Source organism: Anopheles coustani, chromosome 2 (genome assembly GCF_943734705.1).
Source record: "Anopheles coustani chromosome 2, idAnoCousDA_361_x.2, whole genome shotgun sequence".
Lineage (NCBI taxonomy): Eukaryota > Metazoa > Arthropoda > Insecta > Diptera > Culicidae > Anopheles > Anopheles coustani.
Window position 1 is genome coordinate 79,658,943 of NC_071289.1, and position 51,152 is coordinate 79,710,094.

A 51,152-nucleotide genomic window follows, 5' to 3' on the forward strand; every position below is an offset into this window, starting at 1 on the left:
GACGCGCTAACGGCGTTCAGGTTTGCTTGCGTTCATTTCTAATTGCTCACTGCTTCGCTGCTCGCTGCAGCAGCAACAGCAATAATGGGTGAAGAAAGGAAATAAAGCACACACATACACTCATTGAGTCGTTATTTAGGTCAGAAAACTTCCTAATGAAAGTTATCTCTCCTCGTAGTTTCTCGGCGGTGGGGGACAATCGCTTGTGGGGTTCGGAAGAAACGGTTCAACGGATCACGCCAAAAAATGTGTGTGCACCGGTGGATAATCCATTTATCTGTACAACGAAAAATTAGTGACCGAATTGAGGGGGGTGAAAAGAAAAGAGTCACAGCACCATCCCCTCCAAACCATTAGACGTTCGATTTAATCAATAATCAATTGAGATGTTTCCGCTTTTTTCGGCTGGATGATTGGCGAGATGGAATGTTTATGTTATGCCGGCTTTTTTTCACTGGAGTTAAAAATCTGGATAATTGAGCGACAAAAGTAGATCGCAAACACGCAATACAGCCAACGAGCGCAAATGCCACTCAACTGACACAATTTGTATCGATTTAAGGATAATGGAACCTCCCGCCCTTCTCTAAAAAAGGACTTGCGAATTTTTATTTTTCTCTACTAGGAGCAATCTGTCGGGACAGAAAAAAAAGCGAAAAGCTAAAAGTTATCGTTACACACGGAAAACGACCGAACGAACCAGGAGCAAAGTGCAGCGTCACGTATTGGAGGTGTGTGCCTGTATTTGTACGACATTTTTGAAGTAATTTTTCGAGAAAACAAAAGCATTTTGGGAAAGCATATTCTGGTGGCGGGGGTGGGCCATATTAGAGCATAGTGTAGAGCCAGCTTGGTTTCCGCAAACCCCGTTAATGATGGTAATGATCCAACGCGTACGCGCTCAGACCTGCTGCTGCGGTCTTCTGCGAGGTTAAAATTGGCGTAAATTTCCAATAGAAATATATATACAAATTTATTGTAATAGAAAACCTGTCCAACCCGGTGGTGAAGAAGCAAGCAGAATCGGAGAAAAAAAATTTCGCCAGAAGAGACGCCTCCGGTCGTTGTTGGGGATTCGTCCAGCTCAGTTTCATGTGTGCGTGCCTATGTATGAATGTATGTCCTTCTATATGTATAGCTGTCGCGTGTGGATTATAAACGGCACAGCGCCGTGCGGGGCATACTCCAAAAGGGAGGGCAGAGGGATTGTACCAGAGACCGTCCAAGGAATACGGTTTTTAGCCCCCATCCACATGCACCCCGGGGAGGAAACAACAAGAAACTCCAGAAACCGTGGGTGGTGTGATAAAAACCAGCACACACCCTGCCATCGCACGGGAGAGCATGGCCTTTACCACGCCACTTATTGGATGAGAATTGAACGATTGGACGGGCGCACACACGCGGGTAGGAAGATGTGTGGAAGCTGTTAGTAATAGGATCCGTCGAGTTGGTCTACGACACAAGGAAAAAAAAGGGAACACCTACGCCGATCCACCCGAACCACCTCCTCCCTCCCTGTTAAACAATGTTAATGATAGAAGCAAACAGCACAAGCAAAATTTACCTCATTGAAGCAGGATTACTAAAAAAAAGCAAAGGAAATAACAGCACACCCACACCCAAGCCCCAGAGAGTCGTGGTAAGGATAAAAAAAAACCTTCCATCAAAAAATCCCCACATAAAAGCAAAAGATCGATTACAATGTTGGGCGTTCGTTTTCTTTTGAAACCTTTGGCATCATCTAAACCGGGCTAAAGGCGGCAAACCAACGTGAGAGCGAGAGGGAGAGAGAAAGAGTGGGTTTAAAACATAATAATAATAATAATAATCGTAATACTTATTACAATATTCCCAAGCAAAGAACAACCTCCACCATGCTCCAAAATACACCAATCTATGAAGTAAGTAGTAATAAACAGTAAGCACTTGGCACCAACAACAACTCCCGTGTACCCTAAGTAAGATTAAGAACATCGCTCGTCGTTTAAATAACCGTCGAATGGAACGCACGTGGACCAACACAAAAGCAACGCAAAAAGGGACGAAAAGGAGAGAGAGAAAGTATACAAGGATCCGGCCCTTCCCCACACACGCAATCCAACATTTAGTTGTTACTTTGTGCGCTTGGGTATTGAATTTTCCAGCATTCGTCCAAAAACACGTCCCAAGCTCGATGGTTCCCGAGCGGACGGTTCGAGGTATGATTTAATAATGTTTGGATGGGTATTTTTATAATCGACGGACGACGGGAGGAAAAACTCGACACTCGATACGACGACCCCACGGATTCTTCACAAAAGAAAAGATGAAAACGCACAAAAACGAGTATCTTCTTGTCCTGGGTCGTGTCTTCTCCCAAGATGTATCAGTTTAGTTAATTTTCGAGCGCTGTCGGAAGGACACGTTCCGGTCGGCTAGAAACAGGTCGTTTATTTGCTTCGATCGTAATAAAAACAAAATCCTCTCGCTTGTTTAAGGAGCGAAGAGGAATAATTGCATAATGTGTCCGGAGTTTTTTTACGTTCGTTCACGCGGTTTTCCTTTTTAAAAGCTCCTTCTTCAGTTGCCGGTGTTCCGGTGCTTTTGTCCATCGCGTTTAGCGATCGTGGCGAAAATTTGATATCGGTTAATTATATTTTCGAAAGCATGATCGATTTTTCCTCGTACCGTCTTTTCCGAGCAACCGGTCAGAGGGACAAAACCGAAGGAAAAAGTAATTTTTCCAGCTAAGGCAACCCCGGCCCGAACGACCGGACCCGTTCGTGATCGTCCGTGTGGGCGGGAGAAAATCTATTCAGTATTCTTTTGATTGGCATCCTTATTTCATTAGACCCGGACATCATTCGAGTATCTTTCGGACGTTTTCGTGTATACACGCTAAGTTAGTTTATCGTCTGAATTTCATTCTTGCCTTTACCTTTAATAAAATATAAAAAAACATATAAGGTACGATTGTTCGGCTTATGGCCATTGGGAATCCATCCATCAACCCGGGCTCAGTCTTATCCTGGCAAAAGAAAACGAACATTAACAGTGTGAGAAAAAAGGGAAAACTCAAAAAGAAAGCACACCCAACACAGGCCCTCATGAATGTTCTCTGTCTGTTGAGTTCGCATAATGCATAAATGTATCAGTGTTGGAAACATCCGGAACACGTGCAGGACTTCAACGTGGCGCTCGGGTGCAAACTTCCGGTCCCGCAAACAGGATGCGTTGTTGTTTAGGCAAAAGGCAAGCAAAATGCAAACGAAACCGCCCGCGATTCGTGATGAAAGAGCAGTTTATGAAGAGCGTACAAGAATTGTCCGCATGGGTTTCAAATAAAACGACCCCAGAAACCGGTATGTCAAAATTCGTTACATGTTTTAACTTTGTGTTACGTGTTGCCAATGATTGAAGTACGTCCGAAAAGTTTTGTATACGGTGTGTAAAGATGGATATTTAATTGAACAGGTATTGGAGAGAAGGATTTTCCCCGTTTATTTACAGAAAATAAGGATATCTCTTCCGGTTCTTTTCGAGTGACAAGCTGTCCAACGCCTTCTGTATTTAGTACCTGTAAGTTAAAGCCCCGTACCAAATAAAAGTGAAATGTTTCATTTCGTTGCCATGGTAATATGAGCTCACAAATGTTAGTTCCAACCACAGGAAACGTTAAGTAAAAGCCTACTCAGTAAGGAGTATGCCTTTCGCCGTCAAAAGTTTAAACTTAATCTACCTAATCCCGTTATGCTTTATCTATTTACGTTTCCACCGCTTAGGCGGCCGGATTTAATGGTAGCACAATTGCCTCAACTTTTCCACTTCCGGCGCCGACGAAAATCGGGAGACCCGAGGTTGAAAACTCGTCCGGCATTGATTGGTATCAACGGGTGGTGATGTAATTAATCTCAGGAACTGGTGCCCTCCCCCCGGAGGGAAAGAAAACTCGGTCAAATATTTACGAAACCCCCTCATAATAATCTCTGTTTGCTACACGTTGGCAAGAGTCGGTGAACGCTGAAGAGTGAACAGGCTGAGATACCTTGTTTCATTGTTGCTTTTAGCGTTACGGAATGGGCAGAAGTTTCCCGTCATCATTAGCCTGATAAGATGCGAATGGAAAAGCGAACACTGATACACTAGACGAGTAAACATTTTATCGGGTCAGAATGGCTTCACAAAATCATTAATCAACGGTTTGTTTCTTTTTTAAAATACATCCAACAACGTTGTGTCGATTTTCCATGGAATTAATTAAGTCTTTTCGAAATATAAAACAATCCTGAAAATTGCATTACCCTCCAAGAACCGACCATTGACTCGTTTTTTTTTCGGCCGGACAGTTTTTCCTACTCCCAAGCAAAACTAATACACCCGACGGTGGTAAATATTTATCCATCAAACACACCGGACGCAATCCTCGCAGCGTGCCCAGCCCAGTTCGAATGAAGTGAGGGTTCCGTTTTACTATTTCTTCGTCCCGCCACGTTTTTTATTTGGGCCCCGAGGCGCAAATGGCGCAGGAAAATGGACGAGCCATGTCGGGCTAAGGAACGACGTTGTCCGGCAACAATTACGCCTGAGGGAAGTTGGGAAAGCGGGAAAATGCGAGGAAAAAAGTTGTGTCGCTAGTTTGATGCAAACATGGGCCGGTTAGATGAGAAGGATGTTGTCTAGCGTAACTACTAACACCCGTCCGTTAGCGACTCTTTCGAAAGTCAGCTTAGTCACGTTGTGATCGTGCATCAATCGTTGAGCCTGAAAGTTAGTACTTTAGCTTTGTTTAACATTTTTAAATGCAAGTAAAATAAATTTATTAAGCTCCCCATCATACATAGTACAAATTAATCATCTTTCAAATGATCCAACGAGAAAACCAATGATTTTTCACCTTTAACTATCGTTTTCTGTGTCGTTAGCGTCGCAGGAAAATGGTTCCATAAATATTGACCGTAACGATTTCCACTGACCGCCGGGTCACGCATGAAAACGAATCACTTAAACGCTCGCCCCCCCCCGGAGAACCATCTGAGGCTAAGCACGTTTCGATCCCAGAATGTCTCGTCGTCTGGTATGCCAGGGAATCGAGTGCATCGGATGCACGTGGGCACGTTTTGCTTCGCTTCCCTGTCCGAGCCGAGCCGTGGTGGTCCAATGGCCAATTGAAAGTGTAAATAAGTGGTGATTGAATAACAATCATCTCTTAGTCGCAGTGTCTTGCCCGTGGTCGAGAAATCGTGCCGGAAAATTGATGAGAGAGGGAAAGAGAACGGCCAATATAAATAGATTATGCTCGGAAAAGTGTCCTGTGAAGCGCCTGGACAGGAGAATGGATTTTCTTTTCAATGTGTCTATCCCCTCGGAGGGAAACATTGTACGACTTGGGCGCTTGTTTCGTCCATTCTTTGTTACATTTAAATGTGTGCTGTTTTTTTTTAAAAGAATTTTCCCACTAAAAGTGAACGAAAGCTTTGTTCACTTTCTTTGCATTACGAGTAACGAGCAAATTATGGTTTTTTTACCCTTAGACAATCCTTTCAAGCTACTTTTTAATAAGTTTTCTTTGTGAAGTTTAACGATGGTCCTCGTCGACTCATTTCCCTTTCTCTACTCTTCCTCTCTTTTCCATTAAAGAATAATTTTACATTTTCAATGTGTACGGAAATATATTAAATTTAGATTAGGATTTAAAAATGATGATTTTCCCAACAGTGCTTCGCACAAAAAAAAAGTTGATAGTTGACCTTCATATCAGATCCATTCATATCTAACCATTCCGACCGAACTTCTGAAAAGATAACCAGAACTAAAGTTTCGATGAATAGCATAGAATCAAGACCGGCGAGACCACAAAAATAATGTCCCATGTCAACGCGCGGCCGGCACGAACCACCCATTTTTCATTTGGTCGAAGCTTTGATGAAACTAACATTTCCGCTGACCTTCTCTCGAAAGCGTTCGATGGAGTGGAGTGCGATGATTAATTTCCCGTCACCGGCAGGAACCTCTGGGAGCTGTGACCACCGAAGCACACAGCGGAACTATTTATACCGGTAGGAAAGTTTTTCCCTTGTCGTCGCTCGAGGGGCAAAATGGGTGAAAATGAATTTCAAACACTAATCGAATTGGAACTCGGTTGCCCCCGTGACGACCCATATGACGTTGAAATGATTGCCAGGCTTGATGGGTAACGTTTCTTTACTGAACTTTTATTCTGTCGTGCCATGGTTAATGCGATACTGAACGGAGAATAATAATATTATTTTAGATTATCAAACATATCTTTCTTATGGGTTCAAAATGTGTTCCAGAACGTAGACTTTATTGGTTATGTGCTGCTTAAATAACATTCGTTCCAGTTCTCCACATCGAAACTGAATACGATTTGTTTAGATCGGTGTGGGCAGATTGCGCACGACCGCCTTCAGGACGTCCTCCGTCTTGAAGCACCAGTTGGCGATGTCCTTGCTGACCTTGCACCACTCTTCGCCGTGCTTTGGTTCGGCCGCGTTGCACCGTTCGATCAGTTCCTTCTGCTGCTGCTCGGTACCGTGTTGTAGTTCGAACTTGTAAAAGTTGGCCCAAGCGTCACCAAAATCTGGATCAATTTTTATCTACCACGGGAAGAGGGTGATGGAGAGGAAAAACATATGGTCAGTTAATTGATTAAAGTTTATAGTTTAATGGGTAACGTACCGTCCTGTTGAACCAATCGCGACATTTCTGTAGCTTTCGCTCACTCCAAAACAGCTTTGAAACGGCCAGCAGTACGTGTGGGTCGTGCTCGCACTTTTTGAGGGCATCAACCTATACAGTGGAATAAAAATAATGGCCATTTTTAAACATTTTTTATGCAAAGGAAACTCTCTATCGATTGTTGGCATTAGTCGTCCCAGAGCAAAGCATCGAAACATACCGATTTTGTCTTCCTTTGCGGTCTCGCCTCGAGGAAGATCGACTCCGCCCAAAGTTCACCGGCGTTCGGACAATCTTGTATCGCACGGGCCATCAGCGTATGGGCCATATCCTTCATACCGGCCCGTATCTCGATCCGGATTGCCGCCAGCCAGAGGAAAGGATTTTTCGCATTCTTCAACCGTCCCCGCTCGAGCACGGAACGCGCTTTGGTAAGAAGGTTTCGCTTCTCCTCAAGCGCCGCCAGCAACAGCCAAAGGGGAATAGAATTCGGGCAGCGCTTCAATCCGGCATTGTACGATTCGGCCGCCTTTTCTAGCAGCGCCTTCTGCTCCTCGATCTGCCCCTTCATCATCCACAGTTTGGCAAAGTCGGGGAACACTTTAACCGCGTCGTCGAGGAGCTTCAGTGCCTCCTCCAGATTGTCGAGGGCCCACTCGAGCTTGGCCGATTTCATCATGACACGCGGTGTCGGTGCGGATGCTCGTGCCTTCGCCAGCAGACGGCGGGCGCGTTCGTATTCGGCATTTTCCGACTCCAACTTAACCGCCGCCAACCAGATGTCTTCGGAGTTCGGGTTGGCCTGGAACGCAAGTGAAAGGATGCCACGGGCGGCGGGAACGTCACCGGCCAACCACTTCGACTTGGCTCCCATAAGCCAGAGCACTTCCGACTGCGGACAGTGGGCGACGGCCTTCTGCAGCAACGCCTCGAGGCTCTCGCGTGTACCGTGATTCTTCTCGAAATATGCTGCCCGCAACCAGATGCTCTTCTTTGACGGGAACTCACTCAACGCGTAGCCGTACACGGCACGGGCGCACTCGTACGCACCCTCCTTGGCGCAGTTTTCCGCGTCATCGATCCACGTCTGCTTGCGATCTTCCTCGTCGATGCCGATCGCGATCACGGCCCGTACGATCGCTTGGCAGCACTTGATGGCGCCCGATTTTTCCGCCTCGACCGCCTCCTGAAGCCACTGGTCGCGGTTAATTTCGACCCCGTTTGCGCTCAACGACGAGAGAGCACGATCGATGATCTTCTCCACCATGTGAATGTTCCCGTTCGCTTCCTCCAGCTTGGCGGCGGTCGTCCAAATCTGTCGATCGGTCGGGATCTTCTCGCGGGCCTTATTGAGCACCTTTCGTGCATTTTCGTACGTTTCCAGGCGGGCCAGGGCCAACCAAAGCTCCACGCTGGTGCCACAGCACTCCACGGCACGGGAGAGTAAAATTTTCGCATCCTCCGGGTTCTCCATCTCTACCGCCGCCTTCCACAGGCGCACCGAGTTGGGAATGTGCTCGAGAGCCTTGCGGAACACACGTCTTTTCGCTTTCGGTTCCGTCTCGAGATCGGCCGCCTTGATCCAGATACGTACCGACGTCGGGATGCGTCGGGCCGCCTGAGCGATCACTCCCTTGGCCGTATCGGGTGGCTGAAGTCGGGCCGCCTCGAGCCACAAGTCCTCGCTTTGCGGGTTTTGTTCACAGCCACGCATAATCAGATTGCGTGCCATTTGAAGCTTGCCCGTGACCTCCTCCAAACGGGCCGAAGCGATCCAGGCCGGTGGATGGTACGGATTCGTTTCACGTACACTTTTCAGCAGCATGCGTGCCTTTTTGATGTCGTTAATATCCCCACCGTAGGTAGGGATCATACTCTGCAGGTCGGTCAGGTAGCCCTTCGGATCGACCACGGTTTGGCCGGCGACGGAATCGGACACCTGCGACAGTTTCACGTTCATGAGCGTATTTCGGGCCTGTCCGATCTTGCGCAGATCCAAATCGCCGCTCGGTGTCAACATGCCCGGCGTGGCCACGCCCGGTATCATCGAGGCCAATCCGGAACGTCCATCGATCGCGGACTGTGCCTCACCACCGAGATTACGCGATAACACACTGTCCGGTAGTGGGGTAAACTTTTCGGCCCTCGGATTGCGCTGCTTCTTGTTGCGACTGTCGCCCACCTCCGGCAGGTTGGCCCACTCGTCCTCCGAAACGGCGATCAAGTTTCGCTTCAGGTCAGAAAACTGCTGTTGAATTTTCGGTCGCTCCTGACGATAACGCTCGAGATCTTCCTTGAGCCGTTTCTCGCGATACTCCTTGCGCTTCTCGTCCATGCGCTTGTCGATGCTCTCGTAGATGGCGTCCGCTTCCGCATCATCCTTGTCGTACGGATCTTTCGAGAACAGCGAACCACTGTAGCCGCTGAATTCGTCGTAGTTGGAATCGTTCAAATCTTCATCATCCTCTTCTTCTTCCTCTTTTTTCTTGCGCTTTGCTGCCGGAGGCGCGTGCCGATCATCCCTGGAACGGAAGAAGCCAAACAAAAGGATATTAGCACATGAAGGAGACTTCTTACACCCATCCCGGAATACATACGAAACATCATTGGCATCACGAGCAGGTCCGATATCCGAACGAGTGGTGAACCCAGTTGCACTGTAAAGATATGAAAATAAACAAATTAATTGAAGTTGTTTCACAATCTTATGCGAAGAATCCTAGCCGGTTTCACTTACCCTCGACCAACACCAGCTACGTAGCCTAACGGTGCCGGCACTCCAAGAAAATGTTTCTTGTTCTTGTTGCCCAACGAGGCCGCTGGTATATGCGCCATTCTGTGCTGAAATACAGTGATAATTTGCACTCCAAAATCAATGAAAATGTTTTCACAGCCCAATGTTTGTTTGATGTTTTTTCCGCGTAAACAAAGCTGTACGCATTTGACAGGACGCCCTTCAGGAAACGATGCATTGACAACCAGTTGAAATATGACATCCCAGCCAGCAATATCTGTCAAAAACATAGGCGAGGGCGAGTAGAAGGAAAATCCCCGCCGCAAGCGGACTGTCGATGTTTGAATGTGTGCATGGGACGGCGATGAATTCAGTGCAAGAGGAGCTTTCGATATGGGTATTACACGAGACGCCATATTTGCCCACCTTTGCGTTGTGAATAATTTCAATTTTAAATATGTGATTTAGTGTTCTTTTCGTGATCAGTAGTGTTATATATGTGAAACAGATGAAATAATGATAAAACAGCCGCGTTTGCTGTTTGTGTTTTGGAAGGCAGCTGCCGGTAGCTGTTCTTTGGCGCTGTGCTGTCCCGGATGATTCTCAACCGCTGCAGCCGATAGAGAATGCATCGTCTGTACCACATATCCCAGCATTCTGGCGCTGTGCTGAGCAAGAGGCCTCTCAACAGATGCAGCCAAGAAGTCATACCCCGAATCTTCCCGGCATTCTGACGCTAAGCTGATCCGGACGCAGAGCGGTACAGTCGATGGAAAAGGCATCTCCCGGATTTTACACGGAGACAGGATGGACATCTTAAGTGTAAACGTATTGTTACCGTAACGAATAGTAATATTGTAATTGTAATTGTTGTTATTTGAAATTCAATGTATATTTATTGAAATAAACGAATATGTGGATTGAAATTATGAATTTATTATTGACATAAATTGAATAATAATAAAATAAAAAAATGGCTGCCTCTACTGCTTATGTGTGCGTGAAGCAGGTGTTTACATGTGTGCGTGCACCCATCGGCTTGGATTGACGGTCTTTCGTGCTTCCGTTAGACCCGATTGCGGACCGTCTCCAAAAATTGACAGATATTGCTGGCTGGGATGCTACAAAGAAATATATCACATTGAAATTTTTCATTTGTGTTTTTTTAAATTAAATAAAAGGACGGTTTTGTAATATTGTGCATAATATTCATTTTAGGAAACTTCGACTAATACGCATCGCTAAATTTAAAATCATGTAAGTTACTAACGAACTTAGTAACAAACAAATCATTTAGAAAAACTTATTACATTAAATCTCCTAACATATCCGAAAAGCAAAATATTCCCATTCTTAACGCCTGTGGTTAAATCAAGAAAATAAGATTGATTATTCAATAATTTCGTTCCACACCGCCAACCACGTGTCGGTCACACCGGTAACTGACAGTTAATATTTAATCATCGCTAATAACTTTCCTATCGCAATCCGCAATCGAATGCAGAATATAAGCAATTAAGTGCAATACGGCCAGTAAAAAATGTTAAATTGACTACGGATCCAGGCTCGCCGCACTAACCTCATAAACCAATAATAGCGCGCGTCAAGCAAACCCTTCACCAACGGGCTGCTGCGCGCGCTGTCGTTGATTCCTATTGACCTTGCACTTGCACGATGACTCCGGCTGGTACGGCTTTCCCACTGCAACACATGGAAGACAATGTTGAACCAACCGGAGCACGTGTGAAGTCACGCTTCTTCTCCGAAGCGCCGATTGATTTCGGGGAACCTTCTTTTATTTTGATTGCCTGTACAAAGTAGCCCTTCCCGACGACGACGATGACGATTTCATCTTTGTTTACAGATTTCACGAAGCGGAGCTCAGCAGCCATCGCTCGCGCGAAAATTCGCGAGCGGAAAATTTTTGACGGGAAAACTCACCCCAATACGTTCTCCGATCCTTTCGCGGCGCCGATTCGGGGAAACTCTCCGTCAAACCCGGCGAATCGTTAGTTGAGCTCGTGCCGCACAGCCGTATGTATGTGGGTGTGCGTTGGTGAACTCATTTTCCGCCCGCCTGTGCACAGGGAAAGCGAACAGAAAAGCGCGTCAACGTTCCGCAGCACGAAGTCGGGAGCAACGGTCAAGTAGCGTGTTTTGACTAGGTGAGTGCTTCTAGAGTGCATCGCATGGGAAACTGTCGCCCGCCGACAGCAGAAAAGTCAGTCCAATGCGGCATTTCACGGGCTGCTCGTAATCCTGGCTGGTGCATTCGCTCGCCATGGTTTCAGGGCCGGCGACGGACCGAATCCGCACAGCTGCTCGATGTAGACGAGTACTGAATAATACGCGCTAGACGTTTACAACTTTTCTCTTGTCCGTCGTTTAGTTTGCCTTCTTTTTCGGAACGAGTTAAATTCCGTGTTTGAAAGTGTACCGCCGATAGTTTCCCATCAGCCTTCCGGCAGTGCCTGTGTGAATGTGAGTGAGTGTGTTTTGATGTGGAAATTCTGTCTTTCTTTCCCCCGTGTTCTTACACGATCCGTCGTGGTTTTAGCCTGAGGGCCTTGAACTTGACCCTCGAATAGAAGACAAGCGTTTGCAAATACCCCAAGGCAAGCCAAACAGTTGGAAAACATGCAGAGGTGAAAACGCTACCCCAAACCGAAGTGGACCGAGTATGAGTAATTTTTCGCGTCGGAAAGTATCCTTTCGGTTTCGAACACCCAACAGAAATTCACCAGGGATCCAAGGAGCCCTTTATCCTTGCGTGTGAAAAGCATTGAAACATTGGATAATTTATTTTTTTCCACATAAAGCTTGAAGTAACAAATCACCAACCGTTCCCAACCAGATTACCGGATGATAAGAATAATAGCACTAAAATCCTCTAATTGCATACCGCTCGAATGTGACGCCGTGTGGTGAACCATATTTTCCAACCCAACGGCAGGAAACGGGAAGTCGGAACGTTCTCGGGCTTGCACCTCTCGGCGTGGACATGGACTTCAGTGGAGTGACCCTGAGTCGGTGCAACATACTCCAAGGTAAGCAGACGGGTGTGTTTAGTTTTTGCTTTCATTTCGTAAAACCTGGGCGTACCAGCGCTGCATAGTAATTTTCCCGACCTCAGGGCTCGCGAAGTGCAAGTGACTAACTCGGAACCGTTTTTGGCATGCCGGCTCAATGATGTTCTATTTTTACCATTTCCCCCACTCGGTACGTACACCGCCGATCCTTGATAGAAGTTCTGGCCGAAGACGTTAACCAAATCACCAACAACTTTCCCGAACCGGTTCGCGAGCGCGTGGACAACTTGCACATTTTTAAACCCATCAATCCATCCCGTCTGAAACTTTCCAAAGCCAACACGTGCCTTGGAACTCTTTACACAGTTTATTGTTGCTTCTATTACTCTGTTTTTGAACGCTTCTAGAGTAGAATGTTGAATGATGAACATACGCTGTCTGCTTCCGCAATCTTGTGATTTTCTCTTGACAAGCCGTTATGAGGTGATCTTTGCTACAATAAAACGGTTATCAGTGATTCAGCTGTTGGTCACACATTCGTTGTGAGAGTTGATTTATTTCTACCTGCAATAGTATTCAAAAGCATGTTCAAATGTAATTAATTAAATTTGTGGCCCACGTGGACTATCGATCACTTAACGAATAAGTACAATTAAAGTGAGGTAGTCTCGTTCGCCGTTTGCTTCTTAATTCGAAAATTATAGATGAAACAAAAGTGGGCAACCAGACATAGCTCTACAACATCAGCTAGTGTGATATCTGGTTTCTCGCCGTTCCGTGGTTCTACCAGTTGGAACCCGGCCGAGCTCGTAACAGGCGACTGGCACGATTGATGAAGATTTGTCGTTTTCCTTCCCACTCATTACAATCTTCGATGTAATGTGCGGGTTTGTTTTTTATTTGTGTTCCGTTCATAAGTAGATGCGAGCTTGCATGTCTAGGCATTCCAAGCTGGGGTCGATCCCGACTGCCGCTTGTCAGCTTGCCTCGTCGACTTCTCCAACCTTAGTCATTTTGATCGATAATAATCGATTCGCTACAGCCCTTTACTTTACTTGACCGTCGTTGCAACTCGGAATGTGTGATAAAGAAAAACCTCCAACCGTTTCGTTACGCCTCCGATCACTTAATGTTCTCCCACCCCAGTTTTGTCGAGGTTTGTACACTTGGAAAGTTAATTATCGTACAATTTTATTGTTCAATTGAGTGTATTCGATATTCAAATCACTTCTCGAGAGGAATCGAACGGTATGACATAATGCCATCGTTTTACCGTTGAGGGCGCGCAAATTCTACCGTGTACGCGAGCTTCATTCATTAATGTATTAGCAGCGAGCGAAAAAGCCGTTGAATCAATGAATGGTTGCATCCGCAGTTCTGCTACCAAGCTGCGAGGACGTTTCGAGTGCAAGTAAACGTTTCCCCCGCCCGGCTGGCCGGTTTGGCGGACTTGCACGATAAGCAGCCTCCCACGATGGAGCCGGAGATTGGTGGCCAATAAAGATGCGAAATAATGAGACGTAAAACCGGCATCGCATCAGCTGATGGATCTTCGACTTACAAATTAATCTAATAAGGTGGCGTTTAAAGACGCTCGCTAAAACGACCGCAGGAAGACGGGTGAGTTGAGCCGAGCGTACAGTTGGCCACATAAGTCACGCCAATCGTGGGTCGTAAATATGTGTTTAATTGTACAATCTCATTGAAAATCCCTCGCCTCCGAATGTGATCTACGAGATATGTCATCGCTCGGAGCAGAGATCGATCTTGGTCAGGAATTGAAGGGATGCCGATCGTTATGATTCTTCAGCGAAACAACGGATGTTCACTCTCACTAACCGGGGCTGGTTTGCAATCCTGTTTCGAACAACAACAACAGCGGTGGGTCCATTAAAAGAGAAAAAAAAAGTTGCAAACACAACACAAAAATGTCTACGATTAATAATCGTCTTAAAGAGGTGTCCCGTATCCAGGTGCAGCAGCTGCGTGATAAGATAGCTACATTATCAGTGTCTGCTCAGTGTTTGTTCTCAGCGCCATTGCTGACTGATGGTGCTTTGCATACCATTGTACTTTGGCCAGAGACTGCCAGATGACTAACTGGAATTTTCCAGTATATAAACCCCCTTTAAATCTGTACCGTAATTTACGCTTCTTTTGTGCATGATTTAATTTTGCAAATTAATTATAATATAGCCGTTATATTCTCAACTCTTTCCTCGAGGGAAATCGCTCAACAAATTGTTTTGTTTTTATGCACCAACGTTTAATCGTTGGCGGTAAATCAAATCTAATTGGAATCGGACCCGATCATCAGCATCATAGACCGATAGGGATCGGCGTGCGTCTCCCACGTTAGGCAATCGATCGGAATATAATGCCTCGCCGTTCGAGGAGGTCCTACTAGAGATTACCTTTGGCACCTATGTTGTGTTTTGTACTTTTGTTTAGTACACTCCGGTCCTAACACCCCAGGTGTTCGACGTCGCCGGCTCGTGCGACTTTCGACGCGCCTGTCGGGGAGGATGATCGCCATAAGTTGGTGAATGAGTGCCGCCCCAGGAAGCAACAATAGGAAAGACTCGTTTGAGCGCTTTCGCTCGCCGGTTGGAAGATAAGATAGTTTTTTTCTACTAATCTTTAAGATTTCTTATATCGCAAATATGACGGGTGTGTGGGAGGAGATGGGAGCGATTTGCATAATTGAACTGGCACTTGTGTGAACACGAATCGCGAGCGCTGCGCGATCATACAGCTGGCTTGGTGTTGCCTGTTGCCAGCCGTTCCAGCTACCGACAGTGTACCAGACGGCGAGCCGGGCGGCCCCGGTAACTATCGGTTCGGGTTCTCTCCATTGATCGTTTGTCGAACGGGGAAAAGTTGAGGAAAACTGCCGGTTGAAGTTTTTTCATTCAGTGCTGTACAAAACAACACAGCTTTCCACGCCGTGTAGTATGGCGCTTTGGAGTCGGTGGTGGCATGGGAAATAGACGATGCTCGATGCTTTTCGCGTTTTAATCAATGGACGCAGCGCGATGGGGAACGTGGAGGTAGGGTGGATATTGATTGAGCTTTAACACGACCGAGGAATCTTCCACTGGGAAGTGAACAGTTGAAACGCCCAGGTAAACAACTGTATATTTGAAAGCATTAAAAGTTTTTTACTATCAACAAAAGATGGATTTGCTTTTCCTTATTTGATATCTTTGATTGATATCTAACATTTGCGAAAAACAACATGTAATTTTACAGAGTTGATTTTGAACAGTAAAAAAAATCCTACAAGTAAAATAGAATTTAGAAGCTGCTAGAAAACTATGCAACTTTGGTGAAACATTTAAAACTCGGAATGCAAATAGTCAAAGTAGAGGTTGTGTGTTGAGAAATTGTAAGAGGATAATTGAATGCACAAAGCACGAAGGAAGTACAAACGTTTAAGAAACTTGAGATCTCCAATAAAAAAAATATACTTAATGTTTCTAAGCTCAATTGGACGTAATGGTTTTATTATTATTGAGAAAGTTAACTTTATTTCATGTGTTTTAAAGATGGAAACACTTGAAGCAAAGATTGTGGGACATGATACAAATTTTGCAAATAATCAATAAAAAGTGTTTGGCATACACTTACTACAAATTGGTGCCTTTGGATTCCCCCTTGTGTTGATTAAATGTCGATGACAACTCTCCATCGAGCAGCGTCGTTAATCTGCATTTTTGGAAAAGATCACCACGTGCTTCATGCACGAAAACAGGTTCCCTGTGGCAAACTCCTGGTCGGATACAGTACTACATTTTTCTTCGCGGCCACACGGTTTCTGCTCGTCTGGCAATAAACACCCCCACCGAGACGGTTTATGCAAATCGAATGAATAATTTCCCCCGGCGTGGAAGTCTGTCGGAAAGTTTGGGCGACGTTGGTCTTCGGTATGTCGACTCGGCAACGTGGATGGAAAATCCCGCCTGTACCGACAGCTTCGTTCGATGGTCGTTAGAAATTGGTTGGAAGTTGGAAGAATGTGTACGGACTTAATGCATCGCGATTCCACGCCGAGCGTTCTGATTCATCGGAACCTCTTGATCACAAACACGGGGAGTGTCTGATGGATTCCCCAACGCCCAACTCATGCAACGCGACACCGCGTCCCTAGAAAAGTGATGCAATGGAAATGGCGGCAGTGGCACGGCGCAGACATATGAGTCTGCTGTCACCTGGAATCTATCTGCTCAGGTGGGCGTGCGATCAGTTGGAGAATTCCACTAAACTGATCCGTTGATCTTTCGCTGGGGAAAAGGTTGGCATTAATTGCTTCTACTGGAGGAGCAAAAAAAAAGTCCCGACTCTGCTGAACAGGGCCACTTGTCGACATATCTTGTAAGGTCAGTGCGTCAACCAGACATTTGCCAGTCAAGGCACAGGTCTTAGGAATAACGAGCTCCTGTAGGTTTCTTCCAGCACGAGGAAACGAACGAAGCCAGCGAGATGATGTACCTTGGAAGGTCATCTTTACACGCACGTCCCAGACAACTCGGAACCCGGCACTCTCTTCAACCGTGGCGATCGGGTACTAATCGTTGTTAGCTTCCTCCGGAGCGCGTCTCGGAAGCTGTACAAGATAGAGTCGGTTCGTTCGGAAACAAAGCGCCCGTCCGCTCGTTAGCCCCTGCATAGCATTATTAGCTGAGCCCAACTGGAAGCCACCGGTGTCTCGGATCTCAGCCCACCTGATAGATCGATGTTGATCGATACTCCACGGGGGAGGTGCTGAGGCTATTATCGTTCGTTGTTCGTGTGGTCCAAGCCGCGCTGCTCGTTGCATGCTCTGTCTGACCCTCGGAATAATCTACATTGTCCGAGTTGGGACTGCGCTTTCGTAAGCCCGGATACTTCCGGTGCATCGTCGGAAGTACACAGCGCTGAACATAGTACCAGCGTTCCAGACTTGCTGTAACTGATCGCGTCCGAATGAAAATGCCTCACATCCGTGGTGTTGTTAACCTGTTCCAGCAGAGAGAGTGGGAACGAACTGCGTGCAGTTATGCACTTTTCCACCATCTGACCTCTCGCAGCTTGTTTTGCCAGACAGGGGCGGGTGTTCTCTCGGGTTCACATTTTTCAGCTTACCGCACGCACGATCACATTTTTCTGTCCAAGGGAATACCCAATGTTACTTACCCTTTTTCAAACCTCAGATCAACTCTGGACCGTTTAACGATAATGACCAATTACTGTCGCTTTTCAGAAGCTTCCTAAACGGTGCTTCCGAATCCCCTTCCTCTGTGTGTGTGTGTTGTCATGAGAATTTTGAGTTGCGCAAGGTTGCCTAATTGAGGTTGGTTTTGGCGTCCGATAACCCGATAACTTCGATAAAGACACGGAGATAAGACGGCGCTTGAATGGACCAGTCGGATGGCAACCAATTTCGCTTTCAATTTTATCTCCAACCGAGTTGTAAAATAAATTGACAATGCGTGATTGACAGTGAAGCTGATACGGTGTAATGTAGGCTATAACTCAGGAAACCTCCATTGATTTCGTTGTCGATTTTGATTGCTAGTAGTGTAATCTCATTTGTGAATAATTTTGTTGTTTTTAACTTAAATGGATCTCGTAAAATTGGACGGAAAAGTGTACAAATTGGAGGTTCGGGTTTTTGTGGATTTTTGTTTTCTAAAATATTTCGTCTGACGATATTTCTTACGATATAATTTATTTTTATATGACTAATCTCATGGAAATAAATTCATTTTAATAATATGGACGAGTGTCTGAGTAAATAGAATCGCGCATTCATTTAAGGACATTTCAGCCTTTTACTGATATTGCCCAGCTAATACAGACAATTCTCTTATCTCTGTTGAAAGTTATGGATTGAAAAATTTCAGAATTGCATCGATAGACTCCAAGTTAGGACGGAACTTGGCTGATTGAATTTTTACCGATTGAAGATTGTAATGTTACATCAAGCACATGTAATTGCGACCAAACTACTTAGTAGTAAAACACTTATGGCTAATTACGACGACTCATCTATTCGTATCAACGCCTTCCGATCGGATCCCGGTGATCTCCCGGGGCTCAATCGTCATCCACTTGGCTCGCAGGCTAACACTAATCTAATTAGGGAAAAGTACACTGAGAGTGCCGGGCAGATTTATCCATTTTACGACGGAAAGAAACTGCCCCCATTTTTTCCGGTACCTTTTTTTACTGCCCATATCGGTGTGTACGATCGTATGTGGACCCCTTTTTCCTGCAGGGATCGAATGGTCTCTCATAGCCTCCCTAAAGGTCTAGCCATTTATAAGTGGAGAACGAGAGATTCCAGCCTTGCACGATCGGAACTACATATTGTAGCATACAAACACACATAAGGGTGTTGAGTAACATGTTCCCACCATTGTATTGATGTATAAATGTGGTGCACCATGCGGCTCGGAATTGCAAGGATCCCATGGTTCGTTATGGAGCTGAAAATTGAAAAATTCACTCAGTTTCTAGAATAATCGAGCAGTTGGTAGGAATATTTGCGTGCAAAATGATGGGTAACTTAAACGAAAAGTAATGCACTGGTATGATGACCGATTTGTTTTCTACTTTCCTCAACTTTTAGCTTTAAATGGAGTTGCAATGTCCAGCACAAATAGCTATCATAGTATAGGAATAATAACTATGAATGGCCCTTTAAAATTTTCAACACCATTATTGCCTAATCTTTACATTATTATTTGTATAAAAAAACTGCCAACATACGAAAAGCATGGAATAAAAGGCTACGATTGAAGAGCGAAAGGAACCGTTCAAAATCAAGAACAAAAGTTCCTAACCACTCTACATACCCATAAATTTAAACTGTGTTAACTCTGTGTTATTCCTTTTTTTTTCTTCTGGTACCTCAATTTGGGCATTCTTATCATGGTAAATTTCTGCACGCCACATATACAACATAACATAATGTGTAGAGTGACGAGTGTATGGAAAAATTATCATTCTCTCTACAAATTAGTTTAGGTCAGTTGCTATTCACTTCCTTCGTAGGCAAAAACCGTATGGTTTTACGATTATGGGGGTATAGGCAAGAAAGATATTTGGGAACTTTTCATTCAAATTATTCGGTCTACAATGTGCAGTCTCGTCGTATAGGTAATCGCTTTCCGCTCAGTCTTGTGTGTAGTCTTGTGTACCGTAATCAAACCATTGTTTTCTATTTAAAGACGACTTTTCCGAACTTTTTCGAACATATTAATTTGTATTAATTATCAGTTGTCATATTGAGTGATTTTAAAATAGAATTTTTTAGTTTCTTCAAGCGTGCATCACTAAGATACACCACTTAAGATTTCATCGTATATTACGTATGTGAAAGTGATTGTTGTTCTTTAAAACGTTTTGTGTTGCGTCGACCGTATAACCGCCGACGCTAGAAAACATTTTGTGCAACAGACAAAAATAACTATACATGCAAAATGTGTCAAAAAAAAATCATTCACTGAAGTCAAAATCTGCATTTAGCAGAAAACGACACCAGGATGTGAAACAGCGCTTCTTCTTCGAAGAAAGCAACAAGCCAAATTGTTGAATTGAACACTTTGCTCACACTCTTTTGAATTGAAAAGGTCTTGTTAAATAAATTGAAACTGTATGACACTTTACTGTGCTACCACACAGTACGGCACATCGAAAGGAGTTACTGGACCCAACACTATTCTTGACCGTTGATCTGATACCTCCGCCCAAAGTGAATCCGTAGAGTAGGATTTGTTTCGCACCTCGAAAGTTTACGACTGTTTACGATTTTCCCCAAGCAGTCATCGTGTTTGCCAGGCGACGCGACTCGAAAACCCCGCGCCACCCGCTCAAGATGCAACCGGTCCACTGGCTGAAGTCAGGATTCCCCGTTTGCAAAGAAAGGCACAAGCACACACAAACCCGGCCGGGTGACGTTGCAAGCAGATTTAAATAATTCTTTCCGCGTACCGCACGCGACCGGCCTTTTTTGCCGCTGGGGAAGTCCGACCACGGCGCGCCGCCAGGCAGGACTCCGCTCCGGTCGAAGAAGCGCATCAAAAATCCCCTCCTTTACGCACTTTTGGAAGGGAGACGGTGTGCTGGCGCGTGACGTCCTCCGGGCGGGCCGTTCGGCCTACCCCGGAAGGTACACTACCGGTACCGGCGGGAAATATGACGGCGTGAAACGCGAAACGCATGTTGTTTGCTCTTGGCCATTCGCGAACGCAACCACCAAACCGCAATCGCAGCCGTTGTCTTAGGTCGCCGCGCATCTCGTGGGAACTTCTATCGTGGCGTCCGGTGGGAGGGAATGGGGGGTGGGGTTAAAACAAACACATTCGCGGGCGCGCGAGCGAGCGAACGGGGACTCGCGGGTTGATGCGCGAGATGATGATGATGGTGATAGCGAATGTAGGAAAAATGGCCAACAAAGTGGGTGGTGCTGTGGAGGGGTGCCAGATAGTATAGGGACACGGCGTGGCCGGGAATCGCTCAGTCGTTGGCAGAACGCGGCTTAGATCGGATGTGCACACTGCAAAAAGGCTCGCCCGAGACCCTAGCTCTAGCAGCGGCTGCTTCCGGTTTATCTTTTACCTCCTGTCCTCCGGTCGGAGACGGGAAAGTTGTGAATTTCGGGAAGCGTTGAACGAGATTGAAGTTACAAATCGGTGTAAACGAGAAAGGAGAGTCAAAGGTGATTAAGTTATCCTCTGTTTAGGGTGCGAACACGTGGAAAATACATCGAGCAAAATTTGGAGCTAAGGATTTCTCGTAACTTGTGATTTCAAAAAGCAAACGGTAAACTAGATTGCGGCAAGTGAAAATATGTCCATTAAATGAAGAGGGTTGCTATGTGAACGGAACTCTAAATAATTGTACTTGTTATGTAATGTGTCTGTGAACTTTATGTTTAAAAGTGCGTCAAAAAAACTTGTATCCAGCATCGTGTACAAACAACTCTGTAAACATTTTTCTTCTATATTCAATCGCGTCCCGATTCATAACACTTTACGCTGGGAAAGGAAAAACATTTCCACCGTACTGGCGTACTGATACGCACATTGAACTCCAATATTTATTAGTGCTAGTGCTATTGTTCGTGTGTGCCTTTGCTTTGGTTGTTCTCGCTGGATTATGTGAATTTTTGTGCGCGTGTTAAATTCTTGGGCGCAATTAGCCTACAGATCACATATGTGTGTGTGTGTGTGTGTGTGTGTGCGGTGAAAAGGAAAATGGAAAATCAATTAAATTCTGGAACACTTGCATATGCTTACAAAGTGATGCATGATCGATCGAGATGTGATCCGAAGATTAGAGGCGGTTGGGAAGTGTAGCAACAAGAAAACTTACAAGTTGTCTAACTAATGATCAAAGTTTGTCCAATAGTTCTGCCTCGACGCACAGCCTGAACCGTTAAATTTTAGTGATAAAAATCATCCGTCAAACAATTGCTTCAAATTCATCGACGGCACAAACCATTTAAGCATTGTTTATGGGATTTAAATGGTTGAAATTGATGATTTGTTACCGTTCGCATGAAAAATGAGCTTTTTATTGATTTCCGACCCGGTTAAGCTGTCGATTTACGAACGCGTCATTCAGTTTGGCAAACGGAAGAGTGGACCGCCAAGCTATCAAGCCCCGTCTAGCCGGACTGCTGTGATTAATATTCATTCCGAGAGCTATCAAGTTGTTTGACGATCAATATTTGTGGATCGTCGAATGTGGTCCGTGTGGGGGTTTTGCTTTGTCTTTTTCTCTTTGGCCACACATGAGGTTTGTGGGTTTATGTTTGCTCCTCTGCTGAGGGAAATAAAAGGATCTATTTTTCCCGCGTGGTACTTTTGTTTGCCATCGACATAAGTTGAGCCGTCGTGAAAACTAAACAAATTTTTATTAAACACATTGTCACTGTTTTATTAAACAAAAAATCATAATCAAAAGTGATAAAGAATTCTTATTACTTGTTAAATATGTAACTTACAAACATGGAAAAACCTAACGCACAACAGTGATACAGAGCTATTTCCTCACAATCAACTATATGAAACCATATTTATAACAATGAATGGCACTTGTTGATAAGCGTTTCGCGGTCATTGGCGAATGTACCATTGCTTTCGAGTGTATTCATGAAGCGGAAAGGCAACAGTGAGACAAATGTCCGTTCTGGATCAACCGTTTGGTTAATCGAGTGATACAATTTTCAATCAATTTTTTCATCCCCTTCGGATCAGCTCTGACTCCCTCAACTCAATTGTAGCTAATTGATCCGCTCGAAACCCAATCGGCAGCCATTTACTGCCTCGCGTGGTGTATTGCAGGCATTCTGATGCGGTTGCCCTTTTGTTGAAGCACCCGAAGAAATGAGCACTGAGTCAATACACTCGGCAGCATTCCGGGACCGGGTACTTCCACACCCCTTTGTTAGCAATAATCTTCAATGCGTAAACGGTGGCTTAAAACGCGCGCGTCTCACATGCGAGCCCTCTGCGACTTCGATCTAACGAAGGCAAAAGATTGCAATCTCAGCAATTCGCGCCTCGATCATCGATGCCAGCGCAGCGCGTAACCGTATCAGACTGTTTGCTCCGCCATCATCGGCCTGGCGCCCTCGGTCGGATGCTGACGACGCCCTTTTTTCGCGCGCTTCCACTACTCGTCATGGTGCATGGTGTGGTGAGGAGGTCCAGCATCGCCGGAGAACGGACGAACGAACTGGGGTTCGCGTGTGGCACACACTTGTGCGATTGTGCTCTTCGAATACCGTGCCCTGTGGTCCATTTGCTGGAGGAAGCTGGAGCTTCCTCTAGGGGTTCAAGTTCAAGTGCAGTTCGTTACTACGATGCCAACCGCAAACCTATCTGGAACTGGTCCGGTGCGGGCGTCATAATTTGTAATTGATATTTCTTAACGAACACACGGAGACGGCGGAAAACGCCATTGTTGTTTCAATTCATTGTTTTAAAACCAACCCCACCATTCATTATTCTAAATGGAGGTATGCTAAATTGATATAATTCCTTTTCCCAATTTCCAAGAAAGAACTTTTGTTATCGGTTTAAAGAAAAATAAATCGATTGACGTAGTGTTAACGAAAATTACATCCCATAACATTTTTGGTTGTCTCTCATAGATTTATCGTTGCTAATTTTATGGGCTGCTTCCACAACTTAATTTTAAACATTTCTTTGTTAACTCCTATTTACTCCTATTAAGTACTAACTCCTCGAATTAATCTCTCTAACGTTTGTGTATGTTTTCTACTCTCTTCACGACAAATTCGCAGAAAAGATTCACCGCTACAGCAAGTAGGGTGCTTCCTGTCTCAGCTCTCTCCTGAATCTCCCTCACTTTTCTGCTCGTTCAGTTAGCGAGCTAGACGAGTTTAGTTTTTACGTTAAAAAAAAGAAGGATCTAATAAACAAACCATCAAGATGACGCACAAGAAGGAGTACGCTCAAGGGAATGGATCGCTGCAGACGTTGAATCTCAAGAACGGTACGAGCATCGATAACATGTCGGTCGCCAGCCATAAGAGTACTAAGGATATTTTGGATGTGTAAGTTTAGTGTTGTGATGGTTAAAGTGATTGTTTAAATAATTTTATGGCGCTCTTTCGTTTACAGCAAGTTTAGTAAAGCACCGTCCAAAGAGGCAAGCGCTCCAACCGTATCCTACTTCAAACTGGTGAGTGACACCGATCACACCGATCGAGGGGGTAGTGGCAACAATGTACTAACAAACTATGCTTTGATTCTCCACTCTCACCCGATCAGTTCCGCTTTGCCACGTGCGGTGAAGTATGCGCTACACTGGTCGGCATCCTGCTGGCATCGATGGCCTCGCTCGGACTTCCGTACGGTGTGATTCTATACGGCGAGTTCACCACGCTGCTGGTCGATCGAACGATCGGCATCGGCAAGTCGACCGATACGGCCATCTTATCGATATTCGGTGGCGGAAAAGTGCTGTAAGTATTTCGTTTGGCAGTAATTGATGGTGCTGGTGACAGCGACACGTGAGCAGGTTCTAGCAAAGGGTACCGTCTAATTGACTTTGAGCGAAGAGCGCTTACCATGGCTTGTAAGAGCGTGATCATACACATGGAATGATGTTTGTGGTGCCATAAACAATTCAATAAACGATGCGCAGTTGTTTACACCACACACCAGAACTCCCAGTTCAGAGTGCTTCAACCTAGCAAACGTTACCTGATCAATTTCCAACCAGACTTAGTGTACCGGAGATAGATCGATTACCCTGCATTTGTTTATGCCAGTACCTTAATTCACCCCACTTTAACAAACGCTCTCCAATCTTCCAAAAAAAAAACCAGAGTGAACGCTTCAAGTGCGGAGAATAGTGCCGCCATCATGGAGGACGCAAAGGCGTTCGGGTTGGGTGTGGTGGCCGTTACCGTGGCCCAGTTCATCTTCGCCACCCTCAGCGTGGACATCATCAATCGGTCGGCGCAAAAGCAGATTAGCCGGATACGGCAGCTGTTCCTGCAGGCCGTGCTCCGCCAAGATATGACCTGGTACGATCTCAACAGCGATGACAGCTTTGCCGTGCGTATTACTGAGTAAGTATTACCGCATTTCTCCAATGGTTGCATTCGTACACATAGAAATTGGGGAAGGCAGATAGTTTTGGCTTGATCCATATCAGGATGTTTCTGTATGTTCAAACTTATAAGCTATAACTTTATCCCATTTTTCCCCTCCGCCATAAATCGATGAGATGTACGATTTTCATCGGTTACTATGGTTACTACGGTAACCTTGACGATCTAACACCAATCTCATGGATTACTGCAGCTCGGAATGTTATAAAACAGCCAATCTAAACCAATCGATAGACTATTGACATCAAATGTACAAATAGTGGAATGCAACGATCGACATATTCCCCAACTGCCACATGTTTATTTATACACCTTTCCCTTTTGGCAACCGTAGCGATCTGGATAAGCTGAAGGAAGGCATCGGCGAGAAGCTATCCATCTTCACATACCTGGTGATGTCATTCGTGATATCTGTGATATTTTCGTTCTTCTACGGATGGAAGCTGACGCTCGTGATTCTCAGCTGCGCCCCGATCATAATCCTCGCGACGGCGTGCGTTGCCAAGGTTGGTACATGGCTGGTCCACTTGTAGACTGTTTTATGGGATCGTAAACTAATTAATCGAAATCACCTTTTCACTCGCCTCACGCAGATGCAAAGTACGCTCACGGAGAAGGAACTGAAGGCGTATTCGTCGGCCGGTGCCGTGGCGGAGGAAGTGCTGGGCAGCATCCGGACGGTGGTGGCGTTCGGTGGCGAGCGGAAAGAACTTGATCGTTACCGATCGCGGCTGACCAGTGCGGAGTATAATGGTCGCCGGAAGGGACTTTTCTCCGGTATCGGTGGTGGGATCATGTGGTTCATCATCTACTGCTGCTACGCTCTGGCGTTCTGGTACGGAATCAGCCTGATCCTGGACGATCGTGGTAAGGACGTGAAGGACTACACGCCGGCCGTGCTGATCATCGTACTGTTTGGTGTGCTGGCTGGAGCGCAAAATTTGGGTCTGTCCTCTCCTCACCTGGAAGCATTCTCCACTGCGAAGGGTTCGGCGGCGACGATCTTCTCCGTGATCGATCGTAAGCCAGAAATTGATTCGCTGGGCGACGCCGGCCTACGACCCGGATCGGTCAAGGGAAATATAAGCTTCTCGAACGTCTACTTCCGCTATCCGGCACGGAATGATGTGACGGTGCTGCAGGGGTTGAATCTGGAAATCAAGACGGGCCAAACGGTGGCACTAGTTGGACCGTCCGGTTGTGGAAAGTCCACCTGCTTGCAGTTGATCCAGCGGTTGTACGATCCTTTGAGTGTAAGTATGTCTGAGATGCGCCACTGACCACTTTAAATGATTCCTTTAACTTATACAAATTCTTTTTCAAGAATTTAGTATACCTTTATCTGATACGTACATGACACAGTCGTATGCTATGGTCAGCAACTTCATCTAAAACATATCTTTCCTCCTCCAGGGTTCGGTAACGATCGATGGCACGAAAGTGAGCGAGCTGAACATCGGTTGGTTGCGCTCGATGATCGGACTCGTCGGTCAAGAACCGGTGCTGTTTGCCACCACCATTGCAGACAACATACGCTACGGTAACCCGGCCGCCAACCAAAGCGAAATCGAGACGGCTGCCAAGATTGCAAACTGTCACAGCTTCATCATGAAGCTGCCCAACGGATATGGAACGTTGATCGGTGAACGAGGTGCGCAGCTATCCGGTGGTCAGAAGCAACGGATTGCCATCGCACGCGCTCTGGTGCGCAATCCCAAGATTCTCCTGCTGGACGAGGCCACCTCAGCGCTGGATCCGAACTCGGAGCGTCGTGTACAGGACGCACTGGAACGGGCCAGCAAGGGACGCACAACGCTGGTAGTCTCGCACCGGCTGTCGACGATCACGAACGCCGATAAGATCGTGTACATTGACAAGGGAGTGGTGATGGAACAGGGTACGCACGATGAGCTTATGGCAGCACGTGGCCTGTACTATGAGCTGGTGGTTGCGAGTGGTTCCCAGAAGACGGCTGACGAGGAAGACTGCGGCGTGAAGGGTGTTTCCGCGATACGCCAGGATTCGGTCGAGGACGCGGAGTCATCCGATGACGAATCGGACAGTGGCAAGTCGGACGAAAAGAACGAAGAAGCCGATGAGGAAGTGTACCCGCTGTCGGTGATGCGACTGCTGAAGCTTAACTCTCCCGAGTGGCATTACATTCTGTTTGGTTGTGCCGCGGCGATAGTCGTTGGTGCCTCTTTTCCGGCCTTTGCAGTACTCTTCGGAGAAATGTATGGCGTAAGTATAAACACTTTTATTAAACCACTTAAATAGGCCGCTACTAATTCACGACCATGTTTTTGTTTATAGATACTTTCCGTCGCCGATCCCGAGTTCGTCAAGAAAGAGTCGGAGTTCTACTCGTTCCTGTTTCTCGTACTTGGCCTCGTCACCGGTCTCGGAACGTTCCTCCAGACGTACCTGTTCAACATTGCCGGCGTACGGCTAACGTCGCGCCTTCGCCAGAAGTCCTTCAAGGCGATCGTAAGCCAGGAGATGGCATGGTTCGATGAAAGTCGCAACGCCGTCGGTGCTCTCTGTGCGCGTCTCTCGGGCGATTGTGCCAGTGTGCAGGGTGCGACTGGAACACGCATCGGGTCACTCCTGCAAGCCGCTTCGACCATCTGCATCGGCGTAGGAATCTCGTTCTTCTACTCCTGGAATCTGACACTCGTCTCGATCGTCGCCATTCCGGTGACGTTGGCATCGATTACGCTCGAGTCACGCTACACCCAGACAAGCGGCCTAAAGGAGAAGCAATCGCTCGAGGGTGCAACCAAGCTGGCGGTCGAAGCCATCTCGAACATCCGAACGGTGGCGAGCTTGGGCCAGGAGAAGCACGTCCTGGAGCGGTACAGTACCGAGACGCTTAAAGTTGATGCTGCTTGTCGCAAAAAGACCCGACTCCGGGGTACGGTTTTCGCTCTCGGACAGGTGATGCCATTCGCCGGCTATGGTCTGGCGCTGTTTTATGGTGGTAAGCTGGTCTCCGAGAAGGAACTGGAGTACAAGGATGTAATCAAGTAAGTGCTTAGAACAGAGCGATACCTGAAGCAACGTATGATTCTAAACGATTGTTCAAAATGTGATCATAGGGTTTCGGAGGCGCTCATCTTTGGTGCCTGGATGTTGGGACAAGCGTTGGCGTACGCACCGAATGTGAACTCGGCCGTTCTCTCGGCTGGACGTTTGATGAAGTTGCTTGATCGTACCCCGAGGATGCACAATCCAACCACATCTTATCATTCACTTTCGCAGGTATGTAAAGGCAGTTGGCTTTAACTGGTTTCGACAGAGAAACAGAGAGAAAGACATCGTTTGATCAGTTTGACCTCCATTATTTAGCCTTCTTAAACACAAAATGCAATTATATCGATCTCTTTTTGACAGCGCACTGAAGGAGATATCAAGTTCACCGATGTAGAGTTCCGGTACCCGACGCGTCCAACGGTGCCCGTACTTCAAGGACTAAACTTAGACATCGGGAAGGGTCAGACGGTGGCACTGGTCGGCCCGTCGGGTTGTGGAAAGTCTACCTGCATACAGATGCTTCTTCGCTACTACGACCCTGACAATGGCAAGGTGGTAAGTACCATACCAAAGGCAATAAATTGGCGATCATTCGAAGATCAACTCTAGTCTAACTGTTTACCCTACTTGTCACCCTAGGATATTGATGGCGTTACTTCGACGGACTACTCGCTAAGCCGAATCCGCTCCCAAATGGGCCTGGTATCGCAGGAACCCGTTCTGTTCGATCGTACGATCGCCGAGAACATCGCGTACGGTGACAACACGCGCGACATCCCGATGCCGGAGGTTATCGAGGCGGCAAAGATGGCCAACATCCACGAGTTCATCGTTAACCTGCCCAAGGGCTACGACACCAGCCTCGGCAGCAAGGGTGCCCAGCTGTCCGGTGGTCAGAAGCAACGTATAGCAATCGCCCGGGCGTTAGTACGAAACCCGCGAGTGCTGCTGCTAGACGAGGCCACCTCCGCCCTCGACAACCAGAGTGAAAAGATTGTACAGAACGCACTGGATCATGCGCGCACCGGACGCACGTGCATCATCATTGCCCACCGATTGACCACCATACAGAACGCGAACCTGATCTGCGTCATCCAGAACGGCGTGGTCGTTGAGTCCGGGACGCACGATGAGCTGATGGCGCGAAGTAAAATCTATGCCAAACTCTACCAGATGCAGCAGGTGGCATAAGGCAGACACTAACGTGGTTGCCAGTGTTCCTATACGCGGTGCTTCTTGCCGTGTCGTTTGCCTGTGGGTTCAGAGCCTAAAGAGGCAGGGAGGTATTCGCTCGTACGGAGCGTTCCCAGAATCTATGGACTTGGCGAGGAGCTTGCTTTAAATTATGATTTTTTGTTTGTATTATAGATTAACCTCTTTTGGGTTAGCTTTTTCTCGGCCTTACCAAACCAAAAAGGAACAGAAATGAAGGGAACGATATTTATTGCAGCTGTTAAATTTAAAAGACTTTAAGACACGAACGAAACAACACACACACGCAGTGTCGTACAGCTGGAACTGGCATGTATGTTTCAGTACAGCTCTTCCAGGCTGGTTTGCCTTTTTCTTCTCGCAATGGATTAGCTAGTTCTGTAGTTAAATGGAAGAATTCTCCATTATGAGGTTTTTTGGTGGAGTTCGTCACCCAGAAGCACAAGCTCCAGGAAGCACAAGCTCAGACCGGTGTATGTGCGCGTGCTGTTTAAGTTTCGCTCAACAGTGCCCTGCCCAGTGCGGGCAGGTGCCGGAACGTACGTGATAATCTAAGCGCCTCCGTAGAATATAAACTGTAGTATTAGAATTTAGTGCTAGTTTTGGGCTGTTTTTGTGCAAAGGAAGCGATGGCAGAACGGATCGATAGAGCAGCTATATTGTACATTGCCCAAGCGGCACAAGTGTGACGATGTTTGGTTGCGATTGGGCACGGTTTTTAACAAATGCACACGTTACAAGGACGACATGATGGACACCAACCGCTCAAAACCGATGCAGCCTTTACGATGTATCAAAGATTGCCTTCCTTACCGCAGGTAGCACGTGCGGCGTAGGCTAGCTAAGCGATAAGCAAGTTCTCCAAGTAGCTATGATAACCAATCCACTGTTTTCGGCTCTCTATATCTTTGTGTAGCACCATTGTAGCGCCGGAGGAGAAGGCCCGTTGAGGAACGTACTCAACGTTATCTTCCCTCCGGGTAAAGTACTTATTCCGCACGCCACCGGAGCGGAGCCGGAGCGGAGACGCGGTGATGGATGATAGGGCCAACAATCGGCGTAGCAAGATATTTATAGTGTCATTGAGCGAATGCACTAGGGACTGGGGTGGTTTAGGTCTCCAGCTCCGATCCGTTTTTGAATACTGAATTTTAAATCTTATGACAAAAAATCAAAACCACCACCCAGCCATTAGCCACAATCGTTAGATATTATTCTTCGCACAGTATTTCCTACCACAAACCAATAAAAGAAACCGCTAAATAATAACACCCATGTTAAGGAAGGGTTTGTGAGTCTCGAACGAAACTAATTAATTTTCTATATACCAAGAAAAGGGAAAACAATTTCGTCCCTGAATCATATAGCGTGAACGTTTATTTCTAGCAAGAAATATTAACAGAAGTTTATAAATGAAGCTATTAACCAAGAAAAAGAACTCAGCTTAATGAAGTACGAACTGATCGATGGTGTTGCCGGTTAGCGAGAGTACCTTCTCCACCGTTGAAGACGTCCCTGAAAGAGCACAATAAGGGATTTAGCATTTGTTCGCGTCAGCTACCACGTCCAGCTTGTTGCATCTTACCCAACTCAATCCACTCCCTTGGCAGGCCAGCATCACGTCTGGCTGCGCTCAACGCGTACCGGAGGGCACACTGTACCGTAATACCTAAATTGTACGCCGGTTCACCCGTCGCCTTCGATCGGAGTACGCCGGCCGGATTGGAACTTTTCTGAAGGAGACGCACGCGCAAGTCAACCGGTATGTCCCGGGCGGTCGGTGGTTTGTAGTCCCAGGTGCGGTAGTTCCTAAGAGCACCCGTGCTCCGATCGTACTTCAGTTCCTCGAGCAGATGCAGTCCAAGAGCCATCACAAATGCTCCCTCGATCTGGCCGATGTCGAGTAGTGGGTTCATGCTTTCCCCCGTGTCTTCCAGGATGTCCACCCGCTGCAGTTGAACCTGTCCGGTGAGCAGGTCAACCTCGAGCTCGACCGCACACAACGCCCACACGGTGTAGTTTGTCACGTCAGTCTGTTTGGTGTTGTAGGAAGCTGTCAGATCGATGCGCCGCTGGTAGCACGTCTGCACGATTGCCTCCCAGGGTGCTACCCGGTTGTCCTCACGCACCGGGCGCATCCGCTCACGCAGTATCTCGCAGGCCCGCTTGGCGGCGTACGCCACCAGGTCAGTGCTGATGCTACTTGCAGTGAGCAACGCATTCGGTGAACTAACAGTCGTGTGCGGTTTGATCGAAATCTTCGACACAGGGATGCCGAGCACGTGTGCCACCACCTGGGCCACCTTCGTGTTGGCTCCCTGGCCCAACTCTGTGCAACCGGTCGTGACAGCCACACTCCCGTCCACGTGGTAGATCGATACCCAGGCGTTCATGCCACCGTAGAACTGAATCGGGTGCGCTATCGGCACGATGGCAATGCCCCGCTTTTTCCACCGGTTTGTCTCGTTGAACCGATCTACCGCAGCACGGCGCGCTGCAAACTCCACCTCCTCGTGAAACGCCGGAAGGAGGGTGGCCATTTTTGTCGTCGGATCAATGTTAGCCAAGCGCACGGCCAGCGGATCGAGCCCGGTTGTGTACGCTATGTGCTCCATGATTGTCTCGATCGCCGCGATCGCCTCGGCAATCCCCGGTGACCGCATCCAGGTGGAACCGGGTGAATCGGTAACGACACCACGCAGTCTCTGTCGCCAGCTGTCGTCGATGTAACAGTTCCGAAACGCTCCACTGAAAAACGCCACAATGGGCTCGAGATTGGACGAACCAAAGTCCTGGTAGTAGGTGTTCGAGAGGCGCACAATATTTCCCTCGCCAGTCACATTGATTTCGTAGTCGCAGCGAGCGCCACTTCGCTTCCCAATGGCCTGCATTCCCCTCTCAAAGAGAACAATCAATCGAACCGGACGTTTGGATCTGTACGCAGCTACAGCACACGCTGCGGCTATCCATGCACCACGTGAAAATTTCCACCCGTACGATCCACCGACGGGACGTACGGTCACATTGATCCTACTCTGGGGAAGCCGGAGCGACTTTGCGATCGCCATCTGGACCATGTGGCTCGAGTGAGTTGCACTGTACACATCCATACCGTCGGGATCATCGGTCGGCACGCACAGACACGACTGTGGCTCGAGGGTATAGTGCGCCTGACCACCGGAAATAAACCGTCCCTCGATCCTCACGGTGTCGTTAATCTTCCTGGAGTTCCGCTGGTAGGTTCGACCAACGACATCGGACTGCTCGACCGAAACTCGTTCCGTGGCGCCACTGGCAAAGACATCTTCCACGGTGGGTAGAATGGGCAACCCATCGTCCTCCACGGGACCGTAGGTGATCGTCACCTGCTTAGCCGCCTCGTTCGCCAGCTCGAACGTCTGCGCAACGATCACCCCAACGGGTTGCCCGTGGTAAAGTACACGCCCACTGCAAAAAATCTCCTCCACGGTGTCGTTGAATGGATAGCGGGTGTTTACGTTAGTCTTCAGAACGGCGAAATTGTTCTCCCCGGGGATGTCACCGGCGGAGTAGAACGCCACCACCCCCGGAAGGGCTAGCGCTCGGCTGGCATCGATCGTGAGAATCGACTGGCGGACCACCGTGCCCAGAACGAACGCCGCGTGAAGCTCATCCGGACGGCTTGGTAGATCGTTAACATAGATCGCCTCTCCAGCCGTCTGGATGAAGGCCTCCAGTTTTGGAATGGCTTGTGTAAGGGGCCAATTCGAGGGGTAGGTGTCATACGATTGCATGCCGCTGGACACCGGCCGGTGTATAACGGAACCACCGGAGCGTACGAGCGGGCTTGCGATCCGTCGATCGCGTGGTGCAACGTGGAGAACGAAGCGGTACAGAAGTCCGATGGCAACCTGGCGACGGTAGGCCGCGCTCGGAAAGATTTCCTGTTCCAGTTCCTGTTCGCTATCGGTCGATGTTGCTGCCACCAGTTCGGCGTTGAGTGTGGCCAGCGTTTCCTGCAGCACGATGTTATTGAACAGGCTCTTTCCCTTAACGTACTGCTCCGTGGTTGTGGCATGGCAGAACTGAAAGTGAAGAAACTTCGTCATTCCGGAATGAACTCAACTATTTCAGAAGGAAAGTGGAATTCTGGTTTAACGTCAACAAGACTAGTTTGAAAAAAGCTAAAGATACTAATGTAAATTGAGTATTTCACCTACAACTTGGCAAACTAATCGTGTTTCTGTTTTCTAAGTGAAGATTTGTCCACCCAATTTGTGTTAATCGATGATATTGGCGTTACATCATCGGATTGCTATAGCAACACATTCTCGATCAAGAAGCGTTACTATGACGATCCGATGGAAAATACCCATCCCATCGACTAACGCTGATGGGGGATTTAAAAGTCGGCTTAACGACGCCTTACACTCGCATCGATGCCACCGTAGCAGAGGTGTGCGAGGTCCACGTTGAGTTTGCGTGCGCAAAGGCGTATGAGGAAGGCCGCATTGACGTAGGCTTTCGAGTTCTGCGCCCTTGGCATCACTTTGTACGAACGAAAGAGGTACAGCTCCGGATCCAACGGTGGCAGCGTAATGTTGAGCAGAAGGCGCTTATGCATGTTGAAGGTGAGAAACTGTTTGGGGAACAGCGTTGAGATGGCTCCATCCGGTCCAGCTGGAAGATGGGATGAAAAAGGAGGATAATTTCGAAAGGATCACGCTTATATTTGAGTACAAAACTCACCGATCGTTATCTCAACACCGATCGCCTCGAAGAGGACATACAGATCGGAGGGGAACTCATGGTGTGCATGCTTTAGACTTAGGTTTCCAGCAATCGTGCCAACGTTACGCACCGCCGGATGCGCTACCTCCTCCAAGTGCCGTACCATTTCGGTGCAGTAGGAAAACCGTCGATCGGTTTTAGCCGCCTCGCGCAGAATTTCACCAAACTCCGTCAGCGTCACGTTGGCGCCCACGATCACCGTACTGCCGATCCAATAGTTGTGCAGCTCTTCCACGTGACGCACGTCGATGAAAACGGCCAACGCTGGGTCCCTCCGGTACACGCCATGTCCGGTGTTCCCGGCAACCAGTATGTAGGGTTCTTTGACCGGTTCGAGCAGCTCGAAAATTTCATCTACCGTCCGAGCTCGATACCACCGCCGGTTGGAGGGAAACACCAACTCGACCGACTGTTCTGCAGGGAGCCTTTTCGACGAGCATCCTTCAGTGCAAGCTTCTTTACAGCTACCACAACCCAGCGCCCGAGGGAAATCCTCAATGTCCGCCAGTTTGCAAAGTCCAAGCGAACGAGCCAGCGAATCCTTCGGAGGGGCATCGATGGCGAACGATTTGAAAGCGTCCAGTATCGGCCGATATCCCGTGCAGCGGCAGATGTTTCCAGCGAGGGCGTGTTCCACCTCGGCCATCGTTACGACACCATTCTTTGCCGTCAGTAGGCTGTGCATGGTCATCACCATACCGGGCGAGCAGAAGCCACACTGCGTTCCGTTGAACTGGGCCAACCGTTCCTGGATTGGGTGGTATCCGGTCGACCTTGAACCGATTCCTTCCACCGTGAGAATGTCCGCACCGTGGCAGGAGAACACCGAGAATAGACACTACGCAAACAGACATAGGATGAGTACAAACTGAACCACACTGCCTCACTCGCCTGTTTACGCACAGAGTTAACCGAAAACACGATCCGTTGCTTGGTAACCGGATGGGTATCGATAACGGTCACGATGCACACACCACAGCCACCCTCGAGGCACAGGAATTTCGTTCCCGTCAGGTGCGCCCTGCTGCGAATGAAGGTATTTAACGACGTGTCGATCGGCATCTGTTCCGGCGAAACTTAATTAAAAACCGAAGCAAAACATAAGAGTGGCACCTCGAACATCTCAAAACTCTCGGGTAAAATCGCGCGTGGAATCGAACCACTCACTCTTACCCTGGTACGGTTTCCCGTTGATGGTGAACTTGACGAGCATGGCGCTGGCTGGTGGCGACGGCGATGCACTGCACGCTTCGGCAGCTAATTGCGGACTAACGTGCTCGTGTGGCCACAAATCAAAGCTTGAACACGCCCAACTGGAGCCGGAGCCCGGGCGGGAAGGGAGTAGTTCGGGTCAGTAGGCTAGCGCGGTATTGGAAAAGCAGTAAAATCGGTACTACGCTGTACGTGGTTACGGCTCACTGCGTCCGCTGTATCGACGCATCCGAGCGCGCTCCTGACGGCAAACGTCCTTTCTCGTTTCTTGACCCGTGAGGTGCGGGCGCTCGGCCGAAACGGTTAGAATGGCCATTTGGATTTTGGAAGGACGTCCAGAAAGAACACCATGGGGCTTCTGGGGCTAAGGGAGAACTAACATCTCCCTTGTGGCCCACTTCTGGGCGGTACTCGGTATCGGGTGGCTTAGATCTCTTGCGCCGAACGTAGGTTCCCGTTCGATGGTTTCGAAAACATCGGTAACAGTTCTTCGCGGTGGCTTCGATCGACTGCACTCGCTGGCATTTTCTGCAACCGACAAGGTGTTGGGTTTTGTTCGGTCCCGTTCAGTCGGTGGCCTACTGCAAACGATGGAGGAGGTACGGTTTACGATCAACGGCCAGCTCCACACGGGTATGTGATTTGTTGTTTTTGCGCGAAAAGCATAAGCGATCGTATATCAGCGGAGTGATCTGCATTGTGCAAGCAAGGTGTTGCGATCATCATGGTGAAAACAAACAGCGAAATGGAAAAGAAAGTGGAAAACAGTGAGAAATCAGCGCTGCACCATGTATCGTGAACAATTAGTTAAATATGTGTACTTTTGTGTATTCATTGTGAGTCCAATGAATTTGTAGGCTTCTGCTTTTGCAAATTGATTAAATGTATCTACATTAAAGAAAACAAAGTTTTTCCTTTCTACTCAAAACTGCTTCATTTAACCTTTACCTATTGAACGAAGGGGGGGCGTTTAACAGGGTTTAGTTATTAAAAACTAATTTTTAATAAAATTTTGGTTAAACTTGGTGACAAATATGTGATCTTCTCTTTTATTTAAGTTCTCTTCATAATTTTTCTTCATGTTCGAAATGATAGTTACAAATGGATTTAACTATCCATTTTTATTTTCTACCATAAATCGCGAAACCATGATGACTTTCTTCGAATTTCTTATACCTCCCATCGATGTTGAAAAAGCAATCAAAAGTGTGTTTGATTCCCTCCACCGAATCAATGCCACAGGTGAATTTTCAAACAGTTTTGTTCAATTAATTATGGAATAAATCATGGCCCCACGCGTCTTGAGACACGGACCTAAATGACTTTAGTTTAAAAGCATTTTTGGGATCTTTTGTAAACTCCACCACTCACCAAGAATATTAAATACATCGTTTAATGGAGTTAAAGTGGTTTCTGTTTTTTTGCTGTTTTTCTGCGACAAAAATAAATTATTTCAGTCAACGCTTCGACCGTTCCGGTGGACACGTCGCTGAACACATTCATCCGCGACCATGCCCATCTGAAGGGTACCAAGTTTATGTGCCGGGAAGGTGGCTGCGGGGCCTGTGTGGTGACCGTTTCCGGCTATCATCCCGTCACGAGGGAGCGCCGCTCGTGGGCCGCCAATTCGGTAAGGGGAAACATTCACTTTGGCTCCAATTTTATAGTTTCCAAGACTGAGTCGAACGAACCTGCTTGCAATATTCTACGCTCTCCTATTCCGTTTCACCTCGTCAAGTGCCTGCTGTCCGTGTTCTCCTGCGATGCATTGGATATTCTCACCGTCGAGGGGATTGGAGGAAAGCGTAAAGGGGCGTACAATCCCGTGCAGCGTCGTTTGGCCGAACATGGTGGATCCCAGTGTGGCTACTGTTCGCCCGGGATGGTGATGAACATGTACAGTTTGTTGGCGCAGTCCAGCCACCAACAAAGGCAGGAATCGAAGGAAGATGGCCCGGAACCGCAGTCCCTAACCGAGGCCCAGATAGAGGATGCGTTCGATGGCAATATCTGTCGTTGTACGGGATACCGACCTATCTTGGATGCTTTCAAATCGTTCGCCCAGGACCGACAGGGGCAGCTCGATGCAGTGATCGACATCGAGGATCTTACGCGGCTCTGCCCTAGGACGGCCATGCCATGTACCGGAAAGCAAACCGATGCGTGCCAAGGGCCACCATTTCCGGCAGCACGAAGCCTCACGTTTTCCGATGAGCGAAAGTGGCACAAAGTGGCGTCCTTGACCGAGGCCTTCGCCGTACTCAACTCGATCGAAGGAGAGCCTTACATGCTGGTCGCAGGAAACACCGCCCATGGCGTGTACCGTCGTTCCGACGCACTGAGGGTGTTCATTGACGTGAGCTCGATCGAGGAGCTACATCGCCACAAGAGAACGCCGGGAGCACTGGTTGTTGGAGCGGGCGTACGGCTTGCCGAGTTTATTACAATCCTGGAGGAAACGGCATCCGAGTATTTGAACTTTAGCTACTGCGCGGAGATGGCACGGCACGTGCGACGGGTGGCAAATGGGCCGGTTCGGAATGAAGGCACGATCGCAGGGAACCTAATGATCAAGCACCAACATCCGGAGTTCCCATCGGATGTGTTTTTGCTTCTAGAAACCATCGGTGCTACGCTGGTTGTAGGTAAGTGTGTTTCTGTAGCAAAGCCAATTCCCATTAGCCAACATTCATCAGGAAGCAACCATTCTTAATTCCTGTCGTATGAACTTTAGCGAATTACTTTCAACGGCGAAGAGTAGTCTTGACCAGTCGAAGATCCAACCGAAACCGCTTACGCGGTCCCTCGTCAAACTGTTCCAATTCCTTATGACGGCGCTGTTGATACCATCTTTTCACTAAAAGCACGTTAAGAGCTGAGTCTGACAGTGACATTCACACAACATGACCAGCCCACCGTAGCCTGACATGGCTTGTACATCTCACATAGCTGTTCTTTATATCGGCTTCTCCATTGTCCTTTTTCGATCCATCATCCTCAAAACTCCTTCTAAGAGCATTTCGCCAGATTTGTACAAAGTACTTGCTTCGGAGTCGTAAATGGACATCGCGACTTCAAATGTCCTATATAGTCCCAGTTGAGGAATTCTTGATAGGTATCGTGAGTGATCTCAGACTGTAATATGGCCGTTTGACTTGCACCTTCGTACCTAATCCAAGAAATGTAAAAATGTTGGACGACTTCAAAAGTGAGTTCCAGCCAACTGGTACATCATTTCCGCGTAGGTTTCCGGCCACCGTCATCTTGGTTTTTCCTTCGTTTATCTGTAGTCCAAGACATCAATCCGTTGGAGTTATAGAAGATTTCTCCCAAAGTTTGCACCTGCAGGTCTCGGATGACTCTATAACTAGCGCTAGGTTGAAGAGTATGCAGGCCAGGATTCCAAATGAGCTCCTATATAGATATAGTATTTCCCGTTAACCGAATTCGCCATTTTTATGATAACTCTCGTAGATCATGCCACACTAAAACGTCTTTTTGTCCTATACATTCAAAAGCTTCCAGCAACGAGCAACTGTTCACCGTGACGCCGCTCGACTTTCTCAAGCTCAACATGCACAAACGGATCCTAACGACGGTCCGGCTTCCTCCCCACGACTACGTCGCCACCACGTTGCGCTCGTACAAGGTAATGCCGGTGGCGCAAAACTCCCGAGCCTACGTTAACGGCACCTTCCTGCTGTCCCTCTGCCCGGAGCAGAAAGTTTGCCTAGCGATCACCGCCTGCTTCGGGGGCATCAGTCCCACGTTTGTGCATGCGCAACAAACGGAAGCCTTTCTCACCGGCAAAGCGTTGTTCGACGATGGTGGTGCCGTACTGTCCGAGGCCATGCGCATCCTCGAGCGGGAGCTGCGGCCCGATTGGGTACTGCCCGATGCTTCACCCACCTACCGGAAGGGTCTGGCCGTGTCGTTGTTCTACAAGTTCGCCCTCAGTGTACATCCAACCGCGGCGAAGGTGCTGCGCAGTGGTGCCACACTGATCGAGCGACCCGCCGTTTCGTCCAGCCAGCAGAGGACCGAAACGTTCCCGAAACGATGGCCTCTGACGGCGCCTATTCCCAAGCTCGAGGGGCTGGCGCAGTGTGCCGGGGAGGCAGAGTTTATCAACGACGTGCCGGCGCTTCCGAACGAGCTGCATGGAGCGTTCGTGCTCTCGAACGAAATCAACTGTCGGATCGTGCAGATCGATGCATCCGAGGCGCTCGCCTTGCCCGGTGTGAGGGCATTTTTCTGTGCGAAGGACGTTCCGGGGTTGAATAATTTCATGCCGCTCGAGATGGGCTTCCCGGAGGTGGAGGAGATCTTCTGCAGCGGTGAGGTGCAGTTTGCCGGCCAGGTGGTGGGTTTGGTGTGTGCCAGCAGCTTCGAGCTGGCGAACCGTGCCGTAGGGTTGGTGAAGATCGAGTACCAGCGGACGACCAACCGGATGGTTCTGCCAACGGTGCAGGATGTGGTCGAAGCTCTGGATTACAGTCGCGTGCGGGATCAACCGTACGATCGTCGCGGGGCCCGGTTCCACCAGGCGCGGGAGGGGCCTATCAAGATCAGTGGACGGTACGAGCTCCGGGGCCAGTACCACTACACGATGGAGACTCAGGTCTGCCTTTGTGTCCCCCAGGCAGACTCGATGGACGTATACTGTGCCACCCAGTGGTTAGATGTGGTACAGATCGGTATCTCGCAAGCCCTGTCGGTGCCTGAGGCTTCCCTCAATCTAACAGTCCACCGAGTCGGTGGTGCGTACGGGGCAAAGCTAACGCGTGCCACTCAAATAGCCTGCGCCTGCGCCATCGCAGCACACCGGACGGGTGTTCCGGTGCGCATGATACTCCCACTCGAGACGGCCATGTCCGGGTCGGGCAAGCGTGCCGGTACGCTCAGCGAGTACGAAGTGTCGGTGGATGAAACGGGCCGGATCGCGAAACTCTCCCACACCTACATCCATGACTCCGGGGCGGCCCTCAACATAGCGCTGGGCCATTTAACGAGCGACGCGTTCAAGAACTGCTACCGGACGGATCTGTGGAACCTACGGGGAAAGCTGGCGCGCACCGACACACCCCCCAACACGTGGGCCCGCTCGCCCGGAATCTCCGAGGGGATCGCGATGGTGGAGAACATCATGGAGCATATCGCGCACCGAACCGGACTCGATCCGGTCGACGTGCGACTCGCGAACATTGGACGCGAAAGCCGGATGGCGCAACTTTTGCCCCGCTTCCGGCGCCAGGTGGCGTACGATGAGCGGAAGGAAGCGATCGATCGGTTCAACGGGGAGCACCGGTGGCGCAAGCGGGGCATCGCCATCCTACCGATGCAGTACCCGCTCGAGCTGGTGACGATGAAGAGTGCGGTCGTGTCGGTGCACAACGATGACGGAAGCGTAACGATCGTGCACGGTGGCATCGAGATGGGCCAGGGTATCAACACGAAAGTGGCTCAAGTGGCGGCCCATCTGCTCGGCGTACCGATGGAGCAGATCGTCGTACGGCCGACCAGCAGCTTGCTGAACGCCAACTCCAACGGGTCATACCACAGCCAGGCAACTGATTCGGTAGCCTTCGTAAGTACTTTCAGTTGCTATTCATCTTCCCAATGTCCTGCAAAACGGTGTATAAGGGTCACAAAGTTGTATTAAGATAAACATTTCGTTCAGTTCTTCCCTAAAAAAGCTGCTTCATAGCATTATTTTGCATGACTGACCCAAATCTCATTTCTGCCTATCTCCCGAACCAGGCGGTCAAGAAATGTTGCGAAATACTGCTAGACCGGTTGCGACCGTACCGGACGCTACTGAGGCGCACCAGCTGGACGGAACAGATACGGCGGGCCACGCTGGACGAGGTGGATCTGCAGGCTTCGTACTTTGCTACCTCGGCCAACATGCAGCCGTACATCATCTGGGGTGTGGCGTGCGGTGAAGTCGAGTTGGACACGCTCACCGGGCAGACCCTGGTGCGGCGGGTCGACATACTGGAGGATGTCGGCGAAAGTTTAAACCCGTCCATAGATGTCGGCCAGATCGAGGGCGCGTTCGTGATGGGACTGGGGTACCACCTGACCGAGACCCTCGTTTACGACCCGGCGAACGGTGCTCTGGTCAACAATCGGAGCTGGAACTACAAGGTTCCCGGGCACCGGGACATTCCGGTCGACTTCCGGGTGTCCTTCCTCGGTCGGAGCTCTAATGCGGGCGGTGTGCTACGTTCGAAGGCCACCGGAGAACCAGCCCTCTCGATGAGTCCCGTTGTCACGCACGCTCTTCGATATGCACTTCGTGCAGCTCGGCGCGACGCTGGCCTACCGGACGGTTGGTTGAAAATGGGTTAGTAAGAAAGTGGTCCCCGAGGAAGAAAATGATGGAAACTAATTTTGCTTCTTTTCAGATAGTGGAATGACACCGGAAAAGGTTTTTCTTCTGCTGGAAAACTCAATCGAACAGTACAGATTTGAATGAGCGCCACTAGTGAGGAATGCCGTACATGTCTCGATGATGTTAGTTTTTTATTTTGAAATGAAATTAAATGAAAATATTTTGCTTAATAAAACTGTGGATTCTATACACTTTCGTGAATTGTGTACCATCATTATACCGACTCATCATTGCCGACACTCATTCTCATTCCGACAGACAAAACTCACTCCTCTCATTGATCACTTTCTTGGAGAAGATCAGCTAACACAAATACTAACATTGATCGCAATTTTCGCGTTGTTGGCTCAAATTCAACATTATTTTACTTCTCCGAGATTGTTTAACCATAATTTCAGTTTACACACATGTCAAAAACGTACGAAAATAGATTTCAACTCCAATAAGACCAAATATTAACGGCAAGGTGTAACCAAAGCTAAAACGATCCAGAACTAATTCGAGGTCCAGTAGCAGCCTTCCCGGTTATACACGAACACGAACCACTGATCGTCCACCGCCGCATCTAGTAATCTCTTTAATTTACATTACAGGTTTTGCCTCAAAACCCTTGATTATGGCAATCCGTGCCGTTGAATATATCCAATGATATGCAATTGATCGAACATGGGTACCGAGTGAACTGAGAACTGGCTGTAAAATTATTCAGGGTTTGATAAATTACATACCTTTGGGGGTATTTCATTTAATTTCATCTATATTTGGCAATGTTCGCCACGTGGGCTGTACAAAATTCCTTAAGGTTAATGTTAAAACTTGAACTAAATAACAAACGACGAGAGGACAAGTGGGATGTAATCCACATATCGAAGTTGATTAGACGTGAACGAAAGGAAGTGATGAGGACGTTGTGTATTTCGATATGCTTGCCAAATGTCTGAGAAACCGGCTTGCTAGAAAGAGTTCATTGAATCGCATTTCTAGAGCGTCCGATGCGGAAACGAGACAACTATTACGACATTACCGGCCGCAGTTATGACTTCAACGGCACGGATTGCCTTAATCATGGCACATCTTCCCGTGTTCGGATGCAAAACCTGTAATTTGAGAGATAAGACTGATCGTCTACATACCGCGATTAATCGATGGGAGTGTTAAATCTACATAATAAGTATTCTGTGGTAGTCGATGAGTGTACACCAGTATTTTTGGAGTACATTTTGTGGAACGGGTAAAAGCTAAAGTTTAGAAGCCTAATTTGTGAAGTTAGATACGTAAGTGATGGTTTATTTAGAGGTAAAAACCTCAAGTACTGTTTTGTAGTGTTCAGCTAGCGGTTGTGATATGTAAAAAAAAATTTCTATCAATTCTATTAGCCCGTGAACTATCGGTGTGTTCCGGAGGCGAATATTTGCAAGGATAACATGGCACATGCATCATAAGGATTGACCACCACATTCATTAACCTTTGTGCGATGAAAGAAGCCATCTACATCCTTTTGTCGTTCAACTGAACCGAATTACCATCGATTCAAAGCAGCAAGTAAATTTTTTGGTCCCTCGACACTACAGTGAAAAATGAGGTAAAACTAAGTACAGTGATAACGGTTCCAACATCTCTTACTGTGTAAATGTATGTAAATGTGAAACCTCTCGGTAGAACCATACTGAATAGAACGTTGGTGATGTGTGCGGAGTGGTAAAAATATGTGTGTGTGTGTTTTTTTTTTTTTTAATTTGTTACGCGAAGAGGAAATCTTCAGTAAGACACCCCACACACTAGGGTAGTGTGGGGCTTTTACCCACTAAAACCTCTCCTCGACCACATCCCCTGGGAACTGCCGCAAGGCTTTACTTCCAGGGGGGGTTGTGCTCCCGCACACGGCTAGCGATTGGTTAGTGGCTCCAATCCGTCGTCAATGCCCAACACGGGCCTGCCTCTACTCCTCTCTCCACCTTATCTGCAGCTTCGTCGCAATCGCCCGCATTCCAGCTCCAACTGCCACCCAGTTTTCCTCCGAAGCACACATCACTTGCGTGAGGTTTCTCGCCGTCAGCACCACTCTGCAGCTCTGCACCATCTCGACGCGTTCCTCGCGGAAACGCGGACAAACAAACAGGACATGTTCTGCGTCCTCCACCATCTTGCTGCACCAGGAACACCACGGGGCGCTGGCATGCTCGAACCGGTGCAGGTAGGATTTGAAACACCCATGACCGGAGAGAAACTGCGTGATGTAAAAGTCAATCTCTCCGTGTTTCCTCCCTACCCACGACGCGAGGTCTGGGATAAGGGTGTGTGTCCATCGTCCCCTGCCAGAACTGTCCCATCTGCTTTGCCACTTCCGCATCGTCTCCTGCTGAACCGCTGGTCTCACCGCACTGGAGCTGCCACCACCTGCCGCCTTTCGTCGATAGCACTCAGCGTCTTCCTCCACCAACAGCCACGTGGGCACCATCCCTGCAATCACCGTGACTGCATCCAAGGATATCGTCCGGTATGCACAGGTTACCCGTATAGCAAGTAGCCTATGCACCCTTCCAATCCTCTCCTGGTACGTTGTGGCGCTCAGGGCATCTGCCCACACTGGTGCCGCGTACCGTAACGCTGACGTAGCCACCGTCGCTAGAAGGCGGCGCTTACTGCTTCTGGGTCCAGCGGTGTTCAGCATGATGCGCGAGATAGCTGCTGCAGATCGCGTTGCCCTCTCACAGGCATACTCGACGTGTGCCTTGAAGGAAAGCCGGTCGTCCAGCATCACTCCCAGGTATTTCAGCTGCCGCTGAGCGATGATCTGGGAATCACCCATCCAGATAGATGAAGACTGCCTCTGCTTGTGGCTGCTCACCAGTAGATACTCGGTTTTGTGGTGAGCAATCCCGAGCCTGTGCTGCCTCATCCACGACTCTATCCTACTACAGGCCTCGGCCGCAAGGATCTCCACTTCGGCTGCGTTCTCCCCAAGCACAGTCAAGGCGATGTCATCGGCGAAGCCGATGAGTTCTGTGCCTTTAGGGAGGTCGAGTTCCAGCAGCCCGTCATACATAATGTTCCAGAGGGTAGGCCCCAGAATGGAGCCCTGTGGAACACCTGCAGTTATGGCCATGGACTCCTGGCCCCGCTCTGAGTCGTAGACTAGGCGACGCTGGCTGAGGTAGCTCGCGAGGATCCTGCACAGGTACTCGGGTACGTTGTGCCTCCGCAGAGCTAAGCCGATCGCGTCCCAGCTGGCACTGTTAAAAGCGTTCTTAACGTCGATGGTGACGATTCCGCAGCAACGATCTCCCGTCCTCTTCTTCTCGTACGCTGCTCTCGCCTTCCCCACTACCGCAAGGATTGCGTCCTCGTTGATCTCCTCTTGCGGAAGCCGAACTGCCGGTCGGAGAGTCCATTTTGACCCTCAGTGCAAACGCTGAGGCGGTTCAATATGACTCTCTCCAGCAGCTTACCGGTTGTATCCAGCAGCCCCAGAGGTCTGAATGTGGGAGGGCCGCCCATGCCTTTCCCTGGCTTCGGCAGAAGCACTAACTTCTGCCTCTTCCATATAGCCGGGAACTCTCCCGTTTCCAGCAGCCGCTGAAACGACTCCCTGAACACTTCAGGATACGCCTGCACCGCGGCTTTCAGCGCCACATTCGGAATACCGTCCGGTCCCGGAGCTTTGTCCAGCTTCAGCAGCCTAACAGCGTCCAGCAACTCCTCGATGGTCACCGGCACTACCCCCGCAGACAGCTCCTCAGCTGGTTACGACGATAGGACACGAGCCGTGAGATCGTGCTGCGGAAACAGCTCCTCTATGATGGCACGAAGTCTGGTTGGGCACCTTTCCGGCGGGTGCTGGCCCTTCAGCTTGTTCACAACGACCCTGTACGCGTTGCCCCACACATTTCTCTCGGCTTCGCGACAGAGGTCGAGGAAGCACCGCCTTTTGCTGGCTTTGATCTTCCTTTTCAGGGCCGATCTGGCAGCTTGGTACACCAGCTTCAGCTCCTCCCGACGCGCTTCGGAGCGGGCTCTCAGCTGCTTCCTGCGGGCCGTGGTGCACGCCGTCCTTAGCTCCTTGATGGCTTGGTTCCACCAGTACTTCGGCCGACGTTTCGAGCTGGATGGTCTCCTCCTCGGCATTGTTGAATCACAGGCGTCCGATAGGACGTCTACCAGTTTAGCGGCACTGGTTGGTGCGATGCCAAAGCCCCCGAGGCTTAGAGCCGCCAGGAACGTGTCCGAGTGGAAGCACTGCGTCCTCCATCCTCCCGTGACCCCATATCCGCTTCCTGATGGACCACGAGTATGTTCCACCGAGAAGCGAATGGCTTGGTGGTCACTGAGGGTATCGTCCTCTAGCACTCTCCAATCTGCTCCAGTTGCCAGCCGTTGACTGCAGAAGGTCACGTCCACTATAGATGTCCTGCCATTTCTCCGAAAGGTACTTGTTTCGCCGTCGTTGAGCAGCTGCAGGTCCAGCATCGCGAAGCATTCTGCAACACTCGTTCCTCGCTGGTTTGTGGAGTTGCTACCCCATTCCACCGACCAAGCATTGAAGTCGTCCCCGACGACCACTGCTCCTCTACCAGCTAGCTCCATCGACAGCGTGTTGAGAAACTCTTCGAATTTTGTGGGGGACCAACTGGGGGGAGCGTAAACGCTGCAGCACACTATCGAGTTTATCACGGCTATGACGAACCCCTCGTGATCCCTGCAGATGACGCTCTGGATGGGGTACTTACCCCCAGCTAGGATTGCTGCTTTCCCCGTCTTGTCTACCACCCAGCTTTGGTCACCAACGGGCACCTGGTATGGCTCCGAAAGTAGCGCCACGTCCACATTCGCCTCTACCAACGTTTGCCACAGCACCTGCTGAGCCAGCTCACAGTGGTTGAGGTTCAGCTGGATCACCTCCATGGATTTCCCAGTTACCAGCGCGCCTTGCAGTCCGGTCCCCCCATGCGATGGTTGCACCTATCTGGTGGACAGAGGACGCATTTCTGCTCCTTGTCGCAGCCTCCTGCTCGGTGACCAACTTCACCACACCGCATGCAGGTGTTCGAGCGGTCCGGTCCCTTGCAGTTCCATTGCTGGTGTCCTACTCCCCAACACTTGAAACACTGTTTTGGCTTTTCGACCAAACGCAGTGGGCATATCGTCCATCCTACTCTGATCTTGCCTACGTCCAGGAGTTTGGCAGCGGAATCTGCTCCCATTTTTATCGTAGCCTTCTGCATTCCACCGTACGCTGCTCTCATTTTTATTTCCATGTGGACCTCTTCTAGGCCTAGCTGCGATTTGATGACCTGTTCCAGCTCCTGGGCCGATGTCACCTCGTCGAGGTTTCTGCACTCAATCGTTTCCGACTGGCTTAGAAGCTTCACTTGCCCAGCGCCCCCAACTGACCTCTTGAGCGCATCCTGGCACGTCAGGTCTGACGCATGAACCCCTCTTTTCAGCTCGATCAGGAGCCCATTTTTCTGGGTGCGCCTCACCCGGTAAACGCTTTCACCTAAGCTTTTCAGCTCCGGATCACACTTCACCCGTCGTAGGATGTCCGCGTAAGACTTCTCCTCGTCCGCATCCACAAAAATTGCGTCACCCCTGTGCTTCACTACTCCTTTTTTCTCTTCTTTCTCCAGCACTGTGACGGTTTTCTTCCTGTTCTTCCGGCTGTTCTGGAGTTGCCACCCCTCGCCTGACGCTACCGACTCTCCCCCACTTTTCGGCTTCTTGCTGGCTTCATCAGTTGCGTCCTCCTGGGGAGATCTCAACGCACGAGATCTCTTCACCGTAGCGATCGGAGTCGGATTCATAGCAACCGATCCGTCCTTGCCAGTAGCACCCATCTCCACTAGCTCTTGGCCGACACCCCCCTCTAGTGGCTCGGTTGGTGGATTTTCCCTTTCGTACGCCGTCAAAGCGGCCAAAATCTTTACGGACATCCTTTTAATGTCCTTGTGCACATTGTTTCTATCTTTCGTGTACTCATGGAGAGCTTTTGCTGTTTCCAGCGCTTCCGCGAGCTTGCTCCCGTTTTTGCCGTCCCCGGCACTTCTCCCCTTCTCCATTGTGAGCCTGTTCACTGGCGTTGATGCTACTGCGCAGGTGCTCGATGAAGCATCTTCCGCGACCACTACGCTTGCGGCGTCGCTTGGTGGCGTCCTCTGTATTTTGGAGCTTCTTCCGAAAAAGGCTCCAAGATCTTTCATCGCTGTGCCAAGCGGATTTGTGTGACCACTGGCGTTCATCTCACAAGCATCCCGCCGGGATGACAAGGCGCTTTGAGTTTTCAATCACCGCTTGTAGATGGGGCCAGTGAACGTCAACGGTCCTGCCTGTACACACACGCACACACTACACTTTCACACTCAGCGCGCTCCACTTTGCAGTCACCGGCAAAGCGTCCTTTTGTGTTTCCTTCCTTTTCACTGCACACCTTCGTCAAAACACTACCAAAAACACCACGCACTGGCAATCCCTATTCACTTCCGCGCGCGTTGAATCAAACTTAGTGTTGAGACACAAAACACCGAGGAATTTTCGTCTCCCGCTGGAGCCGTTGGCACGGCGTCCTTCTTGATCACGAAACAGATCATGTGTGTGTGTGTGTGTGTGTGTGTGTATGTGTGTGTGTGCGTGCGTATGTGTTGGTAAGGGGCTTAAGGATTGCGATCAAAAGCAGTGACTACGCCATGGAATGGATGCGGACAATTTTACCTCAGGATTTGGAGGTGGTTTAGAGCACACGATGTCATCATTAAAAAAAACTACCGAACAACAGAGAACTACAAGTTTTTGTTTATTTCGGTGAACACGCGTAGTATTGGAATTATGTTATAATACAATCATCGTCTCAACACGAATTACCCAGCGATTGCCACTACAGGAAAGCAGAAACACCTATGCTTAAATTGCGACCAAACAGCGACGAAAACACCGAAAATCGACGGCTCAGTTTGTGTTGTCTTCCTCCGATGGCTTGCGGCATACGTATCACATTTGTGCGATAAATTGTCAACGCCTTAGACAATTGTTTCAGCTGCTTGTTCATCATACGACATTTTTTGTAGAAACGCTTGTTTTTTATCAAGCAGAGCAGATCGTGCGGAGAGCAAAACTCTTTGAATGCTTTCACAGTAGCTTCATCACCGTCTAGTCGAGTTTTGCTTAACAGATCTCCCAGCACAATAACAACGGTCTTTTTTCGATCTTTTGGTCTTGAATATTCACGTATCAGTTTGTGCATTAATTCGGGCTTCCTTATAGCATCCAGTGTTGAGAGCACCAGGACGTAGATATGGTTGTCGCCTGGTATGATTGGTTCTACGGTTTCGTAACAAATTTCCGACGAGGTGAAGTCTACCACCTCATTGTCAAAAACAGTCTTCACAACTTTCTTGACCCCTGCTACGGTCTCCGGCACTACTACTTCAGAGCGAATATGCACTGTAACTGCCGAGCGGGTTTGGATACGAGATGTACACGGCATTTGAATACTCGGTGAATACTGTGTCCACGATTTTTTGCAGTATTGAGCTACTGCACAGTAAGTACACGTCCTATCACTTCGAATGCTGGAGAACTACTGAATTTCTTTTAGTCGTCGTGTACATCCGATCGCGTCAGCAGTAGAGATGGGAAAGATGATTCTTTAAAAAGATCAGGTGCGGTGCAGTTCGCTCAGTGAGATGAACTGAACGCGTGCGGTGATTCTTCCGCACGTCCCAAGAGCGATTTTTCGTCGAATGGGTTATAGATTAAACGACATATATTGGCCTGGTCATTATAACACCGTGAAAAATGGGATATATTGTAAGATATCACATACATTCAGAATATTTTTTACATAAATATTCGATATTAGAATTTATTCATGATATTTCTGGATGTGATTTTAACAACCATAATTAATATCGTTGCCTACCTAAAACAGTAATTCATTCAAAATTATAGCGGTTGATACAATAACCGCTTTTTTTTGCTATCGTTTATGTACGAACGAAAGAAAGAATGGTGTAAAGATTTGCCCCACACTTACATAGTAGGAAAGTTGATCGACCATACGAAGAATCATAACCGCACCTCTGGCGTGCGATTGAGCAGAGCTAGCCAGCTCGTTGATCAATCGAATAAACCAATACCACACCGCCGGTTGGTGGAGTGTTGTCGTACACATTCATGATCAACCGTAGAACGAATCAATATCGCACCGCTGGCGTGCGGCTATAGACGGTAAGGAACCACCCCGGTGGTAAAATGATCATGCTTTCTCGTTCTGTCGGTATCAATTGCCAATTGGGCAGAACGAGAAAGCATGCTGATTTTGCCACTAGGGCATCGTCACACAGCTGGCGAGTCGTGATTTTTCCTATGTATGCATAGTCGGGACCATCGGCGTGCGGAAGAATCATTTTAGTTGATTTGAATGTGCGGTACTCGTTCGCTCAGTAGAAAGATCAGAGTGAATCATACAGTTCTGATTCAATTTGCCCATGCCTAGTCAGCAGCTCTTTCAGAACTGGGTTAAATTTCTCATTTTTCTATGCAAGCATCGCGCACGCTTGCGTAGACGGCGAGGCTCTCCATATATGGAAATATTCGGCCCTATTCCGTGGAACGGCCGGAGTCAACTTTTTCAAAATGTTCGTTTTCTGTTCTGCGCCAAGGTTAAACTGTTATACGCGGGACCGGTCGCTCCCGCATTGGTGGGGAAAAATTTTGCTGCTCTTTGAGCATCCGTTCAATGGCCTACCTGGGTAGATTTTGGGAGTTTTATTTTCAAATCTTTCAGAATGACTAGAAAAACTAATTTTCTATCGTTTCACTGAAGCAAGATTTTTCTAAATGGAATTTAAATAATTTTTATTTGCATTATTCGGTTGACACCCCTTACCGAGGAGCCACACGTGAAGCTTTTTACACCGAACGAACGTTTTTTCGAGCGGCTGGAGCTTACCGTGTGTCAGCAATGCCTCTCGCAATAATGATAGATTTCTCTTTCCTTCCTTCGGTTCACGTTCGGTGCTAAGAATTCGAGCGAACGTTCGCTAGCGCACAGAAAAAGTCGAGCGAATTTTTTGGGCATTCTTCCCCTTCCATGTACGGGTAAAAAAAACAGACCAACTGTTATAAATATGGTATACAGCGATTGCCGCAAAAAGCTCGGGCCAAAAAATTCGTTATACGCGTTCGTTCGCTTACGTGTGGCTCCTCGGTTACTCGTTCAACCGGTCAACCCGTGTAGTCTATAAATTTGTATGGGAGATTCCGTGTTCCTGTATTTAGGTCTTCATATCTTTTTATTACGATGTAGGAGCGATTTAAAATTTTCAGTGAAAATACTTGAGGATATTTTCCAAAATATTATATATAATATATTCCATACATTATAAATGGAAGTTTGCTGTTTATGCAGTGTTGGTTGTGATATTCGAAATAAGTGTTGTCGGAGCTTTCTG

At 48.3% G+C, this 51,152-nt stretch overlaps 4 protein-coding genes across 4 annotated transcripts; 2 read left to right on the forward strand and 2 right to left on the reverse strand.

The window, feature by feature from the left end:
• Window positions 1–6,274: 6,274 nt before the first annotated feature.
• LOC131262289 (pre-mRNA-processing factor 6) lies at window positions 6,275–9,591 on the reverse strand. Its single transcript, XM_058264257.1, has 5 exons — window positions 9,419–9,591; window positions 9,279–9,338; window positions 6,902–9,203; window positions 6,682–6,792; window positions 6,275–6,599 (listed from the first exon to the last, which is right to left on the reverse strand). Exons 1-5 carry the CDS (start codon window positions 9,514–9,516, stop codon window positions 6,375–6,377), a joined length of 2,796 nt encoding a protein of 931 aa, XP_058120240.1. The 5' UTR covers window positions 9,517–9,591; the 3' UTR covers window positions 6,275–6,374.
• A 15,870-nt stretch (window positions 9,592–25,461) lies between these two features.
• On the forward strand, window positions 25,462–29,376 carry LOC131265896 (multidrug resistance protein homolog 49). Its single transcript, XM_058268239.1, has 7 exons — window positions 25,462–25,587; window positions 25,675–26,334; window positions 26,495–27,322; window positions 27,395–28,107; window positions 28,180–28,342; window positions 28,475–28,669; window positions 28,754–29,376. The coding sequence occupies exons 1-7, from the start codon at window positions 25,477–25,479 to the stop codon at window positions 29,303–29,305; spliced, it is 3,222 nt and encodes a 1,073-aa protein (XP_058124222.1). The 5' UTR covers window positions 25,462–25,476; the 3' UTR covers window positions 29,306–29,376.
• Window positions 29,377–30,685: 1,309 nt separating this feature from the next.
• On the reverse strand, window positions 30,686–35,309 carry LOC131265898 (uncharacterized). The gene is made up of 6 exons (XM_058268240.1): window positions 35,270–35,309; window positions 35,000–35,172; window positions 34,055–34,934; window positions 33,735–33,985; window positions 30,912–33,390; window positions 30,686–30,841 (listed from the first exon to the last, which is right to left on the reverse strand). Exons 1-6 carry the CDS (start codon window positions 35,307–35,309, stop codon window positions 30,771–30,773), a joined length of 3,894 nt encoding a protein of 1,297 aa, XP_058124223.1. The 3' UTR covers window positions 30,686–30,770.
• A 589-nt stretch (window positions 35,310–35,898) lies between these two features.
• LOC131265899 (xanthine dehydrogenase-like) lies at window positions 35,899–41,789 on the forward strand. The gene is made up of 6 exons (XM_058268241.1): window positions 35,899–35,941; window positions 36,766–36,938; window positions 37,047–37,953; window positions 38,827–40,895; window positions 41,069–41,661; window positions 41,723–41,789. The coding sequence occupies exons 1-6, from the start codon at window positions 35,899–35,901 to the stop codon at window positions 41,787–41,789; spliced, it is 3,852 nt and encodes a 1,283-aa protein (XP_058124224.1).
• The last annotated feature ends 9,363 nt before the right edge of the window (window positions 41,790–51,152 follow it).

Coding starts and splice junctions, on each gene's coding strand:
- LOC131262289 (XM_058264257.1), bottom strand. CDS start 9,516: ATGGCGCATATACCAGCGGCCTCGTTGGGCAACAAGAACAAGAAACAT. Junction 6,793..6,901: donor CGCAAAGGAAGACAAAATCG/GTATGTTTCGAT, acceptor TCCACTGTATAG/GTTGATGCCCTCAAAAAGTG. Junction 6,600..6,681: donor GCGATTGGTTCAACAGGACG/GTACGTTACCCA, acceptor TTCCCGTGGTAG/ATAAAAATTGATCCAGATTT.
- LOC131265896 (XM_058268239.1), top strand. CDS start 25,477: ATGTCATTCGTGATATCTGTGATATTTTCGTTCTTCTACGGATGGAAG. Junction 27,323..27,394: donor TCTTCGGAGAAATGTATGGC/GTAAGTATAAAC, acceptor TTTTGTTTATAG/ATACTTTCCGTCGCCGATCC. Junction 28,343..28,474: donor CTTATCATTCACTTTCGCAG/GTATGTAAAGGC, acceptor TCTTTTTGACAG/CGCACTGAAGGAGATATCAA.
- LOC131265898 (XM_058268240.1), bottom strand. CDS start 35,309: ATGCTCGTCAAGTTCACCATCAACGGGAAACCGTACCAGG. Junction 33,986..34,054: donor CGGTGTTGAGATAACGATCG/GTGAGTTTTGTA, acceptor CCCATCTTCCAG/CTGGACCGGATGGAGCCATC. Junction 33,391..33,734: donor ACGGTGGCATCGATGCGAGT/GTAAGGCGTCGT, acceptor CTTCACTTTCAG/TTCTGCCATGCCACAACCAC.
- LOC131265899 (XM_058268241.1), top strand. CDS start 35,899: ATGGAGGAGGTACGGTTTACGATCAACGGCCAGCTCCACACGG. Junction 35,942..36,765: donor CAACGGCCAGCTCCACACGG/GTATGTGATTTG, acceptor AAATTATTTCAG/TCAACGCTTCGACCGTTCCG. Junction 37,954..38,826: donor CGGTGCTACGCTGGTTGTAG/GTAAGTGTGTTT, acceptor TACATTCAAAAG/CTTCCAGCAACGAGCAACTG.